The 72,089-nt window shown below is 43.9% G+C and overlaps 2 protein-coding genes and 2 pseudogenes across 2 annotated transcripts in view; all 4 read left to right on the forward strand.

Moving 5' to 3' along the window:
• Positions 1-12,947: 12,947 nt before the first annotated feature.
• On the forward strand, positions 12,948-14,604 carry LOC117195141 (transient receptor potential cation channel protein painless-like; the record flags this gene model as incomplete). Its single annotated transcript, XM_033399791.1, has 2 exons — positions 12,948-14,464; positions 14,532-14,604. Coding segments are annotated over exons 1-2 (1,518 nt in total), but the record flags the coding sequence as incomplete, so codon positions are not given.
• A 16,256-nt stretch (positions 14,605-30,860) lies between these two features.
• Positions 30,861-32,348, forward strand: LOC117195143 (annotated as a pseudogene).
• Positions 32,349-47,961: 15,613 nt separating this feature from the next.
• On the forward strand, positions 47,962-49,453 carry LOC117195144 (annotated as a pseudogene).
• A 21,796-nt stretch (positions 49,454-71,249) lies between these two features.
• The window catches only part of LOC117195136 (transient receptor potential cation channel protein painless-like), a gene marked incomplete at its 3' end in the record, with an annotated part of 1,789 nt that continues 949 nt past the window's right edge, over positions 71,250-72,089 (forward strand). Inside the window, exons 1-2 of the mRNA XM_033399788.1 lie at positions 71,250-71,324; positions 71,547-72,089. The exon at positions 71,547-72,089 is cut by the window's right edge and continues 807 nt beyond it. Of these exons, the coding sequence (XP_033255679.1) occupies positions 71,250-71,324; positions 71,547-72,089 (618 nt within the window). The remainder of the gene's footprint in view (positions 71,325-71,546) is intronic.

Consider the following 72,089-nt stretch of genomic DNA (forward strand, 5'->3'; position numbering starts at 1 on the left):
ATATGCGATGCATGTGTGTGTATCCACTTTAGTTAAGTTAAGCATGTGTCCATGTGTTTGTGAGCTGTCCGTATTTCGGTGCCAGCTAAACATTTCTTGTATACAACTATATTTTGTTGCTTTTTATCTGCGGATGCCACTCGGAGGCGGTTCAGCATGAAGTCATGCTTGGTCTCAGTTCCAGCTCCATCTCCTCACGCATTCATCTTAATTACGAAGTTTTTATGATGACAATTTCGGGGCTGCGTTTCACTACATGTCAAGTATATATTTGTACTTGTAAAAAACTTCATTTGTAGATCAAGATTGTAGTTTTTTTCTGCCACACCCGAGTACTTTTTTTCTTCATACTAGAATTTTTGGTTATTTCCCTTTGTTTTTCCAGTTTTAATGCCAAGTGTAAACAAAGCGTCTCGGGCCAGACCATCGCCTGTTGTTCATTAAGTGCAGTAAAACGCTGAGAATGAATAAAAAAACGAGGGGGAACGTTGTGAGTTGCTGCGGAGACCGCAACTCTACATTTATACCCGATACTGCAATTTGATTTCTTGCTTTTGGCTACAAAAATGATCCGATCTGATCCAGGTTCAGCAATCTGATAGATATGGTCATTATCTATGATTTTGCGTTTTTAGTTTTCTCAAATCTGCAATATTGTGGATGCAACAGATTTTCGTCCTTTGTGTGGGCGGAAGGGGGTGGGAAGGGGGTGAGATATACGTTTTATAGTGAGATCTAACAGGAGTGCGGATACTAAATTTGGTTACTCTAGCCTTAATAGTCTCTGAGATTTGTGGATCCCACAGATTTTCGCCCTTTGTGGGAGCGGAAGTAGGCGGGGCAAAGTTTTGAAATTTTCTTGTAGCAGTGACATATCACAGAAGTCTGGATCTAAAACATCGTTGCTATAGCTCTTATAGTCTTTGAGCACTAGGCGCTGAAGGGGACGGACAGACGGACAGACGGACGGACGGACAGACGGACAGACAGACATGGCTCAATCGACTCGGCTATTGATGCTGATCAAGAATATGTATACTTTATGGGGTCGGAAACGATTCCTTCTGGACGTTACACACATCCACTTTTACCACAAATCTAATATACCCCAATACTCATTTTGAGTTTCGGGTATAAAAACGAAACAGTTATTGGTTGATGTCCTTCAGCTTCTCTGCATCCGTCTTGGCGGCCCACAAGCGGCACCCAATTTTTTTATAGTCATCGCTGCACATGACTATCGCCCTCAAATACTCGGCCGGCACCCCAGTTTCCTCTCATAGTCTAAACATGGTCACTTTTTTTTTCCTTAAAAACGGCAGCAATTTTTTGCATTGTCTTCGAATTCCTTGAAACCATACTTCTTATTGCTGTGTAATGTTGGTTCATTACGTGGTTTCCCAAGGTGCTCAACCTTCCAATCATTTTGCCGCATAGTTTGCACTTGCAGCCATGCACGAGGGGCGAAGCCTTAGGGGAAATCGGTGTTTTCAAATTGTCCTTTCCACTTTCAGTACTAAGAATGTCTTCAGTAAACATGTCTGGAGAATTAAGAAGTTATTATATGTATTTTTTTAAAATTTTACTTATTTACTTACTTAAGTCCGGATCCTCCCGAACCTCCTGCTCCTGCTTCTCCTCCACGTGGTGCACTGGCTCAGACGAATCATATATTTCATCAGAAATAGTACACTCCATACTGTATAATCAGAAATATTGTGAATATTGTCAGAAATGTTGTCAATATTCTCCTCAATATCGTGAGTTGTGGCCGACTCCTCCGTATCACCGTTCATATTGTTGTCAATATCCTCAATATCCTGAGATATCATCAGAACAGAAATATTCTGCACCGGAGTAACATGCTCAGCATACTTCGCGTGCGTCGTCCCCGCTGAATGGAATACATTATTAGAAGAATATAATATAAATGTAACTAATTTACTTACCCTTACGTTGATGGTCCAGAAAAAAAAGTACAAATTAATCACTCCTGCTGCACTTATGTCGCAAACTTGGGCTCCACCGAACGACAACGTCATGGTAGAATGTAGAATATTTTCAGCCTGTACAAGATTTTCAGCTGTAGAATGTAGAATATTTCAGCCTGTACAAGATTTTCAGCTGTAGAAGCCTGTACAAGATTTTCAGCTGTAGAATGTAGAATATTTTCAGCCTGTACAAGATTTTCATCTGTAGAATGTAGAATATTTCAGCCTGTACAAGATTTTCAGCTGTAGAAGCCTGTACAAGATTTTTGGCTGTAGTGTTCAATTTTTGTTTGTTGTTTGAGGGGTTTTTGATTTTATTGTTGTTGTTTGATTGATTTTGTTGTTCTGAAGGCTTGATCCACCGGTGACCAGGGACGCAGGATGGCTCTAAGCTATAGTATTTATTGTACGAGTAATAATCAACTAGCACAGCACTAGCATTTAACCCGTATTCAGAGCAGACTGTAAGTTTAAGTTAGTCTGAAATTGTTTTTATTAACATACGAATAATGAAATTGAACAAAACCCTTAATAATTTGTTGTCAGTAAGTAAGTAGTATATAATGGTTATATAGACAGTAAATATTGTATAAACGAATATCTTTACTGTATGTACCATTTTGTACCAGAGTAAATATTTTGTAATTGCAAATGTTAGATTTATGCATTCTTGAATTTTAATTTCTTTTTCTTTTCGTTATAATAGTTTTATTATCTTTAATTGGTTTTCTGTTTTCGTTTTGTTTTTTTTTGCATTTGATATCATTCGGTTCAAAATGTGTGTGTTGTTTACGCACATATTATGGTTAATGGTTCTTAATCTTGTTCGTTACTCTTTTATTACCCTTTTTGTATATCTTTTGTTTTATAAATTAATCTTCAGCTAAGCTGAGGAGCGTAGCGTATCGGATCAAATCAATAAAAAGTTGATGGGTCTAAGGGGCTAGCTAACGAGGCAGTCAATGGCAATGGCAATGGAAATCCAAATGGAAATTTATGCAAACCATGCGGCAAAACTAAAAAAAAAACTAAACTAAAAACGCAGAATCATAGACGAGGGGGAACGTTGTGAGTTGCTGCGGACACCGCAACTCTACAGTTATACCCGATACTAAGTCAGTATGGCTCTCCTCCGGCAGACGCCTCTACAGAAAATCAGTCTGAGCGTGACGTCGGGCGCTGCGTAGCCACTGCAAATTGATTTGTTCCTTTTGGCTATAAAAATTATCTGATCTAAACCAGATTCAGCAATCTGATAGATATGGTCGTTATCTATGATTTTGCGTTTTTAGTTTTCTCGAATGTGCAATATTGTGGATGCAACAGATTTTCGTTCTTTGTGGGGGCGGAAGGGGGTGGGGCGAAGTTTTGAAATATTCTTGCAGCAGTGACATATCACAGAAGTCTGGATCCAAGCCATCGTTGCTCTAGCTCCTATAGTCTATGAGCATTAGGCGCTGAAGGGGACGGACAGACGGACGGACGGACAGACAGGGCTCAATCGACTCGGCTATTGATGCTGATCAAGAATATATATACTTTATATATATACACTCAAACTGTGACATCATCGCCAGAACGAACGAGAGTTTTTGAAAAACGATTTTCGAATGTGGGCCGGCAATGGTCACGATCACTTTTTTGATGCCCTAAAAGGAAACGCCGAAGGTGGCTCGTTTTCTCAAGTGTCTATTGTTTCTTTCAAGAAAAGAAAATAAATAAGAAATAAACGAAATAATCGTGCCTGACCGTCAGTCGATCCCCTCAGATAGTGTGCAACAGCAGTAAACGGAGTCCAGTTCCATGTTTACCCAATCGGGCTCGGGAGTAATCCAAGTCTCGCTTCATTTGCATGGACTTTTGGCGTCGAGTGCTTCCGTCCTCACATACCACATTACACATGTACCGAGAGCTGAAATTGCATTTCTTATTACCAATTACAATTAAATAATCCATCGATTAGGCGATATGTGGAGAGTCGAGCGACCAGGTCTCAGTTTCCCTCCCTCCCCATATACGACTACTACCTTAATCGTTGGCTGGATTCATTCGTTTGCCGATCTGGCTCCGCCCACAAAGCTTTTGTTTATTCGTTTTCTACTTTTAGCGGGACACAAGGGCGTAGGCCCAAAAGGGGTGCTAAATCAAAGTGATCTTTAATTAATTTTTTTTTGAAAATCTTGCCATTTTCAGGGCTTTTGGAAGTTCCGGGGAGAATCGTGAAAGTCCCAGTACTGCCGCCTCGTCTGGGCTTAATTAAATTATTTGAAATTATCGAAACGTGCGGGGCACTGACTGACATCCCCCCCAATTCTCCCACTCCACACACACCCCCCTCAAATCTTTTGTTGTGTGTTCTACGAGTACATGATGTAGGCCAGCCAATTGTTTATGAAGTGCACAGCGAGTACGAGTAGTACATATGTATATACCCAATATAGAGCATGTATATGCGATGCATGTGTGTGTATCCACTTTAGTTAAGTTAAGCATGTGTCCATGTGTTTGTGAGCTGTCCGTATTTCGGTGCCAGCTAAACATTTCTTGTATACAACTATATTTTGTTGCTTTTTATCTGCGGATGCCACTCGGAGGCGGTTCAGCATGAAGTCATGCTTGGTCTCAGTTCCAGCTCCATCTCCTCACGCATTCATCTTAATTACGAAGTTTTTATGATGACAATTTCGGGGCTGCGTTTCACTACATGTCAAGTATATATTTGTACTTGTAAAAAACTTCATTTGTAGATCAAGATTGTAGTTTTTTTCTGCCACACCCGAGTACTTTTTTTCTTCATACTAGAATTTTTGGTTATTTCCCTTTGTTTTTCCAGTTTTAATGCCAAGTGTAAACAAAGCGTCTCGGGCCAGACCATCGCCTGTTGTTCATTAAGTGCAGTAAAACGCTGAGAATGAATAAAAAAACGAGGGGGAACGTTGTGAGTTGCTGCGGAGACCGCAACTCTACATTTATACCCGATACTGCAATTTGATTTCTTGCTTTTGGCTACAAAAATGATCCGATCTGATCCAGGTTCAGCAATCTGATAGATATGGTCATTATCTATGATTTTGCGTTTTTAGTTTTCTCAAATCTGCAATATTGTGGATGCAACAGATTTTCGTCCTTTGTGTGGGCGGAAGGGGGTGGGAAGGGGGTGAGATATACGTTTTATAGTGAGATCTAACAGGAGTGCGGATACTAAATTTGGTTACTCTAGCCTTAATAGTCTGATATTTGTGGATGCCCCAGATTTTCGTCCTTTGCGGGGGCGGAAGGGGGTGTGGCGAAATTTTGACACAAAACGGTCAAGGTCCGATATCACAGGAGTGTGGATACCAAATTTGGTTGCTCTAGCTCTTATGGGTTCTGAGATCCTTGAACTCATATTTTGCAATTGGCAAAACCGACCATGAAACCTGTTTGTTAGAGAGAGACAGAGCGAGAAAGAATGAAATTGTTTTCTTGATTCTGGCTATAATAATTATACGCTCTGGTTCAGAATTTGCCCTCTAGAAGATATAGTCATCTTCTACGATTCTGCGTTTTTGGTTTTCTCGTATCGTCGAAATTGTGGATCCCACAGATTTTCGCCTTTTGTGGGAGCGGAAGTAGGCGGGGCAAAGTTTTGAAATTTTCTTGTAGCAGTGACATATCACAGAGGTCTGGATCTAAAACATCGTTGCTATAGCTCTTATAGTCTTTGAGCACTAGGCGCTGAAGGGGACGGACAGACGGACAGATGGACGGACGGACAGACGGACAGACAGACATGGCTCAATCGACTCGGCTATTGATGCTGATCAAGAATATGTATACTTTATGGGGTCGGAAACGATTCCTTCTGGACGTTACACACATCCACTTTTACCACAAATCTAATATACCCCAATACTCATTTTGAGTATCGGGTATAAAAACGAAACAGTTATTGGTTGATGTCCTTCAGCTTCTCTGCATCCGTCTTGGCGGCCCACAAGCGGCACCCAATTTTTTTATAGTCATCGCTGCACATGACTATCGCCCTCAAATACTCGGCCGGCACCCCAGTTTCCTCTCATAGTCTTAACATGGTCACTTTTTTTTTCCTTAAAAACGGCAGCAATTTTTTGCATTGTCTTCGAATTCCTTGAAACCATACTTCTTATTGCTGTGTAATGTTGGTTCATTACGTGGTTTCCCAAGGTGCTCAACCTTCCAATCATTTTGCCGCATAGTTTGCACTTGCAGCCATGCACGAGGGGCGAAGCCTTAGGGGAAATCGGTGTTTTCAAATTGTCCTTTCCACTTTCAGTACTAAGAATGTCTTCAGTAAACATGTCTGGAGAATTAAGAAGTTATTATATGTATTTTTTTAAAATTTTACTTATTTACTTACTTAAGTCCGGATCCTCCCGAACCTCCTGCTCCTGCTTCTCCTCCACTTGGTGCACTGGCTCAGACGAATCATATATTTCATCAGAAATAGTACACTCCATATCATTGACTGTATAATCAGAAATATTCTGAATATTGTCAGAAATGTTGTCAATATTCTCCTCAATATCGTGAGTTGTGGCCGACTCCTCCGTATGACCGTGCATATTGTTTTCAATATCCTCAATATCCTGAGTTGTGGCCGACTCCTCCGTATCACCGTGCATATTGTCAATATCCTCAATATCGTGAGTTGTGGCCGACTCCTCCGTATGACCGTTCATATTGTTGTCAATATCCTCAATACCCTGAATTGTGGCCGACTCCTCCGTATCACCGTGCATATTGTCAATATCCTCAATATCCTGAGTTGTGGCCGACTCCTCCATATCACCGTTCATATTGTTGTCAATATCCTCAATATCCTGAGATATCATCAGAACAGAAATATTCTGCACCGGAGTAACAGGCTCAGCATACTTCGCGTGCGTCGCCCCCGCTGAATGGAATACATTATTAGAAGAATATAATATAAATGTAACTAATTTACTTACCCTTACGTTGATGGTCCAGAAAAAAAAGTACAAATTAATCACTCCTGCTGCACTTATGTCGCAAACTTGGGCTCCACCGAACGACGTCATGGTAGAATGTAGAATATTTTCAGCCTGTACAAGATTTTCAGCTGTAGAATGTAGAATATTTCAGCCTGTACAAGATTTTCAGCTATAGAAGCCTGTACAAGATTTTCAGCTGTAGAATGTAGAATATTTTCAGCCTGTACAAGATTTTCAGCTGTAGAATGTAGAATATTTCAGCCTGTACAAGATTTTCAGCTGTAGAAGCCTGTACAAGATTTTTAGCTGTAGTGTTCAATTTTTGTTTGTTGTTTGATTGATTTTTGAATTGATTGTTGTTGTTTGATTGATTTTGTTGTTCTGAAGGCTTGATCCACCGGTGACCAGGGACGCAGGATGGCTCTAAGCTATAGTATTTATTGTACGAGTAATAATCAACTAGCACAGCACTAGCATTTAGCCCGTATTCAGAGCAGACTGTAAGTTTAAGTTAGTCTGAAATTGTTTTTATTAACATACGAATAATGAAATTGAAGAAAACCCTTAATAATTTGTTGTCAGTAAGTAAGTTGTATATAATGGTTATATAGACAGTAAATATTGTATAAACGAATATCTTTACTGTATGTACCATTTTGTACCAGAGTAAATATTTTGTAATTGCAAATGTTAGATTTATGCATTCTTGAATTTTCTAACGAAAAGATCGTTATAATAGTTTTATTATCTTTAATTGGTTTTCTGTTTTCTGTTTTCGTTTTGTTTTTTTTGCATTTGATATGATTCGGTTCAAAATGTGTGTGTTGTTTACGCACATATTATGGTTAATGGTTCTTAATCTTGTTCGTTACTCTTTTATTACCCTTTTTGGATATCTTTTGTTTTATAAATTAATCTTTAGCTAAGCTGAGGAGCGTAGCGTATCGGATCAAATCAATAAAAAGTTGATGGGTCTAAGGGGCTAGCTAACGAGGCAGTCAATGGCAATGGCAATGGAAATCCAAATGGAAATTTATGCAAACCATGCGGCAAAACTAAAAAAAAAACTAAACTAAAAACGCAGAATCATAGACGAGGGGGAACGTTGTGAGTTGCTGCGGACACCGCAACTCTACAGTTATACCCGATACTAAGTCAGTATGGCTCTCCTCCGGCAGACGCCTCTACAGAAAATCAGTCTGAGCGTGACGTCGGGCGCTGCGTAGCCACTGCAAATTGATTTGTTTCTTTTGGCTATAAAAATTATCTGATCTAAACCAGATTCAGCAATCTGATAGATATGGTCGTTATCTATGATTCTGCGTTTTTAGTTTTCTCGAATGTGCAATATTGTGGATGCAACAGATTTTCGTTCTTATGGGGGCGGAAGGGGGTGGGGCGAAGTTTTGAAATATTCTTGTAGCAGTGACATATCACAGAAGTCTGGATCCAAACCATCGTTGCTCTAGCTCCTATAGTCTATGAGCATTAGGCGCTGAAGGGACGGACAGACGGACGGACGGACAGACAGACAGGGCTCAATCGACTCGGCTATTGATGCTGATCAAGAATATATATACTTTATATATATACACTCAAACTGTGACATCATCGCCAGAACGAACGAGAGTTTTTGAAAAACGATTTTCGAATGTGGGCCGGCAATGGTCACGATCACTTTTTTGATGCCCTAAAAGGAAACGCCGAAGGTGGCTCGTTTTCTCAAGTGTCTATTGTTTCTTTCAAGAAAAGAAAATAAATAAGAAATAAACGAAATAATCGTGCCTGACCGTCAGTCGATCCCCTCAGATAGTGTGCAACAGCAGTAAACGGAGTCCAGTTCCATGTTTACCCAATCGGGCTCGGGAGTAATCCAAGTCTCGCTTCATTTGCATGGACTTTTGGCGTCGAGTGCTTCCGTCCTCACATACCACATTACACATGTACCGAGAGCTGAAATTGCATTTCTTATTACCAATTACAATTAAATAATCCATCGATTAGGCGATATGTGGAGAGTCGAGCGACCAGGTCTCAGTTTCCCTCCCTCCCCATATACGACTACTACCTTAATCGTTGGCTGGATTCATTCGTTTGCCGATCTGGCTCCGCCCACAAAGCTTTTGTTTATTCGTTTTCTACTTTTAGCGGGACACAAGGGCGTAGGCCCAAAAGGGGTGCTAAATCAAAGTGATCTTTAATTAATTTTTTTTTGAAAATCTTGCCATTTTCAGGGCTTTTGGAAGTTCCGGGGAGAATCGTGAAAGTCCCAGTACTGCCGCCTCGTCTGGGCTTAATTAAATTATTTGAAATTATCGAAACGTGCGGGGCACTGACTGACATCCCCCCCAATTCTCCCACTCCCCACACACCCCCTCAAATCTTTTGTTGTGTGTTGTACGAGTACATGATGTAGGCCAGCCAATTGTTTATGAAGTGCACAGCGAGTACGAGTAGTACATATGTATATACCCAATATAGAGCATGTATATGCGATGCATGTGTGTGTATCCACTTTAGTTAAGTTAAGCATGTGTCCATGTGCTTGTGAGCTGTCCGTATTTCGGTGCCAGCTAAACATTTCTTGTATACAACTATATTTTGTTGCTTTTTATCTGCGGATGCCAATCGGAGGCGGTTCAGCATGCAGTCATGCTTGGTCTCAGCTCCAGCCCCATCTCCTCACGCATTCATCTTAATTACGAAGTTTTTATGATGACAATTTCGGGGCTGCGTTTCACTACAAGTCAAGTATATATTTCACTGTAAAAAAACTTCATTTGTAGATCAAGATTGTAGTTTTTTTCTGCCACACCCGAGTACTTTTTTCTTCATACTAGAATTTTTGGTTATTTCCCTTTGTTTTTCCAGTTTTAATGCCAAGTGTAAACAAAGCGTCTCGGGCCAGACCATCGCCTGTTGTTCATTAAGTGCAGCAAAACGCTGAGAATGCATAAAAAAAACGAGGGGGAACGTTGGGAGTTGCTGCGGAGACCGCAACTCTACATATATACCCGATACTGCAATTTGATTTCTTGCTTTTGGCTACAAAAATGATCCGATCTGATCCAGATTCAGCATTCTGATAGATATGGTCATTATCTATAATTTTGCGTTTTTAATTTTTTCGAATCTGCAATATTGTGGATGCAACAGATTTTCGTCCTTTGTGGGGGCGGAAGGGGTGGGGCGAAATTCTGAGATATACGTTTTATAGTGAGATCTAACAGAAGTGCGGACACCAAATTTGGTTACTCTAGCCTTAATAGTCTCTGAGATTTGTGGATCCCACAGATTTTCGCCCTTTGTGGGAGCGGAAGTGGGCGGGGAAAAGTTTTGAAATTTTCTTGTAGCAGTGACTTATCACAGAAGTCTGGATCCAAAACATCGTTGCTATAGCTCTTATAGTCTTTGAGCACTAGGCGCTGAAGGGGACGGACAGACGGACAGACGGACGGACGCACCCACAGACATGGCTCAATCGACTCGGCTATTGATGCTGATCAAGAATATATATACTTTATGGGGTCTGAAACGATTCCTTCTGGACGTTACACACATCCACTTTTACCAAAAATCTAATATACCCCAATACTCATTTTGAGTATCGGGTATAATAATGCCATAAATTGGATAAACAATCCAAGCACAGTTTGCCAAAAAACAGACTTTATGGACAAGCAATTTAGTTTAGTGTTTACTCTGCTCTCCTCCTCCCACGCAGCTAGAAGGTTTCTCGATCTGATCACATCACGTATTCGGGAAGGGTATGGTAAAATATCATGTGAGAATGTTATAGCAGTGTAAGACAGTACGTATATAGTATAAATTATTGACAGACGATCGGAGGAACGCGGCTGATCCTGTGCAGCTGGACATATACATATTCAGTTTATCGCGTTAAAAACTTTACATTAATCACGTCTGTCCCCCTTCTACTTACTCTTTCCGAAGTGTTGTCATTTGCTGATTTCACTTTTGCAGCTGCACCAACACAAAGAACTTTAGTAGAGGATTCGGTGTGCAACTCAGAGCCAATTTTGTTGGGCAATTTCCTAGGCTCCAGCTCTCTCAGTCTCCAAATTCCAGATGTTCCCACAGACAGAAAGAAGAACAGGGCTGAAAGGTTTATAAATATAAATTCACTCAAAGAAAAAATGAGAAGTCGAAACAGTTTTCGAATCGCGAATGAAGATAATCTCATTATTATTTTTCTTTTAAAACTAGTAATAATGTCGTTGGACTCCCTTTCCTTTGTGACACAATTTATTCTCAAATTCAAGAGTGATACGAGTACTTTTTTTTTACCAGTGTTATAGTATAAACATATGTGAGCTGCAAGAGAAGGGGGAATAAAATTCCACTCCAGACTCCATATACTCTGTGATTTCGACTGGTTTCCGTAGATGAAGCAAATGTTTTAGAGTTTAAGGGCAATTTGTGTTTTCCGAAGCTTTTCGCAATAAGTATAGATTACCTTGACTACATCAATATTTCTGAAAGTAGTGCTCTTAATTGCTAGGGTCAGATGCGACTGAGAGAGGAGTTGCTCACTTTTGAAATCGTTTGCTGTTAAGTTTTCTGTTAATTATTGTGATATTACGCCATTCTGTCAACCGATGTCTTAGTAAGACTTTGGGTCGAGCTTCAGCTTGGACAAACAATGAAGTTGTTTGTCAATTGCTTGGGCAAATACTCGTACTCAGGTGGAAAAACAAATACCAGAATGGGGAAGAGGTTAAGATGGTAGACAAGAAAATATCAAATAAAGGGCCAATTAAGGAATGTGATTGTGCGATTCTGTTTATCTTATCAACGACAAATTTTGACCCCAGGGGCGTCATTTATAATCCTCAATTTGTTTGCATACTAAAGCAAAATTAGCCGAAGAGCTACCTACAAAAGAGAAGACGATGTTTCCTGATTCCCAATTCGTAGGCTATTGATAAACAATCAGTGGGGGAATATTCAAATTAGCCAGGTCTCATGTGTGATTAGCCGATTCCTCACACATTTCAAGCATCAAAGCAGACAGCAGACAGAACGGAACAGAACAGAACAGAACACAACCGAGCGGAGAAGACGTTGAGCTGACGGCTGGAGGGATCAGATCCCACAGAAGAAGCCGCCTTGAAATTTACGAAAAGAGCCGCATATAAATCGCAAGATTTCAGCACTGCCCAGGGCTTTATCTAAAGCTCCATTCGGAACAGTATTCAAAGCATAAAGCGTAACCAATTGATTGCTAATTGATATTGATGTGTCGATTATTTTATGATTATTCTTTATGATCGTTAAATTTTGATATACCAAAAGGCGAGCGAGATCGAACACCAAACTTGATTCAAATTTGTAGATCACTTTGATCCTCCCTGAGTACTTCTCAGGCCTTGTCTTACCTTGTCTTCAGTTGGATTGTTATAATTTAATAACTACACGGGAGGGCAAATTAAGTCTGTAGTTCGGGTACCACAAAAACCACTTAAAGACGCTTTCTTTAATTGCACCCAAAACGAAGATTTGGTTTTTATTTTTCGAGAAACCTGTGGGGTTAGCTTTCGGCTGCGGATGTGGCTGTGACTGTGGCTCTCACTGTGGCTCTGCCTCCAGCTGCTGGCCAGCTCCATGGACAGACAGTCATTTGTGTGAAAATCATCGTAGCATGAAGCGTTGTCAAATACCGTTTGTTGCGGGGGTCGGTCCACTCTCATGCTTTTGTTTCGGCCATTTCAAGGTCTGTACAGAAACCGTCTGTTGGGTCAGACCTCCCTCCATTGACCAGAGCAGAGCTCTAACAATGCGGGTTCTGGCATAAGATTAACGAAAGCCCACATAGACATAGCTCATCCTCCCCATTCTCACTTGACTCTTTGCAGACAGCAGAATGAGCTCTAACAACTGCGGTTTCATCGATCCGCAGGGCCAGTTGAGCGCAGCCCTCGCTAATCGGGACGGAGACGAGAACCAGTTCGAGCAACAGTTCGCGGAGTACCACCAGAACGTCAGCGGAAACGCAGACAACCAATGCAATGCCAACCAGGAGGAGTATCAGTCCATGCTGGCGCAGAGTATCAAGCGGGGCAAGCAGCGAGCCTTTGAGGCCATCCTCGCGACGGGCATCAACATTAATCCTTCAAAATTGAGCGACATCAGCCCCGTGGAGTTGGCCATAATCTGGGGCAACCACAGGGCGCTAGAGAAGCTGTTGAAGCATCCGCAGCTGAGGCTGACATCGCATTCCAAGCTGCTGAACGCGGTTATCAGTCGCCTGGGTGGGCAGCCGCTGGACGACTTCTGTGACCACCAGCGCTGCTTCCAGCTGCTGCTCGAGAGCGATCGTGTGGACATCAATGAGGCGGACAAGGCTGGCCTGGTGCCACTCTCCTATGCGGTCAAGTATCGCAACACAAAGGTGGCACAGGAGCTTCTACGGCAGGGAGCGTACATCGGGGCGAGAAGCGCGTTCGGAGATCTTCCCATACAGGAGATGGACCCGAAAGTGCTGGAGGAGAACTTCGATTCCTGCATCACCACCAACGGGGAGAAGCCCGGTGACCAGAGTTTCGAGATCATCATCAACTACAAGAATCTGATGAGACGCCAGCGAGAGCCCGGGCAGTCGGACAAGCGGAGCATTGGCCATCCTCACCAATTGGAGGACGAGGTGACTCCAATCGCATACATCGCCGATTCCAAGGAGCTGCGTTACCTGCTGCAGCACCCGCTAATCTCGAGTTTCCTCTTCCTCAAGTGGCACCGCCTCTCGGTGATCTTCTATCTGAACTTTCTACTTTACTCTCTCTTCACTGCCTCCATTATCACGCATACGCTCCTTAAGTTCCACGAAAGCGACCACACGGGCCTGACTGCCCTCTTCGGCCTGTTCTCTTGGATAGGGATTGTGTATCTCATGATCCGAGAGGTCATACAGCTTGCCATGTCGCCGCTGCTGTACTTCAGGTCCATCACGAACCTGATGGAGGTGGCTCTCATTGTCTTGTCGATCCTAACCTGCATGGAAGCCAGCTACGACAAGGAGCCGCAGCGCATACTGGCCGTCTTCACCATTCTGCTGGTGTCCGTGGAGTTCTGCCTGCTGGTTGGATCCCTGCCAGTACTCTCAATTTCGACGCACATGCTCATGCTGCGCGCCGTCTCCAGCAGCTTCATCAAGAGCTTTGCTCTCTACTCGATCTTTGTGCTTACGTTTAGTCTGTGCTTCTACATACTGTTTGGCAAGCCCCAGGTGGATTCCTCCTCTCCGAAGGACAGCACGCCAGAGCCAGCAAAGGAGGGAGAAGATGATGGTCACTTCAACACATTCTCCGTGCCCATCGAGGCGCTCATCAAGACGATTGTGATGCTCACGGGAGAATTTGATGCCGGTGACATAAATTTTGACAGCGTCTACACTTACCTGATCTTCCTGCTCTTTGTGTTCTTCATGACCATTGTGCTGTTCAATCTCCTGAATGGTCTGGCTGTCAGCGATACTCAGATGGGCTTATATTTCCTTTTCTTCTTCGGCTTTATCCAACTGTTTTCTCCCCTCTCTTTTCCCACAGGCCATCAAGGCCCAGGCGGAACTGAACGGCGCCATTGTCCGCACCAATCTGCTGACCCGCTACGAGCAAGTTCTCACTGGCCGAGATGGACACGCTCAGACCTCATCGTCCCAGTTGAACAAAGGCAGTCGGTTCGATCGAGGAAGACCATGAGCTAGTCACCGGTTCAATCGTAATTTTCTTCATGCTTTTCTTGAGTTTCACGCCCTCGTGGCTTTTCCCACACTTGGGACCCCACTAGGCAGAAAAGCGAAAGGAGAGAAAATCTTCACTGATGAATCGCCTGATCGGATCGGATGGGCTGTTATATACTCACAACACATACTCATTGGCCGCATTTGCGAATCGCTGGGCTGTGAACAAGCTTGAATTGAAAGAGTGTCGGCACTTCGGTGTGCCAAAGATACATATCTTTACCCCTTGAATCAGCTCGTCTTGATTTTTCTGCCGTGCATTGCACTTTTGAGCTCAGGTCCTAAACGAGAGTCACACACCACACACATGCACATTATTATCATTATCATCATCATTATGATAATGACTGTGAGCGAACGAATGCTGATGAAGCCCCATTGTCAATGTCGAAAGTTATGGGATTGGTTAAGGAAACCCAAGGTGGGATATGAAAAGTATTGCGCTCTGCTCTGGCATAGGATCCCAGCTTTAATATTAGGGGGATTCCCCTTCCAAGAAACGATGCGACAATCAACGGACATTGATTAACAACTGTATGTACATATGCATCTACAGTGGGTACACAGCAAGGCAGGCGCGATTAGATACAGGCCAGCGCCGAGCAGCGTAGACACCCAGTACCCTGCCACCCTCCGAGGGAAACAGAGAGCGATGAAGGGGGATCTGTGTGTGCGTATCCAATGAATTAATATTTCATTCTAGAACGCAATTGTCTGCGTTAGTTGGGCACACACACACATAGTACATATATGCTGGCAGCGTTCCCATTCAATCTACTCGACGGCTGATGCACGCCAGTAGCCCCCGCTGTAAACTTCCGCAGATTCTGGAACGCAGAGGATGCGGGCTATCGGCGACAGGGGAATACTACTAAGCAGAAAGAGAAGGCGAGTTCATATTATTGCCAATTTAATGCAAGAAAAATAAAGAGAGTGGAGTGGGCGATGCCAAAGGCAGAAGAAAGAAAGGCCGTAAACCAAAAGGCCTGTCTCGCTCTCTCTCGTGGGAATTGACTTTGAATTTCGAATATTTCGGTATCTATTTTCATTGCGGCCAAAAACGGAGAGACGATTCCGTGTATTGCGATGCCAGCATCAACGAAAATAGATGCCCAAATGGAAGTGCAAACATCTCTGAGGGGAGGGGTGGAGTGTCGGGCGTGTGGCCGTGTGTCTTCTGTCAGTATGTGATTGGATACTGCTTGCTGCTTTCTGCTCGATGGCTGCCCCTAGAGCACGAGGTGCAGGCGTATCTGGAACACCAGCTGCTCGACGGTCTTCTTCAGGAGCGCCGCCAGGGACAGGACGAATCCCAGGAGGCTGAGGGAGAACAGCCAGGGCGTGGTCATGAGCACGGCAAAGAAGACGAGCGTCTCGTCGCCCCGGGCATTGGCCATGCGCCAAAGCAACTGGCGCTGGATGGTGCGCAGCTTGAACTTGCTGTTCCCCAATCGGTGGCGCTTCGAGCCGACGGTTTCGTTGAAGCCCACGGTCTTCTCGACCAGCCAGAACACCGCGCAGCACAGCAGTTGCAGCACCAGCAGCACGACCTTGACCACAGCGGTCTCCAAGACGAGGTGCTACAAGGCCACCATGCGCTGACGGTGCTCCGGCTGCATTGTGGAGAGCACGACTGCGCCGAGGGACTCCAGCGGGGAGACCCTGGGGGAAAGGCCGTCGGAGAGCTCCTCCCACTCCGAGTCCGCCTCGGTGCGCTCTATCGAGCTGAACTCGCTCTGGCTCTGACAGGTCTGGCTCTGACAGGAGCACGACTCCTCCTTCTTGGTCCTCCTCGGTGGGCATCGAGTAGTCGCCCTCGTAGTCGCCCTCGTAGCGGCAGTCGGAGTACTCTTCGTGGGGGTCGTCGTAGTAGTCTCCGCGGCTGTCCGGAGAAGCGCCGCCTGTCCAGAGGGAGCTCAACACGGGCGGTGGTCCCATCGAAGCCATCTGTGGCACAGCATTGAATCTGCAGGGGAGCCGGGGGTAAGTTATGTCCTGGGGGGAAGGGGAGTCTGGGCTGCTGCCGCTCACCCATCTGAATCCCCCATCGGAGGGAAGGTGGGGGGGTGAGCGTGACCTATTGGACCCATTGGGCGGGACAGCAGAGGACTGGTGTGGATTTGGCCTAGGAAGGGCATCGCATTGAGTCCATTCTTGTCGGCGGAACCTTCGGGGGGGACCTGCAGCCCCGGCTGCTGCTGCTGCTGCTGGTCGGTAAAGACGAAGGATCCCATGGATCCGAAAATACCCCGCGAGCGGGTGAATGGGGAACGTGGATTGTTAATAGTTGGATTCATCTTATTCCAGCACCTGTGAGGAAATATTCGTTCATGGGCTTTGTTTTGTATTTGTATTTTTATTTACTTTATGTTCCCTGTGCTTTCGATATTTGCTGCCGTTCTCTGTGTTGTGCCGCTCTCTCCAGATATTCGTACTGAATGATTTCCAGAGCCAGTTCTGAACGGCTCCAAGTGATAGTTCAGGGCCCACTTCGATGTTGTGTTTCGAATCACAGGTCAGGTGACGTACTTTCCCTGGGCAGAGCTGCGACTTGCAATAGTTGATCGGCTTTGTTGGTTTGGGATAGGACTTGCGATAAATACCATGCCACCATACTCCTTGGTGTGGCCGAAATGTTGGCTACCATTCTGGGATTAAGGAGTTAAGGGTTAAGGGTTAAGGGGAGTGGTGGAGGGGGGGGGTATATTTTTGCTTGGCTTTACATCTTCCTTAAGCTGCTGTTTTGTGTCACAGCCAACCTGTCATTTGTACATTGAATTGCTGCTCGAGAGGTCTCTTTGGAGTCCTCTGTTCCCCGTGTACAAATTTACATAAAATCACAGGAAGCACTTAGGATTAATAGGGGGCACTCATCCCCCTCTACTCCCTCTCCCCCTTTTGGTGGTGTCATGGGTTAAGCATTTGCTGTGTTCGGCATTCAATTTGTGGCTTGATTTCTTACCTTTTATGATGCGCTATACGGCTGTAATCCATGTAGGACATGCCCTTTAATTATCCATTCAAAGGCGCTAAAGAGGGTAGTCCTGTAATCCAAAAGGGCATCCAGTATATCCAGAGCGAAGGTTAATCCATTCGATGGAGCGCTCAAGCAGACCAGCCAGGCGGTTGACCAGAAGCTTAACGAGGCTGAAAATTTCCAAGAGGCCGCCAGCCGGCAAGTGTCATTGCAGTCCCTCCAGTCGACTCCACTCCAGTCCAGTTTTGTCCCAAACTGTGCGACGTGAATAACTTTGATGATTTCTTGGCCCAAAGGCGCCCACACAATATAAATACTCCTCCCTTTTTGGTCAATAAGTTTATTTTCAGTCGTTACATTCACGAATAACCGGCGAGTTTTTCTACTCAAATCAAATATTAAAATTAAAAAACGAAACAGTTATTGGTTGATGTCCTTCAGCTTCTCTGGATCAGTCTACTCAAGCCAAATCAAATATTAAAATTAAAAAACGAAACAGTTATTGGTTGATGTCCTTCAGCTTCTCTGCATCCGTCTTGGCGGCCCACAAGCTGCACCCAATTTTTTTATAGTCATCGCTGCACATGACTATCGCCCTCAAATACTCGGCCGGCACCCCAGTTTCCTCTGATAGTCTTAACATGGTCACTTTTTTTTTTCCTTAAAAACGGCAGCAATTTTGCATTGCCTTCGAATTCCTTGAAACCATACCTCTTATTGCTGTGTAATGTTGGTTCATTACGTGGTTTCCCAAGGTGCTCAACCTTCCAATCATTTTGCCGCATAGTTTTCACTTGCTGCCATGCACGGGGGCGAAGCCTTAGGGGAAATCGGTGTTTTCAAATTGTCCTTTCCACTTTCAGTACTAAGAATGTCTTCAGTAAACATGTCTGGAGAATTAAGAAGTTATTATATGTATTTTTTTTAAATTTTACTTAGTCCAGATCCTCCCGAACCTCCTGCTCCTGCTTCTCCTCCACGTGGTGCACTGGCTCAGACGAATCATATATTTCATCAGAAATAGTACACTCCATATCATTGACTGTATAATCAGAAATATTCTGAATATTGTCAGAACTGTTTTCAATATTCTCCTCAATATCGTGAGTTGTGGCCGACTCCTCCGTATCACCGTGCATATTGTCAATATCCTCAATATCGTGAGTTGTGACCGACTCCTCCGTATGACCGTTCATATTGTTGTCAATATCCTCAATATCCTGAGTTGTGGCCGACTCCTCCGTATCACCGTGCATATTGTCAATATCCTCAATATCCTGAGTTGTGGCCGACTCCTCCGTATCACCGTTCATATTGTTGTCAATATCCTCAATATCCTGAGATATCATCAGAACAGAAATATTCTGCACCGGAGTAACAGGCTCAGCATACTTCGCGTGCGTCGTCCCCGCTGAATGGAATACATTATTAGAAGAATATAATATAAATGTAACTAATTTACTTACCCTTACGTTGATGGTCCAGAAAAAAAAAGTACAAATTAATCACTCCTGCTGCACTTATGTCGCAAACTTGGGCTCCACCGAACGACAACGTCATGTTGTCAATTTCCTGTGCTTTCGGGCTTTGCACTTTCCGGCCTTGCAGATGGTCCCAGTATATCCCGCATAATACATTAACAAGGGCACTGTCCACCCCGTCAATTCTTACACCTCCCAAATTAATGTACATCTTTGTCTTATTTTGTGTTCTTTATTTATGTTTTAAATAACGGGGCATGTATGGTTTTGGTATTTACTCATCGATAGTATTATAAGAAATACCAATGTACTCTATATGCCAACACACATTTATTCGAATACGACGATCAAGAAGGAAGAACGTTTACAGATATTTTGTTGCTATACGATACGGACCGATAAATATCACATAATTCCGCGTCGAGTTTCCTGATTTCAACATGTATAAAAATAAAAAAATAAAATAATTGTAAGGCAACATATATTAACCCTAACCGATCGAGATATTATACTGCAATTAGTTTTATGCGATATTATACTGCGATATGATACTGCGATAGGTTTTATGCGATATTATACTGCGATAAGTCTGAGGCGAGTTATTCGACGATCGACAAAAATAGAGAAAAGAGGGAAATAAGTTAATAAGAGTAACCCAAGAACCGCGCCAAGATGGATAAAAAGATAGATTCAGAAATGCATAAATTGTGTTTCGATGAGGACATAAAGGAACTCAATCTGTTCGAGCCGTATCAGGACATAGAGGAAGATATGTTCGAGCCGTCGCAATTGTCGTGTTTCGATGAGGACATAAATGAACTCAATCTGTTGGAGCCGTCGCAATTGTCGTGTTTCGATGAGGACATAAATGAACTCAATCTGTTCGAGCCTTATCAGGACAAAGAGGCAGAGGAACATCTGCCGTGTGGACCGCTGGACCGGCTTAGTACATTAGTACATTGCCTATGGATGTGGACGACGACGACACTGAAGGTGAGTAGATTGTGGCAATTACATTGGAGCAGGTGAATCAGACTTTTCTTCCTCCAGGTATCGTCGGTAACGATGATCTGGTCAACGATATTGGTCGCCTTCAAGCGAGCAATGAATTGCACAAAGGTACAGGCCCCCGAAAATCTGGTACCGGACGCATTGGAAGAACTGAAAATGCAAGGAAACATAATGAATGGACGCATTAACATGACTGTAAATTTACAGAAACTAAGCGACTCAGAATTTTCCATTTACATGGATGAGTATCACATGCCGTGGTACCAATATGCAAAAAAAGGACCGGTACATAAATGGAAAATTCTTGCAGTCGCTGCAATCCCAATTAACGGGAATGAAATTCATTATTTTTATTTCCACATTTGTCCCGTTTCCAAAACATCTGCACTAGGCAGGAATGCGGTCAAGGAAGGACTCGATTTAGTATTGAGGGAGGTTGAGAGTGGGGGCTTGTCAAGTCAACTGTTGGCAGTTGGATCCGACCACTGCTTGGCAAATTTCATGCCGTGCAAAAGTGGGATCCCCCATATTGTGGGATCTGCCCCACCTCAAAGAGGTTATCCTAAAAAATGATATACATGAGGATGTGTTGTTGTCAACTATGTATGTCAAGGAATACAGGAAAGAAAATTACAAGAGTATCTTTGAGGCTACGAAGTCGGTAGACAACTTGCCCGACTACCTAATGTCTGATAAAGTTAAAGAAATCATTAAAAATGAAATAATGAACTTATTACGCGCTGTTGAAAAACATTTCGAATTTAGAAACGAACCAATATGTTTTAACAACATGAACAGCAATACCTTCGAGGAACGTGGCAAGCATTTATCAACAATTTTTATAAATATAATGAAAGTATCGTTTAAAGAAGATTTCAACAGAAACCCAGTATATTATGCTACAACTGTAGTGTTCATGGCTCTCCAAATAATGTACCAAAAAATTAAATTATTAAATAAGACGTTAGCAAATATTTTGTAGTATGTAGTATAATTATATTAATTTTAATAATAATAACAATAATAATAATTTGTTTTTTATTTTATTTATTTTATGTAGTATGTATTATACATGTACTATACATCATTAATGTATTTTCAGCTGTAGAATGTAGAATATTTTCAGCCTGTACAAGATTTTCAGCTGTAGAATGTAGAATATTTCAGCCTGTACAAGATTTTCAGCTGTAGAAGCCTGTACAAGATTTTCAGCTGTAGAATGTAGCATATTTTCAGCCTGTACAAGATTTTCAGCTGTAGAATGTAGAATATTTCAGCCTGTACAAGATTTTCAGCTGTAGAAGCCTGTACAAGATTTTTAGCTGTAGAATGTAGAATATTTTCAGCGTACCCATTAACGTACCCAATTCTATTGAGCTCTTATACGAGTTGTAAACAATCTTTGGCTTTCCAAAACGAAAACAATTTCAATCTTGGGCCTCCGCCTAATTGATTTCTAAGATGTACAATCTCAAGGGCTCTCGCCGCAATCCCAATCTTTGACACTCGCCTAAATGGAAAACCAATGTTTGCCCACACCCGGCTTCTCATAAACAATCTCACTCCCGGCTTTCTGCAGATCCTGCACTTTAGGCATTTTACAGTTCTCTCTTTGGATGACGAAATCCAATACTCGGGATGGCGAAATCAATTGAAATTTTTATAGAAAAACTATTCCCGAAAGGGATCAACGATGCAAAGATCAGAAAGTTCAAGTCAGTCTTGATCCAGAAGCGACACCGCAAAGTCGAGCTTAAAATTAAGATCGCGCAAACCCTTTGCCCGGAATCCTTTGTGACCCTCTACTTAAATCTATATCAGTGAAGTTAGAAGTAAAATAAAAACTTTTTAAAAACACAATCCGCTACCGCAGTTATTTAATTGGCGCCCAACGTGGGGCGATGTTGTATAAAAAGCACCGAATAATAAAAGTGTTGCGTCGTGCCGAAACCCGAAGGACAATTAATAAATGGAATAAATCCTTTAGATATAAAAACGCGGAGTGACTGTGAGATATAAGATAAGAAAAAGTGAGATAAAAAGGAAACAAACCGGAGCTTAGGGTGTGCAAAAATAAATACAATATACAATACAAATACAAATACAAATACAATACAAAATACAAATAAATACAAAAGCTAATCAAGACAATTCAAAAATACAAAAAAACAAAAAAAAACAAAATTTTTAAACAAAACCAACCAAACCAAAACACAAAGAAAGTGAAACTATCAGCTAAACTAAAGAAGGAAGACCCCCAGAAGACCCAGTTAAACAAAGAAATTTAAGAAGGAAGACCCGTTCGAAGACCTGTCAGCCAAATCAAGAAGGAAGACCCGTTCGAAGATCTGTCAGCCAAACTAAGAAGGACGACCACTACCGGATAGTTCGTGAGCAAAAGTTGTATTAATAAATATACAAGTTCAATTAGGTTATATTAGATTATAAAAACAAACATATAAGAAAAATTTAAGGTGGATCAACTAACTTTAGATTTTGAAAAACTAAAAATGATTAACTCACAAACAAGGACCGATCCTACTGCAGATCTGGTCTGCAACAGATTTTCGTTCTTTGTGGGGGCGGAAGGGGGTGTGGCGAAATTTTGACACAAAACGGTCAAGGTCCGATATCACAGGAGTGTGGATACCAAATTTGTTTGCTCTAGCTCTTTTGGGTTCTGAGATGCTTGAACTCATATTTGGCAATTGGCAAAACCGACCATGAAACCTGTGTGGTAGAGAGAGACAGAGCGAGAAAGAATGAAATTGTTTTCTTGATTCTGATTATACGATCTGGTTCAGATTTTGCACTCTAGAAGATATAGTCATCTTCTACGATTCTGCGTTTTTGGTTTTATCGTATCGTCGAAATTGTGGATCCCACAGATTTTCGCCCTTTGTGGGAGCGGAAGTGGGCGGGGAAAAGTTTTGAAATTTTCTTGTAGCAGTGACTTATCACAGAAGTCTGGATCCAAAACATCGTTGCTATAGCTCTTATAGTCTTTGAGCACTAGGCGCTGAAGGGGACGGACAGACGGACAGACGGACGGACGGACAGACAGACATGGCTCAATCGACTCGGCTATTGATGCTGATCAAGAATATATATACTTTATGGGGTCTGAAACGATTCCTTCTGGACGTTACACACATCCACTTTTACCAAAAATCTAATATACCCCAATACTCATTTTGAGTATCGGGTATAATAATGCCATAAATTGGATAAACAATCCAAGCACAGTTTGCCAAAAAACAGACTTTATGGACAAGCAATTTAGTTTAGTGTTTACTCTGCTCTCCTCCTCCCACGCAGCTAGAGGGTATCTCGATCTGATCACATCACGTATTCGGGAAGGGTATGGTTAAATATCATGTGAGAATGTTATAGCAGTGTAAGACAGTACGTATATAGTATAAATTATTGACAGACGATCGGAGAAACGCGGCTGATCCTGTGCAGCTGGACATATACATATTCAGTTTATCGCGTTAAAAACTTTACATTAATCACGTCTGTCCCCCTTCTACTTACTCTTTCCAAAGTGTTGTCATTTGCTGATTTCACTTTTGCAGCTGCACCAACACAAAGAACTTTAGTAGAGGATTCGGTGTGCAACTCAGAGCCAATTTTGTTGGGCAATTTCCTAGGCTCCAGCTCTCTCAGTCTCCAAATTCCAGATGTTCCCACAGACAGAAAGAAGAACAGGGCTGAAAGGCTTATAAATATAAATTCACTCAAAGAAAAAATGAGAAGTCGAAACAGTTTTCAAATCGCGAATGAAGATAATCTCATTATTATTTTTCTTTTAAAACTAGTAATAATGTCGTTGGACTCCCTTTCCTTTGTGACACACTTTATTCTCAAATTCCAGAGTGATACGAGTACTTTTTTTTTACCAGTGTTATAGTATATACATATGTGAGCTCCAAGAGAAGGGGGAATAAAATTCCACTCCAGACTCCATATACTCTGTGATTTCGACTGGTTTCCGTAGATGAAGCAAATGTTTAAGAGTTTAAGGGCAATTTGTGTTTTCCGAAGCTTTTCGCAATAAGTATAGATTACCTTGACTACATCAATATTTCTGAAAGTAGTGCTCTTAATTGCTAGGGTCAGATGCGACTGAGAGAGGAGTTGCTCACTTTTGAAATCGTTTGCTGTTAAGTTTTCTGTTAATTATTGTGATATTACGCCATTCTGTCAACCGATGTCTTAGTAAGACTTTGGGTCGAGCTTCAGCTTGGACAAACAATGAAGTTGTTTGTCAATTGCTTGGGCAAATACTCGTACTCAGCGGGAAAAACTGTTCAAAGTGACCGCCACGATAATTAGATATTGATCTCTAACAACACTGCGCATGTGCCCTGCTGCATATCGATGTTCTCATATCGATATTCTTCTTTCGGCGTCTGTCTCTTGCGTATGTTACTCGGAAGCACATATAATTCTGTATACTGATCTTCTGCTGTCTTACCAATAAAATAACTTTAACAGGTTATGGGCCCAGACACCAATTCACCCAGAAACAGTATAAAACAGAAACAGTGAGAAACAATAAACATTGTTTGGTGCTTAGTGAAAAGCAGTGCTAAAAAAATGGCATAGACTCATTAGTGTATGTGTGTACATAGAAAGGCAAAAGAACAAGTTGAACAAATTCAACGGAGATTCGCATTGTGTTTTTTTTATTAGAATTTTGCAGCGAATCGGACCGCTGCCGTGGTTTAAAGTCCAAAATAAAGCAGTCCCAACGGATCAAGAAACACAAAAGCGAACGGAGACTCAAGTGTGTATACCAAAAAGTGCGTATGCCAAGCCGCACAAAACCGCGAGTGTGTGTGTATACCCAAAAGTGTGTATACCAAGGCATAGAAAATCGCGAGTGTGTGTGTGTAAATAGCAACTCGGAGGGATACTTAAAAGAAAACGAAAAAAACAAAAGAAAGACACGGACAACAGTATTGTCGTCGTAGTTGCTTTGTGCATGAGACGATCGACAGTTACAAATTTTGCACTGTGGGACAATAAGTATAAAAAATGAGTGGAAATATGAATTTCAATATTGAGAAACTGGACGAAAACAATTATAGCACATGGGAAGTTTTGATGAGAAGTGCTCTCATACAAAATGATTTGTGGCCAATCGTCAGTGGTAAAATTGAGCTTAGTGAAAGTGCAACAAATGAGCAACGTGCAGCTTTTGAACTAAAGGATCAAAAGGCGTTGTCGTCAATTTTACTTTGTGTTAAATCGACCCAACTAAACAATATTAAAAATTGTGTATCGTCGTCACAGGCATGGCAAAAGCTAAATAAAATTCACAGGCCAAGCGGACCAGCAAGGGTAGTGCTTTTAATTAAACAATTGTTGACGTTAAAAATGTCGGATGGTATAAGTGCACAGGAATATTTGCGGAAATTCAAGGTGGTACACGAGGCTTTAGCAGAGGTCAACATAAAGGTTGATGAAAAGATCTTATCAGTTGTGTTGCTAAATGGTTTGCCTAAATCGTATGAAAGTTTTGTTGTTGCGATTGAGACGCGAGATGATTTGCCGAGCTTGAGCATGCTAAAAATAAAAATTTCTGAACAAGCGAATAGGCAGGAAGATAGCATTAGCAAGAAAATTACAAGTAGCGCGGAACTACACGTCAGTTATGACAACAACAATTTTAAGAAAAACTTTAAGAAGGGCAAAAAGTGTTTTAAGTGCGGAAAGGAAGGGCATTTTAAATCGGAATGCCGTGCTAAAAGCAGGCAGGAAGGAGCAAACAAGGGCGCAAACAGTAAAAGCGGGGAAAGATTGGGTACAATGCTTTGCGTAACCGAATATGCCAAAGTGGCACCAGAAAAATATGTACCAATCCTAAATTTAGCTAAGCCAAATGACCAGATGTTAAATGCATGGTGCATAGACAGTGGCGCAACGGCGCATCTATGTTGTGACAAGGAACGCTTTGTGTCGATAATCAAAAAGTATTTTTAGCCGGCGGTAAATCACTTATTGCTGAAGGGCATGGAACTGTTCAAGTAAAGTTCGGTGATAGATCCGTTACGCTGGAAAATGTTATCTTGGTACCAGATTTGCAGTACAATTTTATTTCAGTCACAAAACTATTAAAACATGGAAAAAAAATTGTGGATGAGAAAAATCAAGCGATGATTTTTGAAAACGGAAAAATAGTTATAAAGGCACATCTGGAAAATGGATTGTTTATGGTTCAGGACAATCAGGAAAAGTGTATGAACATTGTCAATGTTGAGGCATATGCATTCAAATGGCACAATAGGTTCGGCCATGTACATTTTGACGCATTAAAAGAAATGGTTAACAAGGAGATGGTAATAGGTCTCAAGGGCATATACAAGCCAAAACAAGTGTGTGCAACATGCGCAAAAAGTAAAATTTGCGTGCAACCATTTCAATCGAGCACAAACAGGTCAAAGGGCGTTCTAGACTTTATACATACTGATGTATCCGGTCCAATGCAAAAGCAGTCAATGGGAGGCAATCGATATTTCGCCACATTTATTGATGATTGTTCAAGATATGTATCAGTAAGTTTCCTAAAAACCAAAGATCAGGTTTTCGAGGCTTTTAAAGAATTTAAAAGTCAAGTTGAGTGCCAAACTGGGAGAAAAGTCAAGGTTTTACGAAGCGACAATGGCCGAGAATACATATCAAACGTTTTTGATAATTACCTAAACCAAAATGGAATAAAGCGAAACTTAACAGTGCCATATACACCTCAACAAAACGGAGTTGCAGAAAGGGCCAACAGAACATTGGTAGAAATGGCAAGAAGTATGCTGCTGCATGCTGAGTTAAGTGAATGCTATTGGGCAGAAGCGATTCGAACTGCCACGTATTTGCGAAATAGAGTGGCAAGCAGCTGCTTGAGCGGGGTGACACCTTTTTAAATATGGACAGGTAGAAAGCCAGTGGTATCGCATTTAAGAGTTTTTGGCTCAGTAGCGATAGCTCTAGATAAAACAAAGAAATCAAAGTTCGCACAGAAATGCTTAGAGTATATAATGGTGGGCTACTCGGATACGGCCAAAGCATACCGTTTGGTCAGTAAAGAAACCAGGAAACTCGTAGAGAGTAGGGATGTCATTTTTGTAGAACCTGAAGAGGGCAAACTAGATGCATCATGTTCCAATGACATGGCATCAATTGAGGTTCAACAAAACCAGGACTCTGAACCCGAAATGGATAGCGAGCAATTTAAAGATCCAGAAAATGAGCCAGAAAATCAGGAGGAGATTAGGTCTAGTAATGACATTCTTGTAATTCCAGAACCAATAAGAGGACCAGGACGCCCAACCATAGTACGGACGGGCAAACCAGGAACACCAAGGAAGCAGTATCATGTGCTCAATGCGATACTGGCAGCAGACGTACAAGTTCCACAAAACTACGCACAAGCTGAACGGTGTACTGAAGGCGAGATATGGAAAGCATCAATGAAGGACGAGTACGAATCTCTCGTGAAGAACGGCACGTGGTCGCTTACTAAATTGCCTAGCGGGAAAAAGTCCATTGGATGCAGATGGGTTTATGCAGTTAAGTCCAATCCGGATGGAAGCGTGAACAGGCTCAAATCACGTCTGGTGGCGAAAGGTTGTAGCCAACGCTACGGGATCGACTACAAGGAAACATTTGCACCAGTTGTACGCCACGCAACTATCAGGTTGATAATTGCACTTGCAGTCGAACATGGTCTCCACCTACATCAAATGGATGTTGTCACGGCGTATCTCAACGGCGAATTGGAAGATGAGGTTTTTATGAGACAACCTGAGGGCTTCATCAGCGAAGTTCACCCAAATCACGTTTTGAGGCTTCACAAAAGTATATATGGCCTAAAAAAATCAGGAAGAGTGTGGAACTCTACGTTGGATGCAACGCTGAGACGCATTGGTCTTATACCGACTGTCAACGAGACCTGTCTGTATTGTAAGCCAGGTAAAAATATGTGTCTAATAGCTGTCTACGTAGATGACATTATTTTGGCGTGTAAGGACCTAGATGATATATCTGATATCAAGATAAAGATCGCAGCAGAATTTGATGTGGTTGACATCGGGCCTATGCAATACTTTTTAGGTATTGAGGTGAAACGTGAAGGCAGTACGGGTGCGATTTCAATCAGCCAACGGAAGTATATTAGAGAGTTGCTCGAACAGTACAATTTGAAAGATTGTCGACAGACGTCCACGCCTCTTGAAGCTGGTTACCAGGTGGCATGCAACAAAGAGGACTGCCGCAGGGTCGACATCACATCGTTCCAAAAGCTAATTGGAGAGTTATCTTATCTTGCTGTTATGACTCGTCCGGACATTGCGCATTCGGTGAACAAATTAGCACAACGTAACAAGGATCCTCATTCCGAGCATGAAGCGGCAGCCAAGCACATCCTTCGATATTTGGCAAAAACTATCGACTGGGAGATATGCTACACAAAGCAAGGAAAGGCAATTGAGTGTTTTGTTGATGCAGATTGGGCAAGTGATATGACGAACCGAAAGTCATTCACTGGCTATGTATGCATGTTGGCAGGAGGAGCGGTTTCTTGGGAGTCAAGAAAGCAATCGACGGTTGCCCTTAGTTCCACGGAGGCAGAGTACATAGCCTTATCATCTGCAGCAAAAGAGGCGATATACTTTCGCAGCCTACTGATTGACTTGAAGCTGATGTCCAAGGAGTCAGCTATTCAGATGTACGATGACAACATTGGAGCACAGCAGCTTGCTAGAAACCCCATGTTTCATGCACGTACAAAGCACATTGACGTCAAGATACATCATATTCGAGCGGTTCTCAAGAGAGGTGAAGTCAACATTGCGTATCTGCCAACCGATAAGATGATAGCAGATGTCCTCACAAAGAACTTAGCCAAGGTTATGCACCATAAATTTGTATTCGCATTTGGTTTAAAAGTTAAGTATATTTAAAGTTTGTAAACATGCGTTGTGTTGAGGAGGAGTGTTCAAAGTGACCGCCACGATAATTAGATATTGATCTCTAACAACACTGCGCATGTGCCCTGCTGCATATCGATGTTCTCATATCGATGTTCTCATATCGATATTCTTCTTTCGGCGTCTGTCTCTTGCGTATGTTACTCGGAAGCACATATAATTCTGTATACTGATCTTCTGCTGTCTTACCAATAAAATAACTTTAACAAAAACAATTACAAGAATGGGGAAGAGGTTAAGATGGGAGACAAGAAAATATCAAATAAAGGCCCAATCAAGGAAGGTGATTGTGCGATTCTGTTTATCTTATCAACGACAAATTTTGACCACAGGGGCGTCATTTACAATCCTCAATTTGTTTGCATACTAAAGCAACATTAGCCGAAGAGCTAATTCCCAATTCGTAGGCTATTGATAAACAATCAGTGGGGAAATATTCAAATTAGCCAGGTCTCATGTGTGATTAGCCGATTTCTCACACATTTCAAGCATCAAAGCAGACAGCAGACAGAACGGAACAGAACAGAACAGAACACAACAGAGCGGAGAAGACGTTGAGCTGACGGCTGGAGGGATCAGATCCCACAGAAGAAGCCGCCTTGAAATTTACGAAAAGAGCCGCCTATAAATCGCAAGATTTCAGCACTGCCCAGGGCTTTATCTAAAGCTCCATTCGGAACAGTATTCAAAGCATAAAGCGTAACAAATTGATTGCTAATTGATATTGATGTGTACATTATTTTATGATTATTCTTTATGATCGTTAAATTTTGATATACCAAAAGGCGAGCGAGATCGAACACCAAACTTGATTCAAATTTGTAGATCACTTTGAACAATCAAGCCACTCATTGAGTACTTCTCAGGCCTTGTCTTACCTTGTCTTCAGTTGGATTGTTATAATTTAATAACTACACGGGAGGGCAAATTAAGTCTGTAGTTCGGGTACCACAAAAACTACTTAAAGACGCTTTCTTTAATTGCCCCCAAAACGAAGATTTGGTTTTTATTTTTCGAGAAACCTGTGGGGTAGCTTTCGGCTGCGGATGTGGCTGTGACTGTGGCTGTCACTGTGGCTCTGCCTCCAGCTGCTGGCCAGCTCCATGGACAGACAGTCATTTGTGTGAAAATCATCGTAGCATGAAGCGTTGTCAAATACCGTTTGTTGCGGGGGTCGGTCCACTCTCATGCTTTTGTTTCGGCCATTTCAAGGTCTGTACAGAAACCGTCTGTTGGGTCAGACCTCCCTCCATTGACCAGAGCAGAGCTCTAACAATGCGGGTTCTGGCATCATTTTCATAGAAACGGCATTAGAAGTTACTCATACGCAGCGTGGATTGGATAAGATTAACGAAATCCCACATAGACATAGCTCATCCTCCCCATTCTCACTTGACTCTTTGCAGACAGCAGAATGAGCTCTAACAACTGCGGTTTCATCGATCCGCAGGGCCAGTTGAGCGCAGCCCTCGCTAATCGGGACGAAGACGAGAACCAGTTCGAGCAACAGTTCGCGGAGTACCACCAGAACGACAGCGGAAACGCAGACAACCAATGCAATGCCAACCAGGAGGAGTATCAGTCCCTGCTGGCGGAGAGTATCAAGCGGGGCAAGCAGCGAGCCTTTGAGGCCATCCTCGAGACGGGCATCAACATTAATCCTTCAAAATTGAGCGACATCAGCCCCGTGGAGTTGGCCGTAATCTGGGGCAACCACAGGGCGCTAGAGAAGCTGTTGAAGCATCCGCAGCTGAGGCTGACATCGCATTCCAAGCTGCTGAACGCGGTTATCAGTCGCCTGGGTGAGCAGCCGCTGGACGACTTCTGTGACCACCAGCGCTGCTTCCAGCTGCTGCTCGAGAGCGATCGTGTGGACATGAGGCGGACAAGGCTGGCCTGGTGCCACTCTCCTATGCGGTCAAGTATCGCAACACAAAGGTGGCACAGGAGCTTCTACGGCAGGGAGCGTACATCGGGGCGAGAAGCGCGTTCGGAGATCTTCCCATACAGGAGATGGACCCGAAAGTGCTGGAGGAGCACTTCGATTCCTGCATCACCACCAACGGGGAGAAGCCCGGTGACCAGAGTTTCGAGATCATCATCAACTACAAGAATCTGATGAGACGCCAGCGAGAGCCCGGGCAGTCGGACAAGCGGAGCATTGGCCATCCTCACCAATTTGAGGACGAGATGACTCCAATCGCATACATCGCCGATTCCAAGGAGCTGCGTTACCTGCTGCAGCACCCGCTAATCTCGAGATTCCTCTTCCTCAAGTGGCACCGCCTCTCGGTGATCTTCTATCTGAACTTTCTACTTTACTCTCTCTTCACTGCCTCCATTATCACGCATACGCTCCTTAAGTTCCACGAAAGCGACCACACGGGCCTGACTGCCCTCTTCGGCCTGTTCTCTTGGATAGGGATTGTGTATCTCATGATCCGAGAGGTCATACAGCTTGCCATGTCGCCGCTGCTGTACTTCAGGTCCATCACGAACCTGATGGAGGTGGCTCTCATTGTCTTGTCGATCCTAACCTGCATGGAAGCCAGCTACGACAAGGAGACGCAGCGCATACTGGCCGTCTTCACCATTCTGCTGGTGTCCGTGGAGTTCTGCCTGCTGGTTGGCTCCCTGCCAGTACTCTCAATTTCGACGCACATGCTCATGCTGCGCGCCGTCTCCAGCAGCTTCGTCAAGAGCTTTGCTCTCTACTCGATCTTTGTGCTTACATTTAGTCTGTGCTTCTACATACTGTTTGGCAAGCCCCAGGTGGATTCCTCCTCTCCGAAGGACAGCACGCCAGAGCCAGCAAAGGAGGGAGAAGATGATGGTCACTTCAACACATTCTCCGTGCCCATCGAGGCGCTCATCAAGACGATTGTGATGCTCACGGGAGAATTTGATGCCGGTGACATTAAGTTTGACAGCGTCTACACTTACCTGATCTTCCTGCTCTTTGTGTTCTTCATGACCAATTCGCTGTTCAATCTCCTGAATGGTCTGGCTGTCAGCGATACTCAGGTGGGTTTATATTTCCTTTTCTTCCTCGGCTTTATCCAACTGTTTTCTCCCCTCTCTTTTCCCACAGGCCATCAAGGCCCAGGCGGAACTGAACGGCGCCATTGTCCGCACCAATCTGCTGACCCGCTACGAGCAAGTTCTCACTGGCCGAGATGGACACGCTCAGACCTCATCGTCCCAGTTGAACAAAGGCAGTCGGTTCGCTCGAGGAAGACCATGAGCTAGTCACCGGTTCAATCGTAATTTTCTTCATGCTTTTCTTGAGTTTCACGCCCTCGTGGCTTTTCCCACACTTGGGACCCCACTAGGCAGAAAAGCGAGGGGAGAGAAAATCTTCACTGATGAATCGCCTGATCGGATCGGATGGGCTGTTATATACTCACAACACATACTCATTGGCCGCATTTGCGAATCGCTGGGCTGTGAACAAGCTTGAATTGAAAGAGTGTCGGCACTTCGGTGTGCCAAAGATACATATCTTTACCCCTTGAATCAGCTCGTGTAGAGTTTTCTGCCGTGCATTGCACTTTTGAGCTCAGGTCCTAAACGAGAGTCACACACCACACACATGCACATTATTATCATTATCATCATCACTATGATAATGACTGTGAGCGAACGAATGCTGATGAAGCCTCATTGTCAATGTCGAAAGTTATGGGATTGGTTAAGGAAACCCAAGGTGGGATATGAAAAGTATTGCGTTCTGCTCTGGCATAGGATCCCAGCTTTAATATTAGGGGGATTCCCCTTCCAAGCAACGATGCGACAATCAACGGACATTTATTAACAACTGTATGTACATATGCATCTACAGTGGGTACACAGCAAGGCAGGCGCGATTAGATACAGGCCAGCGCCGAGCAGCGTAGACACCCAGTACCCTGCCACCCTCCGAGGGAAACAGAGAGCGATGAAGGGGGATGTGTGTGCGTATCCAATGAATTAATATTTCATTCTAGAACGAAATTGTCTGCGTTAGTTGGGCACACACACACATAGTACATATATGCTGGCAGCGTTCCCAAGGGAGAACAGCCAGGGCGTTGTCGACAGGGGAATACTACTAAGCAGAAAGAGAAGGCGAGTTCATATTATTGCCAATTGAATGCAAGAAAAATAAAGAGAGTGGAGTGGGCGATGCCAAAGGCAGAAGAAAGAAAGGCCGTAAACCAAAAGAAGAAGGCCTGTCTCGCTCTCTCTCGTGGGAATTGACTTTGAATTTCGAATATTTCGGTATCTATTTTCATTGCGGCCAAAAACGGAGAGACGATTCCGTGTATTGCGATGCCAGCATCAACGAAAATAGATGCCCAAATGGAAGTGCAAACATCTCTGTGGGGAGGGGTGGAGTGTCGGGCGTGTGGCCGTGTCTTCTGTCAGTGTGTGATTGGATACTGCTTGCTGCTTTCTGTTCGATGGCTGCCCCTAGAGCACGAGGTGCAGGCGTATCTGGAACACCAGCTGCTCGACGGTCTTCTTCAGGAGCGCCGCCAGGGACAGGATGAATCCCAGGAGGCTGAGGGAGAACAGCCAGGGCGTGGTCATGAGCACGGCAAAGAAGACGAGCGTCTCGTCGCCCCGGGCATTGGCCATGCGCCACAGCAACTGGCGCTGGATGGTGCGCAGCTTGAACTTGCTGTTCCACAATCGGTGGCGCTTCGAGCCGACGGTTTCGACCAGCCAGAACACCGCGCAGCACAGCAGCTGCAGCACCAGCATCTTGACCACACCTGTCTCCAAGACGAGGTGGTACAAGGCCACCATGCGCTGACGGTGCTCCGGCTGCATTGTGGAGAGCACGACTGCGCCGAGGGACTCCAGCGGGGAGACCCTGGGGAAAGGCCGTCGGAGAGCTCCTCCCACTCCGAGTCCGCCTCGGTGCGCTCTATCGAGCTGAACTCGCTCTGGCTCTGACAGGTCTGGCTCTGACAGGAGCACGACTCCTCCTTCTTGGTCCTCCTCGGTGGGCATCGAGTAGTCGCCCTCGTAGTCGCCCTCGTAGCGGCAGTCGGAGTACTCTTCGTGGGGGTCGTCGTAGTAGTCTCCGCGACTGTCCGGAGAAGCGCCGCCTGTCCAGAGGGAGCTCAACACGGGCTCAACATGGGACCACCCCATCGAAGCCATCTGTGGCACAGCATTGAATCTGCAGGGGAGCCGGGGGTAAGTTATGTCCTGGGGGTAAGGGGAGTCTGGGCTGCTGCCGCTCACCCATCTGAATCCCCCATCGGAGGGAAGGTGGGGGGGTGAGCGTGACCTATTGGACCCATTGGGCGGGACAGCAGAGGACTGGTGTGGATTTGGCCTAGGAAGGGCATCGCATTGAGTCCATTCTTGTCGGCGGAACCTTCGGGGGGGGACCTGCAGCCCCGGCTGCTGCTGCTGCTGCTGCTGCTGGTCGGTAAAGACGAAGGATCCCATGGATCCGAAAATACACCGCGAGCGGGCGAATGGGGAACGTGGATTGTTAATAGTTGGATTCATCTTAGTCCAGCACCTGTGAGGAAATATTCGTTCATGGGCTTTGTTTTGTATTTGTATTTTTATTTACTTTATGTTCCCTGTGCTTTCGATATTTGCTGCCGTTCTCTGTGTTGTGCCGCTCTCTCCAGATATTCGTACTGAATGATTTCCAGAGCCAGTTCTGAACGGCTCCAAGTGATAGTTCAGGGCCCACTTCGATGTTGTGTTTCGAATCACAGGTCAGGTGACGTACTTTCCCTGGGCAGAGCTGCGACTTGCAATAGTTGATCGGCTTTGTTGGTTTGGGATAGGACTTGCGATAAATACCATGCCACCATACTCCTTGGTGTGGCCGAAATGTTGGCTACCATTCTGGGATTAAGGAGTTAAGGGTTAAGGGTTAAGGGGAGTGGTGGAGGGGGGGTATATTTTTGCTTGGCTTTACATCTTCCTTAAGCTGCTGTTTTGTGTCACAGCCAACCTGTCATTTGTACATTGAATTGCTGCTCGAGAGGTCTCTTTGGAGTCCTCTGTTCCCCGTGTACAAATTTACATAAAATCACAGGAAGCACTTAGGATTAATAGGGGGCACTCATCCCCCTCTACTCCCTCTCCCCCTTTTGGTGGTGTCATGGGTTAAGCATTTGCTGTGTTCGGCATTCAATTTGTGGCTTGATTTCTTACCTTTTATGATGCGCTATACGGCTGTAATCCATGTAGGACATGCACTTTGTTTATCCATTCAAAGGCGCTAAAGAGGGTAGTCCTGTAATCCAAAAGGGCATCCAGTATATCCAGAGCGAAGGTTAATCCATTCGATGGAGCGCTCAAGCAGACCAGCCAGGCGGTTGACCAGAAGCTTAACGAGGCTTAAAATTTCCAAGAGGCCGCCAGCCGGCAAGTGTCATTGCAGTCCCTCCAGTCGACTCCACTCCAGTCCAGTTTTTTCCCAAACTGTGCGACGTGAATAACTTTGATGATTTCTTGGCCCAAAGGCGCCCACACAATATAAATACTCTTCCCTTTTTTGTCAATAAGTTTATTTTCAGTCGTTACATTTACGAATAACAGGCGAGTTTTTCTACTCAAATCAAATATTAAAATTAAAAAACGAAACAGTTATTGGTTGATGTCCTTCAGCTTCTCTGGATCAGTCTACTCAAGCCAAATCAAATATTAAAATTAAAAAACGAAACAGTTATTGGTTGATGTCCTTCAGCTTCTCTGCATCCGTCTTGGCGGCCCACAAGCTGCACCCAATTTTTTTATAGTCATCGCTGCACATGACTATCGCCCTCAAATACTCGGCCGGCACCCCAGTTTCCTCTGATAGTCTTAACATGGTCACTTTTTTTTTTTCCTTAAAAACGGCAGCAATTTTGCATTGTCTTCGAATTCCTTGAAACCATACCTCTTATTGCTGTGTAATGTTGGTTCATTACGTGGTTTCCCAAGGTGCTCAACCTTCCAATCATTTTGCCGCATAGTTTTCACTTGCTGCCATGCACGGGGGGCGAAGCCTTAGGGGAAATCGGTGTTTTCAAATTGTCCTTTCCTCTTTCAGTACTAAGAATGTCTTCAGTTAACATGTCTGGAGAATTAAGAAGTTATTATATTTATTTTTTTTAAATTTTACTTAGTCCAGATCCTCCCGAACCTCCTGCTCCTGCTTCTCCTCCACGTGGTGCACTGGCTCAGATGAATCATATATTTCATCAGAAATAGTACACTCCATATCATTGACTGTATAATCAGAAATATTCTGAATATTGTCAGAAATGTTTTCAATATTCTCCTCAATATCGTGAGTTGTGGCCGACTCCTCCGTATGACCGTGCATATTGTTGTCAATATCCTCAATATCCTGAGTTGTGGACGACTCATCCGTATCACCGTGCATATTGTCAATATCCTCAATATCGTGAGTTGTGGCCGACTCCTCCGTATGACCGTTCATATTGTTGTCAATATCCTCAATATCCTGAGTTGTGGCCGACTCCTCCGTATCACCGTGCATATTGTCAATATCCTCAATATCCTGAGTTGTGGCCGACTCCTCCGTATCACCGTTCATATTGTTGTCAATATCCTCAATATCCTGAGATATCATCAGAACAGAAATATTCTGCACCGGAGTAACATGCTCAGCATACTTCGCGTGCGTCGTCCCCGCTGAATGGAATACATTATTAGAAGAATATAATATAAATGTAACTAATTTACTTACCCTTACGTTGATGGTCCAGAAAAAAAAGTACAAATTAATCACTCCTGCTGCACTTATGTCGCAAACTTGGGCTCCACCGAACGACAACGTCATGGTAGAATGTAGAATATTTTCAGCCTGTACAAGATTTTCAGCTGTAGAATGTAGAATATTTCAGCCTGTACAAGATTTTCAGCTGTAGAAGCCTGTACAAGATTTTCAGCTGTAGAATGTAGAATATTTTCAGCCTGTACAAGATTTTCATCTGTAGAATGTAGAATATTTCAGGCTGTTCAAGATTTTCAGCTGTAGAAGGCTGTACAAGATTTTTGGCTGTAGTGTTCAATTTTTGTTTGTTGTTTGATTGATTTTTGAATTGATTGTTGTTGTTTGATTGATTTTGTTGTTCTGAAGGCTTGATCCACCGGTGACCAGGGACGCAGGATGGCTCTAAGCTATAGTATTTATTGTACGAGTAATAATCAACTAGCACAGCACTAGCATTTAACCCGTATTCAGAGCAGACTGTAAGTTTAAGTTAGTCTGAAATTGTTTTTATTAACATACGAATAATGAAATTGAACAAAACCCTTAATAATTTGTTGTCAGTAAGTAAGTAGTATATAATGGTTATATAGACAGTAAATATTGTATAAACGAATATCTTTACTGTATGTACCATTTTGTACCAGAGTAAATATTTTGTAATTGCAAATGTTAGATTTATGCATTCTTGAATTTTAATTTCTTTTTCTTTTCGTTATAATAGTTTTATTATCTTTAATTGGTTTTCTGTTTTCGTTTTGTTTTTTTTTTGCATTTGATATCATTCGGTTCAAAATGTGTGTGTTGTTTACGCACATATTATGGTTAATGGTTCTTAATCTTGTTCGTTACTCTTTTATTACCCTTTTTGTATATCTTTTGTTTTATAAATTAATCTTCAGCTAAGCTGAGGAGCGTAGCGTATCGGATCAAATCAATAAAAAGTTGATGGGTCTAAGGGGCTAGCTAACGAGGCAGTCAATGGCAATGGCAATGGAAATCCAAATGGAAATTTATGCAAACCATGCGGCAAAACTAAAAAAAAAACTAAACTAAAAACGCAGAATCATAGACGAGGGGGAACGTTGTGAGTTGCTGCGGACACCGCAACTCTACAGTTATACCCGATACTAAGTCAGTATGGCTCTCCTCCGGCAGACGCCTCTACAGAAAATCAGTCTGAGCGTGACGTCGGGCGCTGCGTAGCCACTGCAAATTGATTTGTTCCTTTTGGCTATAAAAATTATCTGATCTAAACCAGATTCAGCAATCTGATAGATATGGTCGTTATCTATGATTCTGCGTTTTTAGTTTTCTCGAATGTGCAATATTGTGGATGCAACAGATTTTCGTTCTTTGTGGCGGCGGAAGGGGGTGGGGCGAAGTTTTGAAATATTCTTGTAGCAGTGACATATCACAGAAGTCTGGATCCAGACCATCGTTGCTCTAGCTCCTATAGTCTATGAGCATTAGGCGCTGAAGGGGACGGACAGACGGACGGACGGACAGACAGACAGGGCTCAATCGACTCGGCTATTGATGCTGATCAAGAATATATATACTTTATATATATACACTCAAACTGTGACATCATCGCCAGAACGAACGAGAGTTTTTGAAAAACGATTTTCGAATGTGGGCCGGCAATGGTCACGATCACTTTTTTGATGCCCTAAAAGGAAACGCCGAAGGTGGCTCGTTTTCTCAAGTGTCTATTGTTTCTTTCAAGAAAAGAAAATATAAGAAATAAACGAAATAATCGTGCCTGACCGTCAGTCGATCCCCTCAGATAGTGTGCAACAGCAGAAAACGGAGTCCAGTTCCATGTTTACCCAATCGGGCTCGGGAGTAATCCAAGCCTCGCTTCATTTGCATGGTCTTTTGGCGTCGAGTGCTTCCGTCCTCACATACCACATTACACATGTACCGAGAGCTGAAATTGCATTTCTTATTACCAATTACAATTAAATAATCCATCGATTAGGCGATATGTGGAGAGTCGAGCGACCAGGTCTCAGTTTCCCTCCCTCCCCATATACGACTACTACCTAAATCGTTGGCTGGATTCATTCGTTTGCCGATCTGGCTCCGCCCACAAAGCTTTTGTTTATTCGTTTTCTACTTTTAGCGGGACTCAAGGGCGTAGGCCCAAAAGGGGTGCTAAATCAAAGTGATCTTTAATTAATTTTTTTTTGAAAATCTTGCCATTTTCAGGGCTTTTGGAAGTTCCGGGGAGAATCGTGAAAGTCCCAGTACTACCGCCTCGTCTGGGCTTAATTAAATTATTCGAAATTATCGAAACGTGCGGGGCACTGACTGACATCCCCCCCAATTCTCCCACTCCACACACACCCCCTCAAATCTTTTGTTGTGTGTTCTACGAGTACATGATGTAGGCCAGCCAATTGTTTATGAAGTGCACAGCGAGTACGAGTAGTACATATGTATATACCCAATATAGAGCATGTATATGCGATGCATGTGTGTGTATCCACTTTAGTTAAGTTAAGCATGTGTCCATGTGTTTGTGAGCTGTCTGTATTTCGGTGCCAGCTAAGCATTTCTTGTATACAACTATATTTTGTTGCTTTTTATCTGCGGATGCCACTCGGAGGCGGTTCAGCATGAAGTCATGCTTGGTCTCAGTTCCAGCTCCTTCTCCTCACGCATTCATCTTAATTACGAAGTTTTTATGATGAAAATTTCGGGGCTGCGTTTCACTACAAGTCAAGTATATATTTCACTGTAAAAAAACTTCATTTGTAGATCAAGATTGTAGTTTTTTTCTGCCACACCCGAGTACTTTTTTCTTCATACTAGAAGTTTTGGTTATTTCCCTTTGTTTTTCCAGTTTTAATGCCAAGTGTAAACAAAGCGTCTCGGGCCAGACCATCGCCTGTTGTTCATTAAGTGCAGTAAAACGCTGAGAATGAATAAAAAAACGAAGGGGAACGTTGTGAGTTGCTGCGGAGACCGCAACTCTACATTTATACCCGATACTGCAAATTGATTTCTTGCTTTTGGCTACAAAAATGATCCGATCTGATCCAGGTTCAGCAATCTGATAGATATGGTCATTATCTATGATTTTGCGTTTTTAGTTTTCTCAAATCTGCAATATTGTGGATGCAACAGATTTTCGTCCTTTGCGGGGGCGGAAGGGGGTGGGAAGGGGGTGAGATATACGTTTTATAGTCAGATCTAACAGGAGTGCGGATACTAAATTTGGTTACTCTAGCGTTAATAGTCTCTGAGATTTGTGGATGCCCCAGATTTTCGTCCTTTGCGGGGGCGGAAGGGGGTGTGGCGAAATTTTGACACAAAACGGTCAAGGTCCGATATCACAGGAGTGTGGATACCAAATTTGGTTGCTCTAGCTCTTATGGGTTCTGAGATCCTTGAACTCATATTTTGCAATTGGCAAAACCGACCATGAAACCTGTGTGTTAAAGAGAGACAGAGCGAGAAAGAATGAAATTGTTTGCTTGATTCTGGCTATAATAATTATACGATCTGGTTCAGAATTTGCCCTCTAGAAGATATAGTCATCTTCTACGATTCTGCGTTTTTGGTTTTCTCGTATCGTCGAAATTGTGGATGCCACAGATTTTCGCTCTTTGTGGGAGCGGAAGTGGGCGGGGCAAAGTTTTGAAATTTTTTTGTAGCAGTGACATATCACAGAAGTCTGGATCCGAAACATCGTTGCTCTAGCTCTTATAGTCTTTGAGCACTAGGCGCTAATAGGGACGGACAGACGGACAGACGGACGGACGGACAGACGGACAGACAGACATGGCTCAATCGACTCGGCTATTGATGCTGATCAAGAATATATATACTTTATGGGGTCGGAAACGATTCCTTCTGGACGTTACACACATCCACTTTTACCACAAATCTAATATACCCCAATACTCATTTTGAGTATCGGGTATAAAAACGAAACAGTTATTGGTTGATGTCCTTCAGCTTCTCTGCATCCGTCTTGGCGGCCCACAAGCGGCACCCAATTTTTTTATAGTCATCGCTGCACATGACTATCGCCCTCAAATACTCGGCCGGCACCCCAGTTTCCTCTCATAGTTTTAACATGGTCACTTTTTTTTTCCTTAAAAACGGCAGCAATTTTTTGCATTGTCTTCAAATTCCTTGAAAACATACCTCTTATTGCTGTGTAATGTTGGTTCATTACGTGGTTTCCCAAGGTGCTCAACCTTCCAATCATTTTGCCGCATAGTTTGCACTTGCAGCCATGCACGAGGGGCGAAGCCTTAGGGGAAATCGGTGTTTTCAAATTGTCCTTTCCACTTTCAGTACTAAGAATGTCTTCAGTAAACATGTCTGGAGAATTAAGAAGTTATTATACGTATTTTTTTAAAATTTTACTTATTTACTTACTTAAGTCCGGATCCTCCCGAACCACCTGCTCCTGCTTCTCCTCCACGTGGTGCACTGGCTCAGACGAATCATATATTTCATCAGAAATAGTACACTCCATATCATTGACTGTATAATCAGAAATATTCTGAATATTGTCAGAAATTTTGTCAATATTCTCCTCAATATCGTGAGTTGTGGCCGACTCCTCCGTATGACCGTGCATATTGTTTTCAATATCCTCAATATCCTGAGTTGTGGCCGACTCCTCCGTATCACCGTGCATATTGTCAATATCCTCAATATCGTGAGTTGTGGCCGACTCCTCCGTATGACCGTTCATATTGTTGTCAATATCCTCAATACCCTGAGTTGTGGCCGACTCCACCGTATCACCGTGCATATTGTCAATATCCTCAATATCCTGAGTTGTGGCCGACTCCTCCGTATCACCGTTCATATTGTTGTCAATATCCTCAATATCCTGAGATATCATCAGAACAGAAATATTCTGCACCGGAGTAACATGCTCAGCATACTTCGCGTGCGTCGTCCCCGCTGAATGGAATACATTATTAGAAGAATATAATATAAATGTAACTAATTTACTTACCCTTACGTTGATGGTCCAGTAAAAAAAGTACAAATTAATCACTTCTGCTGCACTTATGTCGCAAACTTGGGCTCCACCGAACGACAACGTCATGGCAGAATGTAGAATATTTTCAGCCTGTACAAGATTTTCAGCTGTAGAATGTAGAATATTTCAGCCTGTACAAGATTTTCAGCTATAGAAGCCTGTACAAGATTTTCAGCTGTAGAATGTAGAATATTTTCAGCCTGTACAAGATTTTCAGCTGTAGAATGTAGAATATTTCAGCCTGTACAAGATTTTCAGCTGTAGAAGCCTGTACAAGATTTTTAGCTGTAGTGTTCAATTTTTGTTTGTTGTTTGATTGATTTTTGCATTGATTGTTGTTGTTTGATTGATTTTGTTGTTCTGAAGGCTTGATCCACCGGTGACCAGGGACGCAGGATGGCTCTAAGCTATAGTATTTATTGTACGAGTAATAATCAACTAGCACAGCACTAGCATTTAGCCCGTATTCAGAGCAGACTGTAAGTTTAAGTTAGTCTGAAATTGTTTTTATTAACATACGAATAATGAAATTGAACAAAACCCTTAATAATTTGTTGTCAGTAAGTAAGTAGTATATAATGGTTATATAGACAGTAAATATTGTATAAACGAATATCTTTACTGTATGTACCATTTTGTACCAGAGTAAATATTTTGTAATTGCAAATGTTAGATTTATGCATTCTTGAATTTTCTAACGAAAAGATCGTTATAATAGTTTTATTATCTTTAATTGGTTTTCTGTTTTCTGTTTTCGTTTTGTTTTTTTTTGCATTTGATATGATTCGGTTCAAAATGTGTGTGTTGTTTACGCACATATTATGGTTAATGGTTCTTAATCTTTTTCGTTACTCTTTTATTACCCTTTTTGTATATCTTTTGTTTTATAAATTAATCTTTAGCTAAGCTGAGGAGCGTAGCGTATCGGATCAAATCAATAAAAAGTTGATGGGTCTAAGGGGCTAGCTAACGAGGCAGTCAATGGCAATGGCAATGGAAATCCAAATGGAAATTTATGCAAACCATGCGGCAAAACTAAAAAAAAAACTAAACTAAAAACGCAGAATCATAGACGAGGGGGAACGTTGTGAGTTGCTGCGGACACCGCAACTCTACAGTTATACCCGATACTAAGTCAGTATGGCTCTCCTCCGGCAGACGCCTCTACAGAAAATCAGTCTGAGCGTGACGTCGGGCGCTGCGTAGCCACTGCAAATTGATTAGTTTCTTTTGGCTATAAAAATTATCTGATCTAAACCAGATTCAGCAATCTGATAGATATGGTCGTTATCTATGATTCTGCGTTTTTAGTTTTCTCGAATGTGCAATATTGTGGATGCAACAGATTTTCGTTCTTATGGTGGCGGAAGGGGGTGGGGCGAAGTTTTGAAATATTCTTGTAGCAGTGACATATCACAGAAGTCTGGATCCAAACCATCGTTGCTCTAGCTCCTATAGTCTATGAGCATTAGGCGCTGAAGGGGACGGACAGACGGACGGACGGACAGACAGACAGGGCTCAATCGACTCGGCTATTGATGCTGATCAAGAATATATATACTTTATATATATACACTCAAACTGTGACATCATCGCCAGAACGAACGAGAGTTTTTGAAAAACGATTTTCGAATGTGGGCCGGCAATGGTCACGATCACTTTTTTGATGCCCTAAAAGGAAACGCCGAAGGTGGCTCGTTTTCTCAAGTGTCTATTGTTTCTTTCAAGAAAAGAAAATATAAGAAATAAACAAAATAATCGTGCCTGACCGTCAGTCGATCCCCTCAGATAGTGTGCAACAGCAGTAAACGGAGTCCAGTTCCATGTTTACCCAATCGGGTTCGGGAGTAATCCAAGCCTCGCTTCATTTGCATGGACTTTTGGCGTCGAGTGCTTCCGTCCTCACATACCACATTACACATGTACCGAGAGCTGAAATTGCATTTCTTATTACCAATTACAATTAAATAATCCATCGATTAGGCGATATGTGGAGAGTCGAGCGACCAGGTCTCAGTTTCCCTCCCTCCCAATTTACGACTACTACCTAAATCGTTGGCTGGATTGCCGATCTGGCTCCGCCCACAAAGCTTTTGTTTATTCGTTTTCTACTTTTAGCGGGACACAAGGGCGTAGGCCCAAAAGGGGTGCTAAATCAAAGTGATCTTTAATTAATTTTTTTTTGAAAATCTTGCCATTTTCAGGGCTTTTGGAAGTTCCGGGGAGAATCGTGAAAGTCCCAGTACTGCCGCCTCGTCTGGGCTTAATTAAATTATTCGAAATTATCGAAACGTGCGGGGCACTGACTGACATCCCCCCCAATTCTCCCACTCCACACACACCCCCTCAAATCTTTTGTTGTGTGTTGTACGAGTACATGATGTAGGCCAGCCAATTGTTTATGAAGTGCACAGCGAGTACGAGTAGTACATATGTATATACCCAATATAGAGCATGTATATGCGATGCATGTGTGTGTATCCACTTTAGTTAAGTTAAGCATGTGTCCATGTGTTTGTGAGCTGTCTGTATTTCGGTGCCAGCTAAACATTTCTTGTATACAACTATATTTTGTTGCTTTTTATCTGCGGATGCCACTCGGAGGCGGTTCAGCATGAAGTCATGCTTGGACTCCGCTCCAGCCCCATCTCCTCACTCATTCATCTTAATTACGAAGTTTTTATGATGACAATTTCGGGGCTGCGTTTCACTACAAGTCAAGTATATATTTCACTGTAAAAAAACTTCATTTGTAGATCAAGATTGTAGTTTTTTTCTGCCACACCCGAGTACTTTTTTCTTCATACTAGAATTTTTGGTTATTTCCCTTTGTTTTTCCAGTTTTAATGCCAAGTGTAAACAAAGTGTCTCGGGCCAGACCATCGCCTGTTGTTCATTAAGTGCAGCAAAACGCTGAGAATGCATAAAAAAAACGAGGGGGAACGTTGGGAGTTGCTGCGGAGACCGCAACTCTACATATATACCCGATACTGCAATTTGATTTCTTGCTTTTGGCTACAAAAATGATCCGATCTGATCCAGATTCAGCATTCTGATAGATATGGTCATTATCTATGAATCTGCAATATTGTGGATGCAACAGATTTTCGTTCCTTGTGGGGGCGGCAGGGGGTGGGGAGAAATTCTGAGATATACGTTTTATAGTGAGATCTAACAGAAGTGCGGACACCAAATTTGGTTACTCTAGCCTTAATAGTCTCTGAGATTTGTGGATGCCACAGATTTTCGTCCTTTGCGGGGGCGGAAGGGGGTGTGGCGAAGTTTTGAAATATACTTGTAGCAGTGACATATCACAGAAGTCTGGATCCAAACCATCGTTGCTCTAGCTCCTATAGTCTATGAGCATTAGGCGCTGAAGGGGACGGACAGACGGACGGACGGACAGACAGACAGGGCTCAATCGACTCGGCTATTGAATCTGATCAAGAATATATATACTTTATGGGGTCGGAAACGATTCCTTCTGACATAAATTGGATAAACAATCAAAGCACAGTTTGCCAAAAAACAGACTTTATGGACAAGCAATTTAGTTTAGTGTTTACTCTGCTCTCCTCCTCCCACGCAGCTAGAAGGTTTCTCGATCTGATCACATCACGTATTCGGGAAGGGTATGGTAAAATATCATGTGAGAATGTTATAGCAGTGTAAGACAGTACGTATATAGTATAAATTATTGACAGACGATCGGAGGAACGCGGCTGATCCTGTGCAGCTGGACATATACATATTCAGTTTATCGCGTTAAAAACTTTACATTAATCACGTCTGTCCCCCTTCTACTTACTCTTTCCAAAGTGTTGTCATTTGCTGATTTCACTTTTGCAGCTGCACCAACACAAAGAACTTTAGTAGAGGATTCGGTGTGCAACTCAGAGCCAATTTTGTTGGGCAATTTCCTAGGCTCCAGCTCTCTCAGTCTCCAAATTCCAGATGTTCCCACAGACAGAAAGAAGAACAGGGCTGAAAGGTTTATAAATATAAATTCACTCAAAGAAAAAATGAGAAGTCGAAACAGTTTTCGAATCGCGAATGAAGATAATCTCATTATTATTTTTCTTTTAAAACTAGTAATAATGTCGTTGGACTCCATTTCCTTTGTGACACAATTTATTCTCAAATTCAAGAGTGATACGATTACTTTTTTTTTTACCAGTGTTATAGTATATACATATGTGAGCTGCAAGAGAAGGGGGAATAAAATTCCACTCCAGACTCCATATACTCTGTGATTTCGACTGGTTTCCGTAGATGAAGCAAATGTTTAAGAGTTTATGGGCAATTTGTGTTTTCCGAAGCTTTTCGCAATAGTATAGATTACCTTGACTACATCAATATTTCTGAAAGTAGTGCTCTTAATTGCTAGGGTCAGATGCGACTGAGAGAGGAGTTGCTCATTTTTGAAATCGTTTGCTGTTAAGTTTTCTGTTAATTATTGTGATATTACGCCATTCTGTCAACCGATGTCTTAGTAAGACTTTGGGTCGAGCTTCAGCTTGGACAAAACAATGAAGTTGTTTGTCAATTGCTTGGGCAAATACTCGTACTCAGGTGGAAAAACAAATACCAGAATGGGGAAGAGGTTAAGATGGGAGACAAGAAAATATCAAATTAAGGGCCAATTAAGGAAGGTGATTGTGCGATTCTGTTTATCTTATCAACGACAAATTTTGACCCCAGGGGCGTCATTTATAATCCTCAATTTGTTTGCATACTAAAGCAACATTAGCCGAAGAGCTACCTACAAAAGAGAAGACGATGTTTCCTGATTCCCAATTCGTAGGCTATTGATAAACAATCAGTGGGGGAATATTCAAATTAGCCAGGTCTCATGTGTGATTAGCCGATTCCTCACACATTTCAAGCATCAAAGCAGACAGCAGACAGAACGGAACAGAACAGAACAGAACACAACAGAGCGGAGAAGACGTTGAGCTGACGGCTGGAGGGATCAGATCCCACAGAAGAAGCCGCCTTGAAATTTACGAAAAGAGCCGCCTATAAATCGCAAGATTTCAGCACTGCCCAGGGCTTTATCTAAAGCTCCATTCGGAACAGTATTCAAAGCATAAAGCGTAACCAATTGATTGCTAATTGATATTGATGTGTCGATTATTTTATGATTATTCTTTATGATCGTTAAATTTTGATATACCAAAAGGCGAGCGAGATCGAACACCAAACTTGATTCAAATTTGTAGATCACTTTGAACAATCAAGCCACTCCCTGAGTACTTCTCAGGCCTTGTCTTACCTTGTCTTCAGTTGGATTGTTATAATTTAATAACTACACGGGAGGGCAAATTAAGTCTGTAGTTCGGGTACCACAAAAACCACTTAAAGACGCTTTCTTTAATTGCACCCAAAACGAAGATTTGGTTTTTATTTTTCGAGAAACCTGTGGGGTTAGCTTTCGGCTGCGGATGTGGCTGTGACTGTGGCTCTGACTGTGGCTCTGCCTCCAGCTGCTGGCCAGCTCCATGGACAGACAGTCATTTGTGTGAAAATCATCGTAGCATGAAGCGTTGTCAAATACCGTTTGTTGCGGGGGTCGGTCCACTCTCATGCTTTTGTTTCGGCCATTTCAAGGTCTGTACAGAAACCGTCTGTTGTGTCAGACCTCCCTCCATTGACCAGAGCAGAGCTCTAACAATGCGGGTTCTGTCATAAGATTAACGAAAGCCCACATAGACATAGCTCATCCTCCCCATTCTCACTTGACTCTTTGCAGACAGCAGAATGAGCTCTAACAACTGCGGTTTCATCGATCCGCAGGGCCAGTTGAGCGCAGCCCTCGCTAATCGGGACGGAGACGAGAACCAGTTCGAGCAACAGTTCGCGGAGTACCACCAGAACGTCAGCGGAAACGCAGACAACCAATGCAATGCCAACCAGGAGGAGTATCAGTCCCTGCTGGCGCAGAGTATCAAGCGGGGCAAGCAGCGAGCCTTTGAGGCCATCCTCGAGACGGGCATCAACATTAATCCTTCAAAATTGAGCGACATCAGCCCCGTGGAGTTGGCCATAATCTGGGGCAACCACAGGGCGCTAGAGAAGCTGTTGAAGCATCCGCAGCTGAGGCTGACATCGCATTCCAAGCTGCTGAACGCGGTTATCAGTCGCCTGGGTGAGCAGCCGCTGGACGACTTCTGTGACCACCAGCGCTGCTTCCAGCTGCTGCTCGAGAGCGATCGTGTGGACATCAATGAGGCGGACAAGGCTGGCCTGGTGCCACTCTCCTATGCGGTCAAGTATCGCAACACAAAGGTGGCACAGGAGCTTCTACGGCAGGGAGCGTACATCGGGGCGAGAAGCGCGTTCGGAGATCTTCCCATACAGGAGATGGACCCGAAAGTGCTGGAGGAGCACTTCGATTCCTGCATCACCACCAACGGGGAGAAGCCCGGTGACCAGAGTTTCGAGATCATCATCAACTACAAGAATCTGATGAGACGCCAGCGAGAGCCCGGGCAGTCGGACAAGCGGAGCATTGGCCATCCTCACCAATTGGAGGACGAGATGACTCCAATCGCATACATCGCCGATTCCAAGGAGCTGCGTTACCTGCTGCAGCACCCGCTAATCTCGAGTTTCCTCTTCCTCAAGTGGCACCGCCTCTCGGTGATCTTCTATCTGAACTTTCTACTTTACTCTCTCTTCACTGCCTCCATTATCACGCATACGCTCCTTAAGTTCCACGAAAGCGACCACACGGGCCTGACTGCCCTCTTCGGCCTGTTCTCTTGGATAGGGATTGTGTATCTCATGATCCGAGAGGTCATACAGCTTGCCATGTCGCCGCTGCTGTACTTCAGGTCCATCACGAACCTGATGGAGGTGGCTCTCATTGTCTTGTCGATCCTAACCTGCATGGAAGCCAGCTACGACAAGGAGACGCAGCGCATACTGGCCGTCTTCACCATTCTGCTGGTGTCCGTGGAGTTCTGCCTGCTGGTTGGCTCCCTGCCAGTACTCTCAATTTCGACGCACATGCTCATGCTGCGCGCCGTCTCCAGCAGCTTCATCAAGAGCTTTGCTCTCTACTCGATCTTTGTGCTTACGTTTAGTCTGTGCTTCTACATACTGTTTGGCAAGCCCCAGGTGGATTCCTCCTCTCCGAAGGACAGCACGCCAGAGCCAGCAAAGGAGGGAGAAGATGATGGTCACTTCAACACATTCTCCGTGCCCATCGAGGCGCTCATCAAGACGATTGTGATGCTCACGGGAGAATTTGATGCCGGTGACATAAAGTTTGACAGCGTCTAAACTTACCTGATCTTCCTGCTCTTTGTGTTCTTCATGACCATTGTGCTGTTCAATCTCCTGAATGGTCTGGCTGTCAGCGATACTCAGATGGGTTTATATTTCCTTTTCTTCTTCGGCTTTATCCAACTGTTTTCTCCACTCTCTTTTCCCACAGGCCATCAAGGCCCAGGCGGAACTGAACGGCGCCATTGTCCGCACCAATCTGCTGACCCGCTACGAGCAAGTTCTCACTGGCCGAGATGGACACGCTCAGACCTCATCGTCCCAGTTGAACAAAGGCAGTCGGTTCGCTCGAGGAAGACCATGAGCTAGTCACCGGTTCAATCGTAATTTTCTTCATGCTTTTCTTGAGTTTCACGCCCTCGTGGCTTTTCCCACACTTGGGACCCCACTAGGCAGAAAAGCGAAAGGAGAGAAAATCTTCACTGATGAATCGCCTGATCGGATCGGATGGGCTGTTATATACTCACAACACATACTCATTGGCCGCATTTGCGAATCGCTGGGCTGTGAACAAGCTTGAATTGAAAGAGTGTCGGCACTTCGGTGTGCCAAAGATACATATCTTTACCCCTTGAATCAGCTCGTGTTGATTTTTCTGCCGTGCATTGCACTTTTGAGCTCAGGTCCTAAACGAGAGTCACACACCACACACATGCACATTATTATCATTCTCATCATCATTATGATAATGACTGTGAGCGAACGAATGCTGATGAAGCCCCATTGTCAATGTCGAAAGTTATGGGATTGGTTAAGGAAACCCAAGGTGGGATATAAAAAGTATTGCGCTCTGCTCTGGCATAGGATCCCAGCTTTAATATTAGGGGGACTCCCCTTCCAAGCAACGATGCGACAATCAACGGACATTGATTAACAACTGTATGTACATATGCATCTACAGTGGGTACACAGCAAGGCAGGCGCGATTAGATACAGGCCAGCGCCGAGCAGCGTAGACACCCAGTACCCTGCCACCCTCCGAGGGAAACAGAGAGCGATGAAGGGGGATCTGTGTGTGCGTATCCAATGAATTAATATTTCATTCTAGAACGCAATTGTCTGCGTTAGTTGGGCACACACACACATAGTACATATATGCTGGCAGCGTTCCCATTCAATCTACTCGACGGCTGATGCACGCCAGTAGCCCCCGCTGGAAACTTCCGCAGATTCTGGAACGCAGAGGATGCGGGCTATCGGCGACAGGGGAATACTACTAAGCAGAAAGAGAAGGCGTATTATTGCCAATTTAATGCAAGAAAAATAAAGAGAGTGGAGTGGGCGATGCCAAAGGCAGAAGAAAGAAAGGCCGTAAACCAAAAGAAGGCCTGTCTCGCTCTCTCTCGTGGGAATTGACTTTGAATTTCGAATATTTCGGTATCTATTTTCATTGCGGCCAAAAACGGAGAGACGATTCCGTGTATTGCGATGCCAGCATCAACGAAAATAGATGCCCAAATGGAAGTGCAAACATCTCTGTGGGGAGGGGTGGAGTGTCGGGCGTGTGGCCGTGTGTCTTCTGTCAGTATGTGATTGGATACTGCTTGCTGCTTTCTGCTCGATGGCTGCCCCTAGAGCACGAGGTGCAGGCGTATCTGGAACACCAGCTGCTCGACGGTCTTCTTCAGGAAGACTTCAGCGCCGCCAGGGACAGGACGAATCCCAGGAGGCTGGGATTGGGCATTGGCCATGCGCCACAGCAACTGGCGCTGGATGGTGCGCAGCTTGAACTTGCTGTTCCACAATCGGTGGCGCTTCGAGCCGACGGTTTCGTTGAAGCCCACGGTCTTCTCGACCAGCCAGAACACCGCGCAGCACAGCAGCTGCAGCACCAGCATCTTGACCACAGCGGTCTCCAAGACGAGGTGGTACAAGGCCACCATGCGCTGACGGTGCTCCGGCTGCATTGTGGAGAGCACGACTGCGCCGAGGGACTCCAGCGGGGAGACCCTGGGGGAAAGGCCGTCGGAGAGCTCCTCCCACTCCGAGTCCGCCTCGGTGCGCTCTATCGAGCGGAACTCGCTCTGGCTCTGACAGGTCTGGCTCTGACAGGAGCACGACTCCTCCTTCTTGGTCCTCCTCGGTGGGCATCGAGTAGTCGCCCTCGTAGTCGCCCTCGTAGCGGCAGTCGGAGTACTCTTCGTGGGGGTCGTCGTAGTAGTCTCCGCGGCTGTCCGCAGAAGCGCCGCCTGTCCAGAGGGAGCTCAACACGGGCGGTGGTCCCATCGAAGCCATCTGTGGCACAGCATTGAATCTGCAGGGGAGCCGGGGGTAAGTTATGTCCTGGGGGTAAGGGGAGTCTGGGCTGCTGCCGCTCACCCATCTGAATCCCCATCGGAGGGAAGGTGGGGGGGTGAGCGTGACCTATTGGACCCATTGGGCGGGACAGCAGAGGACTGGTGTGGATTTGGCCTAGGAAGGGCATCGCATTGAGTCCATTCTTGTCGGCGGAACCTTCGGGGGGGACCTGCAGCCCCGGCTGCTGCTGCTGCTGCTGGTCGGTAAAGACGAAGGATCCCATGGATCCGAAAATACCCCGCGAGCGGGTGAATGGGGAACGTGGATTGTTAATAGTTGGATTCATCTTATTCCAGCACCTGTGAGGAAATATTCGTTCATGGGCTTTGTTTTGTATTTGTATTTTTATTTACTTTATGTTCCCTGTGCTTTCGATATTTGCTGCCGTTCTCTGTGTTGTGCCGCTCTCTCCAGATATTCGTACTGAATGCTTTCCAGAGCCAGTTCTGAACGGCTCCAAGTGATAGTTCAGGGCCCACTTCGATGCTGTGTTTCGAATCACAGGTCAGGTGACGTACTTTCCCTGGGCAGAGCTGCGACTTGCAATAGTTGATCGGCTTTGTTGGTTTGGGATAGGACTTGCGATAAATACCATGCCACCATACTCCTTGGTGTGGCCGAAATGTTGGCTACCATTCTGGGATTAAGGAGTTAAGGGTTATGGGTTATGGGGAGTGGTGGAGGGGGGGGGGTATATTTTTGCTTGGCTTTACATCTTCCTTAAGCTGCTGTTTTGTGTCACAGCCAACCTGTCATTTGTACATTGAATTGCTGCTCGAGAGGTCTCTTTGGAGTCCTCTGTTCCCCGTGTACAAATTTACATAAAATCACAGGAAGCACTTAGGATTAATAGGGGGCACTCATCCCCCTCTACTCCCTCTCCCCCTTTTGGTGGTGTCATGGGTTAAGCATTTGCTGTGTTCGGCATTCAATTTGTGGCTTGATTTCTTACCTTTTATGATGCGCTATACGGCTGTAATCCATGTAGGACATGCACCTTGTTTATCCATTCAAAGGCGCTAAAGAGGGTAGTCCTGTAATCCAAAAGGGCATCCAGTATATCCAGAGCGAAGGTTAATCCATTCGATGGAGCGCTCAAGCAGACCAGCCAGGCGGTTGACCAGAAGCTTAACGAGGCTTAAAATTTCCAAGAGGCCGCCAGCCGGCAAGTGTCATTGCAGTCCCTCCAGTCGACTCCACTCCAGTCCAGTTTTTTCCCAAACTGTGCGACGTGAATAACTTTGATGTTTTCTTGGCCCAAAGGCGCCCACACAATATAAATTCTCCTCCCTTTTTTGTCAATAAGTTTATTTTCAGTCGTTACATTTACGAATAACAGGCGAGTTTTTCTACTCAAATCAAATATTAAAATTAAAAAACGAAACAGTTATTGGTTGATGTCCTTCAGCTTCTCTGGATCAGTCTACTCAAGCCAAATCAAATATTAAAATTAAAAAACGAAACAGTTATTGGTTGATGTCCTTCAGCTTCTCTGCATCCGTCTTGGCGGCCCACAAGCTGCACCCAATTTTTTTATAGTCATCGCTGCACATGACTATCGCCCTCAAATACTCGGCCGGCACCCCAGTTTCCTCTGATAGTCTTAACATGGTCACTTTTTTTTTCCTTAAAAACGGCAGCAATTTTGCATTGTCTTCGAATTCCTTGAAACCATACCTCTTATTGCTGTGTAATGTTGGTTCATTACGTGGTTTCCCAAGGTGCTCAACCTTCCAATCATTTTGCCGCATAGTTTTCACTTGCTGCCATGCACTGGGGGCGAAGCCTTAGGAGAAATCGGTGTTTTCAAATTGTCCTTTCCACTTTCAGTACTAAGAATGTCTTCAGTAAACATGTCTGGAGAATTAAGAAGTTATTATATGTATTTTTTTTAAATTTTACTTAGTCCAGATCCTCCCGAACCTCCTGCTCCTGCTTCTCCTCCACGTGGTGCACTGGCTCAGACGAATCATATATTTCATCAGAAATAGTACACTCCATATCATTGACTGTATAATCAGAAATATTCTGAATATTGTCAGAAATGTTTTCAATATTCTCCTCAATATCGTGAGTTGGGCCGACTCCTCCGTATGAACGTGCATATTGTTGTCAATATCCTCAATATCCTGAGTTGTGGACGACTCCTCCGTATCACCGTGCATATTGTCAATATCCTCAATATCGTGAGTTGTGGCCGACTCCTCCGTATGACCGTTCATATTGTTGTCAATATCCTCAATATCCTGAGTTGTGGCCGACTCCTCCGTATCACCGTGCATATTGTCAATATCCTCAATATCCTGAGTTGTGGCCGACTCCTCCGTATCACCGTTCATATTGTTGTCTATATCCTCAATATCCTGAGATATCATCAGAACAGAAATATTCTGCACCGGAGTAACAGGCTCAGCATACTTCGCGTGCGTCGTCCCCGCTGAATGGAATACATTATTAGAAGAATATAATATAAATGTAACTAATTTACTTACCCTTACGTTGATGGTCCAGAAAAAAAAAGTACAAATTAATCACTCCTGCTGCACTTATGTCGCAAACTTGGGCTCCACCGAACGACAACGTCATGTTGTCAATTTCCTGTGCTTTCGGGCTTTGCACTTTCCGGCCTTGCAGATGGTCCCAGTATATCCCGCATAATACATTAACAAGGGCACTGTCCCCGTCAATTCTTACACCTGCCAAATTAATGTACATCTTTGTCTTATTTTGTGTTCTTTATTTATGTTTTAAATAACGGGGCATGTATGGTTTTGGTATTTACTCATCGATAGTATTATAAGAAATACCAATGTACTCGATATGCCAACACACATTTATTCGAATACGACGATCAAGAAGGAAGAACGTTTACAGATATTTTGTTGCTATACGATACGGACCGATAAATATCACATAATTCCGCGTCGAGTTTCCTGATTTCAACATGTATAAAAATAAAAAAATAAAATAATTGTAAGGCAACATATATTAACCCTAACCGATCGAGATATTATACTGCAATTAGTTTTATGCGATATTATACTGCGATATGATACTGCGATAGGTTTTATGCGATATTATACTGCGATAAGTCTGAGGCGAGTTATTCGACGATCGACAAAAATAGAGAAAAGAGTGAAATAAGTTAATAAGAGTAACCCAAGAACCGCGCCAAGATGGATAAAAAGATAGATTCAGAAATGCATAAATTGTCGTGTTTCGATGAGGACATAAAGGAACTCAATCTGTTCGAGCCGTATCAGGACATAGAGGAAGATATGTTCGAGCCGTCGCAATTGTCGTGTTTCGATGAGGACATAAATGAACTCAATCTGTTGGAGCCGTCGCAATTGTCGTGTTTCGATGAGGACATAAATGAACTCAATCTGTTCGAGCCGTATCAGGACAAAGAGGCAGAGGAACATCTGCCGTGTGGACCGCTGGACCGGCTTAGTACATTAGTACATTGCCTATGGATGTGGACGACGACGACACTGAAGGTGAGTAGATTGTGGCAATTACATTGGAGCAGGTGAATCAGACTTTTCTTCCTCCAGGTATCGTCGGTAACGATGATCTGGTCAACGATATTGGTCGCCTTCAAGCGAGCAATGAATTGCACAAAGGTACAGGCCCCCGAAAATCTGGTACCGGACGCATTGGAAGAACTGAAAATGCAAGGAAACACAATGAATGGACGCATTAACATGACTGTAAATTTACAGAAACTAAGCGACTCCGAATTTTCCATTTACATGGATGAGTATCACATGCCGTGGTACCAATATGCAAAAAAAGGACCGGTACATAAATGGAAAATTCTTGCAGTCGCTGCAATCCCAATTAACGGGAATGAAATTCATTATTTTTATTTCCACATTTGTCCCGTTTCCAAAACATCTGCACTAGGCAGGAATGCGGTCAAGGAAGGACTCGATTTAGTATTGAGGGAGGTTGAGAGTGGGGGCTTGTCAAGTCAACTGTTGGCAGTTGGATCCGACCACTGCTTGGCAAATTTCATGCCGTGCAAAAGTGGGATCCCCCATATTGTGGGATCTGCCCCACCTCAAAGAGGTTATCCTAAAAAATGATATACATGAGGATGTGTTGTTGTCAACTATGTATGTCAAGGAATACAGGAAAGAAAATTACAGGAGTATCTTTGAGGCTACGAAGTCGGTAGACAACTTGACCTAATGTCTGATAAAGTTAAAGAAATCATTAAAAATGAAATAATGAACTTATTACGCGCTGTTGAAAAACATTTCGAATTTAGAAACGAACCAATATGTTTTAACAACATGAACAGCAATACCTTCGAGGAACGTGGCAAGCATTTATCAACAATTTTTATAAATATAATGAGAGTATCGTTTAAAGAAGATTTCAACAGAAACCCAGTATATTATGCTACAACTGTAGTGTTCATGGCTCTCCAAATAATGTACCAAAAAATTAAATTATTAAATAAGACGTTAGAAAATATTTTGTAGTATGTAGTATAATTATATTAATTTTAATAATAATAACAATAATAATAATTTGTTTTTTATTTTATTTATTTTATGTAGTATGTATTATACATGTACTATACATAATTAATGTATTTTCAGCTGTAGAATGTAGAATATTTTCAGCCTGTACAAGATTTTCAGCTGTAGAATGTAGAATATTTCAGCCTGTACAAGATTTTCAGCTGTAGAAGCCTGTACAAGATTTTCAGCTGTAGAATGTAGCATATTTTCAGCCTGTACAAGATTTTCAGCTGTAGAATGTAGAATATTTCAGCCTGTACAAGATTTTCAGCTGTAGAAGCCTGTACAAGATTTTTAGCTGTAGAATGTAGAATATTTTCAGCCTGTAAGTTAACGTACCCAATTCTATTGAGCTCTTATACGAGTTGTAAACAATCTTTGGCTTTCCAAAACGAAAACAATTTCAATCTTGGGCCTCCGCCTAATTGATTTCTAAGATGTACAATCTCAAGGGCTCCCGCCGCAATCCCAATCTTTGACACTCGCCTAAATGGAAAACCAATGTTTGCCCACACCCGGCTTCTCATAAACAATCTCACTCCCGGCTTTCTGCAGATCCTGCACTTTAGGCATTTTACAGTTCTCTCTTTGGATGACGAAATCCAATACTCGGGATGGCGAAATCAATTGAAATGTTTATAGAAAAACTATTCCCGAACGGGATCAACGATGCAAAGATCAGAAAGTTCAAGTCAGTCTTGATCCAGAAGCGACACCGCAAAGTCGAGCTAAAAATTAAGATCGCGCAAACCCTTTGCCCGCAATCCTTTGTGACCCTCTACTTAAATCTATATCAGTGAAGTTAGAAGTAAAATAATAACTTTTTAAAAACACAATCCGCTACCGCAGTTATTTAATTTGTAAAAGATTTTCAGCTGTTGAATGTAGAATATTTCAGCCTGTACAAGATTTTCAGCTGTAGAAGCCTGTACAAGATTTTTAGCTGTAGTGTTCAATTTTTGTTTGTTGTTTGATTGATTTTTGAATTGATTGTTGTTGTTTGATTGATTTTGTTGTTCTGAAGGCTTGATCCACCGGTGACCAGGGACGCAGGATGGCTCTAAGCTATAGTATTTATTGTACGAGTAATAATCAACTAGCACAGTACTAGCATTTAACCCGTATTCAGAGCAGACTGTAAGTTTAAGTTAGTCTGAAATTGGTTTTATTAACATACGAATAAGGAAATTGAACAAAACCCTTAATAATTTGTTGTCAGTAAGTAAGTTGTATATAATGGTTATAAAGACAGTTAATATTGTATAAACGAATATCGTTACTGTATGTACCATTTTGTACCAGAGTAAATATTTTGTAATTGCAAATGTTAGATTTATGCATTCTTGAATTTTCATTTCTTTTTCTTTTCGTTATAATAGTTTTATTATCTTTAATTGGTTTTCTGTTTTCTGTTTTCAATTTGTTTTTTTTTTCATTTGATATGATTCGGTTAAAAATGTGTGTGTTGTTTACGCACATATTATGGTTAATGGTTCTTAATCTTGTTCGTTACTCTTTTATTACCCTTTTTGTATATTTTTTGTTTTATAAATTAATCTTTAGCTAAGCTGAGGAGCGTAGCGTATCAGATCAAATCAATCAAAAGTTGATGGGTCTAAGGGGCTAGCTAACGAGGCAGTCAATGGCAATGGCAATGGAAATCCAAATGGAAATTTATGCAAACCATGCGGCAAAACTAAAAAAAAAACTAAACTAAAAACGCAGAATCATGGACGAGACGTTGTGAGTTGCTGCGGACACCGCAACTCTACAGTTATACCCGATACTAAGTCAGTATGGCTCTCCTCCGGCAGACGCCTCTACAGAAAATCAGTCTGAGCGTGACGTCGGGCGCTGCGTAGCCACTGCAAATTGATTTGTTCCTTTTGGCTATAAAAATTATCTGATCTAAACCAGATTCAGCAATCTGATAGATATGGTCGTTATCTTTATTCTGCGATTTTAGTTTTCTCGAATGTGCAATATTGTGGATGCAACAGATTTTCGTCCTTTGTGGGGGCGGAAGGGGGTGTGGCGAAATTTTGACACAAAACGGTCAAGGTCCGATATCACAGGAGTGTGGATACAAAATTTTTTGCTCTAGCTCTTATGGGTTCTGAGATCCTTGAACTCATATTTTGCAATTGGCAAAACCGACCATGAAACCTGTGTGTTAGAGAGAGACAGAGCGAGAAAGAATGAAATTGTTTTCTCGATTCTGGCTATAATAATTATACGATCTGGGTCAGAATTTGCACTCTAGAAGATATAGTCATCTTCTACGATTCTGCGTTTTTGGTTTTCTCGTATCGTCGAAATTGTGGATGACACAGATTTTCGCCCTTTGTGGGAGCGGAAGTGGGCGGGGCAAAGTTTTGAAATTTTCTTGTAGCAGTGACATATCACAGAAGTCTGGATCCAAAACATCGTTGCTATAGCTCTTATAGTCTTTGAGCACTAGGCGCTGAAGGGGACGGACAGACGGACAGACGGACGGACGGACAGACGGACGGACGGACAGACGGACAGACAGACATGGCTCAACGACTCGGCTATTGATGCTGATCAAGAATATATATACTTTATGGGGTGGGAAACGATTCCTTCTGGACGTTACACACATCCACTTTTACCACAAATCTAATATACCCCAATACTCATTTTGAGTATCGGGTATAATAATGCCATAAATTGGATAAACAATCCAAGCACAGTTTGCCAAAAACCAGACTTTATGGACAAGCAATTTAGTTTAGTGTTTACTCTGCTCTCCTCCTCCCACGCAGCTAGAGGGTCTCTCGATCTGATCACATCACGTATTCGGGAAGGGTATGGTAAAATATCATGTGAGAATGTTATAGCAGTGTAAGACAGTACGTATATAGTATAAATTATTGACAGACGATCGGAGAAACGCGGCTGATCCTGTGCAGCTGGACATATACATATTCAGTTTATCGCGTTAAAAACTTTACATTAATCACGTCTGTCCCCATTCTACTTACTCTTTCCCAAGTGTTGTCATATGCTGATTTCACTTTTGCAGCTGCACCAACACAAAGAACTTTAGTAGAGGATTCGGTGTGCAACTCAGAGCCAATTTTGTTGGGCAATTTTATATGCTCCAGCTCTCTCAGACTCCAAATTCCAGATGTTCCCACAGACAGAAAGAAGAACAGGCTGAAAGGCTTATAAATATAAATTCACTCAAAGAAAAAATGAGAAGTCGAAACAGTTTTCAAATCGCGAATGAAGATAATCTCATTATTATTTTTCTTTTAAAACTAGTAATAATGTCGTTGGACTCCCTTTTCTTTGTGACACAATTTATTCTCAAATTCCAGAGTGATACGAGTACTTTTTTTTACCAGTGTTATAGTATATACATATGTGAGCTCTAAGAGAAGGGGGAATAAAATTCCACTCCAGACTCCATATACTCTGTGATTTCGACTGGTTTCCGTAGATGAAGCAAATGTTTAAGAGTTTAAGGGCAATTTGTGTTTTCCGAAGCTTTTCGCAATAAGTATAGATTACCTTGACTACATCAATATTTCTGAAAGTAGTGCTCTTAATTGCTAGGGTCAGATGCGACTGAGAGAGGAGTTGCTCACTTTTGAAATCGTTTGCTGTTAAGTTTTCTGTTAATTATTGTGATATTACGCCATTCTGTCAACCGATGTCTTAGTAAGACTTTGGGTCGAGCTTCAGCTTGGACAAACAATGAAGTTTTTTGTCAATTGCTTGGGCAAATACTCGTACTCAGGTGGAAAAACAAATACCAGAATGGGGAAGAGGTTAAGATGGGAGACAAGAAAATATCAAATAAAGGGCCAATTAAGGAAGGTGATTGTGCGGTTCTATTTATCTTATCAACGACAAATTTTGACCCCAGGGGCGTCATTTATAATCCTCAATTTGTTTGCATACTAAAGCAACATTAGCCGAAGAGCTACCTGCAAAAGAGAAGACGATGTTTCCTGATTCCCAATTCGTAGGCTATTGATAAACAATCAGTGGGGGAATATTCAAATTAGCCAGGTCTCATGTGTGATTAGCCGATTTCTCACACATTTCAAGCATCAAAGCAGACAGCAGACAGACGGAACAGAACAGAACAGAGCACAACAGAGCGGAGAAGACGTTGAGCTGACGGCTGGAGGGATCAGATCCCACAGAAGAAGCCGCCTTGAAATTTACGAAAAGAGCCGCCTATAAATCGCAAGATTTCAGCACTGCCCAGGGCTTTATCTAAAGCTCCATTCGGAACAGTATTCAAAGCATAAAGCGTAACCAATTGATTGCTAATTGATATTGATGTGTCGATTATTTTATGATTATTCTTTATGATCGTTAAATTTTGATATACCAAAAGGCGAGCGAGATCGAACACCAAACTTGATTCAAATTTGTAGATCACTTTGAACAATCAAGCCACTCCCTGAGTATTTCTCAGGCCTTGTCTTACCTTGTCTTCAGTTGGATTGCTATAATTTAATAACTACACGGGAGGGCAAATTAAGTCTGTAGTTCGGGTACCACAAAAACCACTTAAAGACGCTTTCTTTAATTGCACTTAAAACGAAGATTTGGTTTTTATTTTTCGAGAAACCTGTGGGTTAGCTTTCGGCTGCGGATGTGGCTGTGACTGTGGCTCTGACTGTGGCTCTGCTTCCAGCTGCTGGCCAGCTCCATGGACAGACAGTCATTTGTGTGAAAATCATCGTAGCATGAAGCGTTGTCAAATACCGTTTGTTGCGGGGGTCGGTCCACTCTCATGCTTTTGTTTCGGCCATTTCAGTACAGAAACCGTCTGTTGGGTCAGACCTCCCTCCATTGACCAGAGCAGAGCTCTAACAATGCGGGTTCTGGCATCATTTTCATAGAAACGGCATTAGAAGTTACTCATACGCAGCGTGGATTGGATAAGATTAACGAAATCCCACATAGACATAGCTCATCCTCCCCATTCTCACTTGACTCTTTGCAGACAGCAGAATGAGCTCTAACAACTGCGGTTTCATCGATCCGCAGGGCCAGTTGAGCGCAGCCCTCGCTAATCGGGACGGAGACGAGAACCAGTTCGAGCAACAGTTCGCGGAGTACCACCAGAACGACAGCGGAAACGCAGACAACCAATGCAATGCCAACCAGGAGGAGTATCAGTCCCTGCTGGCGGAGAGTATCAAGCGGGGCAAGCAGCGAGCCTTTGAGGCCATCCTCGAGACGGGCATCAACATTAATCCTTCAAAATTGAGCGACATCAGCCCCGTGGAGTTGGCCGTAATCTGGGGCAACCACAGGGCGCTAGAGAAGCTGTTGAAGCATCCGCAGCTGAGGCTGACATCGCATTCTAAGCTGCTGAACGCGGTTATCAGTCGCCTGGGTGAGCAGCCGCTGGACGACTTGTGACCACCAGCGCTGCTTCCAGCTGCTGCTCGAGAGCGATCGTGTGGACATGAGGCGGACAAGGCTGGCCTGGTGCCACTCTCCTATGCGGTCAAGTATCGCAACACAAAGGTGGCACAGGAGCTTCTACGGCAGGGAGCGTACATCGGGGCGAGAAGCGGAGATCTTCCCATACAGGAGATGGACCCGAAAGTGCTGGAGGAGCACTTCGATTCCTGCATCACCACCAACGGGGAGAAGCCCGGTGACCAGAGTTTCGAGATCATCATCAACTACAAGAATCTGATGAGACGCCAGCGAGAGCCCGGGCAGTCGGACAAGCGGAGCATTGGCCATCCTCACCAATTGGAGGACGAGATGACTCCAATCGCATACATCGCCGATTCCAAGGAGCTGCGTTACCTGCTGCAGCACCCGCTAATCTCGAGATTCCTCTTCCTCAAGTGGCACCGCCTCTCGGTGATCTTCTATCTGAACTTTCTACTTTACTCTCTCTTCACTGCCTCCATTATCATGCATACGCTCCTTAAGTTCCACAAAAGCGACCACACGGGCCTGACTGCCCTCTTCGGCCTGTTCTCTTGGATAGGGATTGTGTATCTCATGATCCGAGAGGTCATACAGCTTGCCATATCGCCGCTGCTGTACTTCAGGTCCATCACGAACCTGATGGAGGTGGCTCTCATTGTCTTGTCGATCCTAACCTGCATGGAAGCCAGCTACGACAAGGAGACGCAGCGCATACTGGCCGTCTTCACCATTCTGCTGGTGTCCGTGGAGTTCTGCATGCTGGTTGGCTCCCTTCCAGTACTCTCAATTTCGACGCACATGCTCATGCTGCGCGCCGTCTCCAGCAGCTTCATCAAGAGCTTTGCTCTCTACTCGATCTTTGTGCTTACATTTAGTCTGTGCTTCTACATACTGTTTGGCAAGCCCCAGGTGGATTCCTCCTCTCCGAAAGACAGCACGCCAGAGCCAGCAAAGGAGGGAGAAGATGATGGTCACTTCAACACATTCTCCGTGCCCATCGAGGCGCTCATCAAGACGATTGTGATGCTCACGGGAGAATTTGATGCCGGTGACATAAAGTTTGACAGCGTCTACACTTACCTGATCTTCCTGCTCTTTGTGTTCTTCATGACAATTGTGCTGTTCAATCTCCTGAATGGTCTGGCTGTCAGCGATACTCAGGTGGGTTTATATTTCCTTTTCTTCCTCGGCTTTATCCAACTGTTTTCTCCCCTCTCTTTTCCCACAGGCCATCAAGGCCCAGGCGGAACTGAACGGCGCCATTGTCCGCACCAATCTGCTGACCCGCTACGAGCAAGTTCTCACTGGCCGAGATGGACACGCTCAGACCTCATCGTCCCAGTTGAACAAAGGCAGTCGGTTCGCTCGAGGAAGACCATGAGCTAGTCACCGGTTCAATCGTAATTTTCTTCATGCTTTTCTTGAGTTTCACGCCCTCGTGGCTTTTCCCACACTTGGGACCCCACTAGGCAGAAAAGCGAAAGGAGAGAAAATCTTCACTGATGAATCGCCTGATCGGATCGGATGGGCTGTTATATACTCACAACACATACTCATTGGCCGCATTTGCGAATCGCTGGGCTGTGAACAAGCTTGAATTGAAAGAGTGTCGGCACTTCGGTGTGCCAAAGATACATATCTTTACCCCTTGAATCAGCTCGTGTAGAGTTTTCTGCCGTGCATTGCACTTTTGAGCTCAGGTCCTAAACGAGAGTCACACACCACACACATGCACATTATTATCATTATCATCATCACTATGATAATGACTGTGAGCGAACGAATGCTGATGAAGCCTCATTGTCAATGTCGAAAGTTATGGGATTGGTTAAGGAAACCCAAGGTGGGATATGAAAAGTATTGCGTTCTGCTCTGGCATAGGATCCCAGCTTTAATATTAGGGGGATTCCCCTTCCAAGCAACGATGCGACAATCAACGGACATTGATTAACAACTGTATGTACATATGCATCTACAGTGGGTACACAGCAAGGCAGGCGCGATTAGATACAGGCCAGCGCCGAGCAGCGTAGACACCCAGTACCCTGCCACCCTCCGAGGGAAACAGAGAGCGATGAAGGGGGATCTGTGTGTGCGTATCCAATGAATTAATATTTCATTCTAGAACGCAATTGTCTGAGTTAGTTGGGCACACACACACATAGTACATATATGCTGGCAGCGTTCCCAAGGGAGAACAGCCAGGGCGTGGGCGACAGGGGAATACTACTAAGCAGAAAGAGAAGGCGGGTTCATATTATTGCCAATTTAATGCAAGAAAAATCACGAGAGTGGAGTGGGCGATGCCAAAGGCAGAAGAAAGAAAGGCCGTAAACCAAAAGAAGGCCTGTCTCGCTCTCTCTCGTGGGAATTGACTTTGAATTTCGAATATTTCGGTATCTATTTTCATTGCGGCCAAAAACGGAGAGACGATTCCGTGTATTGCGATGACAGCATCAACGAAAATAGATGCCCAAATGGAAGTGCAAACATCTCTGTGGGGAGGGGTGGAGTGTCGGGCGTGTGGCCGTGTCTTCTGTCAGTGTGTGATTGGATACTGCTTGCTGCTTTCTGTTCGATGGCTGCCCCTAGAGCACGAGGTGCAGGCCTATCTGGAACACCAGCTGCTCGACGGTCTTCTTCAGGAGCGCCGCCAGGGACAGGATGAATCCCAGGAGGCTGAGGGAGAACAGCCAGGGCGTGGTCATGAGCACGGCAAAGAAGACGAGCGTCTCGTCGCCCCGGTCATTGGCCATGCGCCACAGCAACTGGCGCTGGATGGTGCGCAGCTTGAACTTGCTGTTCCACAATCGGTGGCGCTTCGAGCCGACGGTTTCGTTGAAGCCCACGGTCTTCTCGACCAGCCAGAACACCGCGCAGCACAGCAGCTGCAGCACCAGCAGCACGACCTTGACCACAGCGGTCTCCAAGACGAGGTGCTACAAGGCCACCATGCGCTGACGGTGCTCCGGCTGCATTGTGGAGAGCACGACTGCGCCGAGGGACTCCAGCGGGGAGACCCTGGGGGAAAGGCCGTCGGAGAGCTCCTCCCACTCCGAGTCCGACTCGGTGCGCTCTATCGAGCTGAACTCGCTCTGGCTCTGACAGGTCTGGCTCTGACAGGAGCACGACTCCTCCTCTTGGTCCTCCTCGGTGGGCATCGAGTAGTCGCCCTCGTAGTCGCCCTCGTAGCGGCAGTCGGAGTACTCTTCGTGAGGGTCGTCGTAGTAGTCTCCGCGGCTGTCCGGAGAAGCGCCGCCTGTCCAGAGGGAGCTCAACACGGGCGGTGGTCCCATCGAAGCCATCTGTGGCACAGCATTGAATCTGCAGGGGAGCCGGGGGTAAGTTATGTCCTGGGGGGAAGGGGAGTCTGGGCTGCTGCCGCTCACCCATCTGAATACCCCATCGGAGGGAAGGTGGGGGGTGAGCGTGACCTATTGGACCCATTGGGTGGGACAGCAGAGGACTGGTGTGGATTTGGCCTAGAAAGGGCATCGCATTGAGTCCATTCTTGTAGGCGGAACCTTCGGGGGGACCTGCAGCCCCGGCTGCTGCTGCTGCTGCTGCTGCTGGTCGGTAAAGACGAAGGATCCCATGGATCCGAAAATACCCCGCGAGCGGGTGAATGGGGAACGTGGATTGTTAATAGTTGGATTCATCTTATTCCGGCACCTGAGAGGAAATATTCGTTCATGGGCTTTGTTTTGTATTTGTATTTTTATTTACTTTATGTTCCCTGTGCTTTCGATATTTGCTGCCGTTCTCTGTGTTGTGCCGCTCTCTCCAGATATTCGTACTGAATGATTTCCAGAGCCAGTTCTGAACGGCTCCAAGTGATAGTTCAGGGCCCACTTCGATGTTGTGTTTCGAATCACAGGTCAGGTGACGTACTTTCCCTGGGCAGAGCTGCGACTTGCAATAGTTGATCGGCTTTGTTGGTTTGGGATAGGACTTGCGATAAATACCATGCCACCATACTCCTTGGTGTGGCCGAAATGTTGGCTACCATTGTGGGATTAAGGAGTTAAGGGTTAAGGGTTAAGGGGAGTGGGGGAAGGGGGGATATATTTTTGCTTGGCTTTACATCTTCCTTAAGCTGCTGTTTTGTGTCACAGCCAACCTGTCATTTGTACATTGAATTGCTGCTCGAGAGGTTTCTTTGGAGTCCTCTGTTCCCCGTGTACAAATTTACATAAAATCACAGGAAGCACTTAGGATTAATAGGGGGCACTCATCCCCCTCTACTCCCTCTCCCCCTTTTGGTGGTGTCATGGGTTAAGCATTTGCTGTGTTCGGCGTTCAATTTGTGGCTTGATTTCTTACCTTTTATGATGCGCTATACGGCTGTAATCCATGTAGGACATGCACTTTGTTTATCCATTCAAAGGCGCTAAAGAGGGTAGTCCTGTAATCCAAAAGTGCATCCAGTATATCCAGAGCGAAGGTTAATCCATTCGATGGAGCGCTCAAGCAGACCAGCCAGGCGGTTGACCAGAAGCTTAACGAGGCTTAACATTTCCAAGAGGCCGCCAGCCGGCAAGTGTCATTGCAGTCCCTCCCGTCGACTCCACTCCAGTCCAGTTTTTTCCCAAACTGTGCGACGTGAATAACTTTGATGATTTCTTGGCCCAAAGGCGCCCACACAATATAAATACTCCTCCCTTTTTTGTCAATAAGTTTATTTTCAGTCGTTACATTTACGAATAACAGGCGAGTTTTTCTACTCAAATCAAATATTAAAATTAAAAAACGAAACAGTTATTGGTTGATGTCCTTCAGCTTCTCTGGATCAGTCTCTAAAATTAAAAAACGAAACAGTTATTGGTTAATGTCCTTCAGCTTCTCTGCATCCGTCTTGGCGGCCCACAAGCTGCACCCAATTTTTTTATAGTCATCGCTGCACATGACTATCGCCTTCAAATACTCGGCCGGCACCCCAGTTTCCTCTGATAGTCTTTACACGGTCACTTTTTTTTCCTTAAAAACGGCAGCAATTTTTTGCATTGTCTTCGAATTCCTTGAAACCATATTGCTGTGTAATGTTGTTTCATTACGTGGTTTCGCAAGGTGCTCAACCTTCCAATCATTTTGCCGCATAGTTTGCACTTGCAGCCATGCACGGGGGGCGAAGCCTTAGGGGAAATCGGTGTTTTCAAATTGTCCTTTCCACTTTCAGTACTAAGAATGTCTTCAGTAAACATGTCTGGAGAATTAAGAAGTTATTATATGTATTTTTTTAAAATTTTACTTATTTACTTACTTAAGTCCGGATCCTCCCGAACCTCCTGCTCATGCTACTCCTCCACGTGGTGCACTGGCTCAGACGAATCATATATTTCATCAGAAATCCATATCATTGACTGTATAATCAGAAATATTCTGAATATTGTCAGAAATGTTTTCAATATTCTCCTCAATATCGTGAGTTGTGGCCGGCTCCTCCGTATGACCGTGCATATTGTTGTCAATATCCTCAATATCCTGAGTTGTGGCCGACTCCTCCGTATCACCGTGCATATTGTCAATATCCTCAATATCGTGAGTTGTGGCCGACTCCTCCGTATGACCGTTCATATTGTTGTCAATATCCTCAATATCCTGAGTTGTGGCCGACTCCTCCGTATCACCGTGCATATTGTCAATATCCTCAATATCCTGAGTTGTGGCCGACTCCTCCGTATCACCGTTCATATTGTTGTCAATATCCTCAATATCCTGAGATATCATCAGAACAGAAATATTCTGCACCGGAATAACAGGCTCAGCATACTTCGCGTGCGTCGTCCCCGCTGAATGGAATACATTATTAGAAGAATATAATATAAATGTAACTAATTTACTTCCCTTACGTTGATGGTCCAGAAAAAAAAAGTACAAATTAATCACTCCTGCACTTATGTCGCAAACTTGGGCTCCACCGAACGACAACGTCATGTTGTCAATTTCCTGTGCTTTCGGGCTTTGCACTTTCCGGCCTTGCAGATGGTCCCAGTATATCCCGCATAATACATTAACAAGGGCACTGTCCACCTCGTCAATTCTTACACCTCCCAAATTAATGTACATCTTTGTCTTATTTTGTGTTCTTTATTTATTAGTTTTTAAATAACGGGGCATGTATGGTTTTGGTATTTACTCATCGATAGTATTATAAGAAATGCCAATGTACTCGATATGCCAACACACATTTATTCGAATACGACGATCAAGAAGGAAGAACGTTTACAGATATTTTGTTGCTATACGATACGGACCGATAAATATCACATAATTCCGCGTCGATTTTCCTGATTTCAACATGTATAAAAATAAAACGAGGGGGAACGTTGTGAGTTGCTGCGGAGACCGCAACTCTACATTTATACCCGATACTGCAAATTGATTTCTTGCTTTTGGCTACAAAAATGATCCGATCTGATCCAGATTCAGCAATCTGATAGACATGGTCATTATCTATGATTTTGCGTCTTAAGTTTTCTCGAATCTGCAATATTGTGGATGCCCCAGATTTTCGTCCTTTGCGGGGGCGGAAGGGGGTGTGGCGGAATTTTGACACAAAACGGTCAAGGTCCGATATCACAGGAGTGTGGATACCAAATTTGGTTGCTCTAGCTCTTATGGGTTCTGAGATCCTTGAACTCATATTTTGCAATTGGCAAAACCGACCATGAAACCTGTGTGTTAGAGAGAGACAGAGCGAGAAAGAATGAAATTGTTTTCTTGATTCTGTCTATAATAATTATACGATCTGGTTCAGAATTTGCCCTCTAGAAGATATAGTCATCTTCTACGATTCTGCGTTTTTGGTTTTTTCGTATCGTCGAAATTGTGGATCCCACAGATTTTCGCCCTTTGTGGGAGCGGAAGTGGGCGGGGAAAAGTTTTGAAATTTTCTTGTAGCAGTGACATATCACAGAAGTCTGGATCCAAAACATCGTTGCTATAGCTCTTATAGTCTTTGAGCACTAGGCGCTGAAGGGGACGGACAGACGGACAGACGGACGGACGAACAGACGGACAGACAGACATGGCTCAATCGACTCGGCTATTGATGCTGATCAAGAATATATATACTTTATGGGGTCTGAAACGATTCCTTCTGGACGTTACACACATCCACTTTTACCACAAATCTAATATACCCCAATACTCATTTTGAGTATCGGGTATAAGAATGCCATAAATTGGATAAACAATCCAAGCACAGCTTGCCAAAAAACAGACTTTATGGACAAGCAATTTAGTTTAGTGTTTACTCTGCTCTCCTCCTCCCACGCAGCTAGAGGGTCTCTCGATCTGATCACATCGTATTCGGGAAGGGTATGGTAAAATATCATGTAAGAATGTTATAGCAGTGTAAGACAGTACGTATATAGTATAAATTATTGACAGACGATCGGAGAAACGCGGCTGATCCTGTGCAGCTGGACATATACATATTCAGTTTATCGCGTTAAAAACTTTACATTAATCACGTCTGTCCCCATTCTACTTACTCTTTCCGAAGTGTTGTCATTTGCTGATTTCACTTTTGCAGCTGCACCACACAAAGAACTTTAGTAGAGGATTCGGTGTGCAACTCAGAGCAAATTTTGTTGGGCAATTTCCTAGGCTCCAGCTCTCTCAGTCTCCAAATTCCAGATGTTCCCACAGACAGAAAGAAGAACAGGGCTGAAAGGTTTATAAATATAAATTCACTCAAAGAAAAAAATGAGAAGTCGAAACAGTTTTCGAATCGCGAATGAAGATAATCTCATTATTATTTTTCTTTTAAAACTAGTAATAATGTCGTTGGACTCCCTTTCCTCTGTGACACACTTTATTCTCAAATTCCAGAGTGATACGAGTACTTTTTTTTTACCAGTGTTATAGTATATACATATGTGAGCTCCAAGAGAAGGGGGAATAAAATTCCACTCCAGACTCCATATACTCTGTGATTTCGACTGGTTTCCGTAGATGAAGCAAATGTTTAAGAGTTTAAGGGCAATTTGTGTTTTCCGAAGCTTTTCGCAATAAGTATAGATTACCTTGACTACATCAATATTTCTGAAAGTAGTGCTCTTAATTGCTAGGGTCAGATGCGACTGAGAGAGGAGTTGCTCACTTTTGAAATCGTTTGCTGTTAAGTTTTCTGTTAATTATTGTGATATTACGCCATTCTGTCAACCGATGTCTTAGTAAGACTTTGGGTCGAGCTTCAGCTTGGACAAACAATGAAGTTGTTTGTCAATTGCTTGGGCAAATACTCGTACTCAGGTGGAAAAACAAATACCAGAATGGGGAAGAGGTTAAGATGGGAGACAAGAAAATATCAAATAAAGGGCCAATTAAGGAAGGTGATTGTGCGATTCTGTTTATCTTATCAACGACAAATTTTGGCCCCAGGGGCGTCATTTACAATCCTCAATTTCTTTGCATACTAAAGCAACATTAGCCGAAGAGCTACCTACAAAAGAGAAGACGATGTTTCCTGATTCCCAATTCGTAGGCTATTGATAAACAATCAGTGGGGGAATATTCAAATTGCCAGGTCTCATGTGTGATTAGCCGATTTCTCACACATTTCAAGATTCAAAGCAGACAGCAGACAGAGCGGAACAGAACAGAACAGAACACAACAGAGCGGAGAAGACGTTGAGCTGACGGCTGAAGGGATCAGATCCCACAGAAGAAGCCGCCTAGAAATTTACGAAAAGAGCCGCCTATAAATCGCAAGATTTCAGCACTGCCCAGGGCTTTATCTAAAGCTCCATTCGGAACAGTATTCAAAGCATAAAGCGTAACCAATTGATTGCTAATTGATATTGATGTGTCGATTATTTTATGATTATTCTTTATGATCGTTAAATTTTGATATACCAAAAGGCGAGCGAGATCGAACACCAAACTTGATTCAAATTTGTAGATCACTTTGAACAATCAAGCCACTCCCTGAGTACTTCTCAGGCCTTGTCTTACCTTGTCTTCAGTTGGATTGTTATAATTTAATAACTACACGGGAGGGCAAATTAAGTCTGTAGTTCGGGTACCACAAAAACCACTTAAAGACGCTTTCTTTAATTGCCCCCAAAACGAAGATTTGGTTTTTATTTTTCGAGAAACCTGTGGGGTAGCTTTCGGCTGCGGATGTGGCTGTGACTGTGGCTCTGACTGTGGCTCTGCCTCAAGCTGCTGGCCAGCTCCATGGACAGACAGTCATTTGTGTGAAAATCATCGTAGCATGAAGCGTTGTCAAATACCGTTTGTTGCGGGGGTCGGTCCACTCTTATGCTTTTGTTTCGGCCATTTCAAGGTCTGTACAGAAACCGTCTGTTGGGTCAGACCTCCCTCCATTGACCAGAGCAGAGCTCTAACAATGCGGGTTCTGGCATCATTTTCATAGAAACGGCATTAGAAGTTACTCATACGCAGCGTGGGTTGGATAAGATTAACGAAAGCCCACATAGACATAGCTCATCCTCCCCATTCTCACTTGACTCTTTGACTCGGGACATACGGGAATTCCACACTGCCCTGGACAGCGGTGCCCAGGCCAATCGCCAGGACGATCGAATGCCTCTCAGGTGGGCTCCTGCATTCAGCTGCTGCTCGAGTACGGAGCCTCTCCGAATTTGGTGGATCAGGGCGAGTTCAAGCCGCTCCACCATGTGCTGAAGAATAGAAAGATTTAGGGAGGCACTAAGCTGGAGCTGATCCGACTTTTCCTGAAACAACCACAGTTGGACATTGACAGCTATCGGACGCCAGATGCTAAGGGATCAGTATACGGAACTGCCGTTGCCGGAGCTGCGCGAGGCCGGAGCAGAGATCGACTGGGAGCGAGTCCTCCACACGCTGCGGGAGAGAGCAACAGACGAGAACCAGTTCGAGCAACAGTTCGCGGAGTACCTCCAGAACGTCAGCGGAAACGCAGACAACCAATGCAATGCCAACCAGGAGGAGTATCAGTCCCTGCTGGCGGAGAGTATCAAGCGGGGCAAGCAGCGAGCCTTTGAGGCCATCCTCGAGACGGGCATCAACATTAATCCTTCAAAATTGAGCGACATCAGCCCCGTGGAGTTGGCCGTAATCTGGGGCAACCACAGGGCTCTAGAGAAGCTGTTGAAGCATCCGCAGCTGAGGCTGACATCGCATTCCAAGCTGCTGAACGCGGTTATCAGTCGCCTGGGTGAGCAGCCGCTGGACGACTTCTGTGACCACCAGCGCTGCTTCCAGCTGCTGCTCGAGAGCGATCGTGTGGACATCAATGAGGCGGACAAGGCTGGCCTGGTGCCACTCTCCTATGCGGTCAAGTATCGCAACACAAAGGGGGCACAGGAGCTTCTACGGCAGGGAGCGTACATCGGGGCGAGAAGCGCGTTCGGAGATCTTCCCATACAGGAGATGGACCCGAAAGTGCTGGAGGAGCACTTCGATTCCTGCATCACCACCAACGGGGAGAAGCCCGGTGACCAGAGTTTCGAGATCATCATCAACTACAAGAATCTGATGAGACGCCAGCGAGAGCCCGGGCAGTCGGACAAGCGGAGCATTGGCCATCCTCACCAATTGGAGGACGAGATGACTCCAATCGCATACATCGCCGAT

The sequence above is a fragment of the Drosophila miranda genome (genome assembly GCF_003369915.1).
Source record: "Drosophila miranda strain MSH22 chromosome Y unlocalized genomic scaffold, D.miranda_PacBio2.1 Contig_Y6_pilon, whole genome shotgun sequence".
Classification (NCBI taxonomy): domain Eukaryota; kingdom Metazoa; phylum Arthropoda; class Insecta; order Diptera; family Drosophilidae; genus Drosophila; species Drosophila miranda.